Source organism: Apium graveolens, chromosome 8, assembly GCF_009905375.1.
Source record: "Apium graveolens cultivar Ventura chromosome 8, ASM990537v1, whole genome shotgun sequence".
NCBI classification, from domain to species: Eukaryota; Viridiplantae; Streptophyta; class Magnoliopsida; order Apiales; family Apiaceae; genus Apium; species Apium graveolens.
In genome coordinates this window covers 154,748,590-154,820,678 of record NC_133654.1, presented here as the reverse complement: position 1 = coordinate 154,820,678, position 72,089 = coordinate 154,748,590, and the positions used below count along the sequence as shown (strand labels likewise).

At 37.7% G+C, this 72,089-nt stretch overlaps 2 protein-coding genes across 25 annotated transcripts; both read right to left on the bottom strand.

Annotated features, from left to right (window-relative positions):
• Nucleotides 1-45,076: 45,076 nt before the first annotated feature.
• Nucleotides 45,077-48,094, bottom strand: LOC141680081 (replication protein A 70 kDa DNA-binding subunit D-like). The gene is made up of 8 exons (XM_074486402.1): nucleotides 47,945-48,094; nucleotides 47,557-47,830; nucleotides 47,365-47,452; nucleotides 46,126-46,250; nucleotides 45,825-46,039; nucleotides 45,502-45,659; nucleotides 45,381-45,429; nucleotides 45,077-45,295 (listed from the first exon to the last, which is right to left on the bottom strand). The coding sequence occupies exons 1-8, from the start codon at nucleotides 48,092-48,094 to the stop codon at nucleotides 45,077-45,079; spliced, it is 1,278 nt and encodes a 425-aa protein (XP_074342503.1).
• On the bottom strand, nucleotides 46,126-64,988 carry LOC141677199 (uncharacterized). Of its 24 annotated transcripts, none has more exons than XM_074483001.1 (24): nucleotides 64,830-64,986; nucleotides 64,631-64,703; nucleotides 63,865-64,007; nucleotides 61,440-61,556; nucleotides 60,872-60,979; nucleotides 60,712-60,771; nucleotides 60,311-60,427; nucleotides 59,955-60,062; nucleotides 59,786-59,854; nucleotides 59,392-59,499; nucleotides 59,223-59,291; nucleotides 59,042-59,101; nucleotides 58,648-58,758; nucleotides 58,357-58,464; nucleotides 58,173-58,241; nucleotides 57,270-57,311; nucleotides 57,012-57,059; nucleotides 55,536-56,906; nucleotides 54,849-55,203; nucleotides 54,068-54,278; nucleotides 50,564-50,644; nucleotides 50,167-50,225; nucleotides 49,971-50,097; nucleotides 46,126-46,250 (listed from the first exon to the last, which is right to left on the bottom strand). In XM_074483001.1, the coding sequence occupies exons 3-23, from the start codon at nucleotides 63,893-63,895 to the stop codon at nucleotides 50,049-50,051; spliced, it is 3,351 nt and encodes a 1,116-aa protein (XP_074339102.1). In that variant the 5' UTR covers nucleotides 63,896-64,007; nucleotides 64,631-64,703; nucleotides 64,830-64,986; the 3' UTR covers nucleotides 46,126-46,250; nucleotides 49,971-50,048. The 24 variants fall into 24 exon arrangements, with proteins under 24 accessions (XP_074339102.1, XP_074339100.1, XP_074339108.1 ...); XM_074482999.1 differs by lacking the exon at nucleotides 46,126-46,250 and adding an exon at nucleotides 47,315-47,452; XM_074483000.1 differs by lacking the exon at nucleotides 46,126-46,250 and adding an exon at nucleotides 47,558-47,694.
• Between the last annotated feature and the right edge of the window lie 7,101 nt (nucleotides 64,989-72,089).

Sequence of the window (72,089 nt, the reverse complement as noted above, 5' to 3'; positions counted from 1 at the left end):
ACTCAAATACATATTTTAAATGATAAAATAAATTTATTTAATACTTAATCTAATAAAAGTGTAAATAAAATATAAATGTAATGAAAAATGTTGAATATAATTATAATTTAATAAATATTAAAACTCAAAATATATAACACGTTTAAATATGAAAAAATAATAATGAATAAAATCTATTATATATTATAAAATGTATAGTTCTATTATATTTTATCATATTGGATTTATTACTATTTTTATAAATATGCAATTGTATGTCAAAATAATTAATAAATTTGGTTAATAAGAAAATAATATTTTTATAATTAATATTATATAAGCTAAAAATATTAAATATAAAATAAGAATTTTTATTCATATATATTAAATGTAATATTAATATAAATATAAATATGTATGTATGTATAGTTATATATTTAAATATGTCAGAAAGCTGACGTGGATGTTATGTGAATATTTTAGCTAATGACTAAAGGATCAACAAATATAGAAGATGTGATAGATGATATCTATAATTATTACTAACAGGTCTCATGGTTGGAGTGATATTATTTTTACCTAATATGTATATTAGGATGACACCTAGACATTTTAGCTAGCAGGTGAACACGGTTGGAGTTGCTCTAACTAAATTAAATATGCATAAATTGCTATACTTCCGGATTATCATATATTTACTATTGTATGTAATCTACATTAGTACTCCCTCCGTCCCACTATGATGTTTACGTTACTTTTCGGCACGCTTTTCAATACTCGTTTAAAGTATAGTTTCATAATTTTTTAAAAAAAAATTTTTGAATAAAAGATTTATGTTTAAACTTTTATTCAAATTTGTTTTTGAAAAAATATTATGAAATTATACTTTATAGAAGTCTCAAAATGCGTGCCGAATAATAACGTTAACCTCACAGTGGGACGGAGGGAGTAGTAAATTTGTTAATATCTCACAAGTTGAATTGAATTATTTATCTACTAAATGTTAAATTGAATCAGGATGGCTATGTAAAATATGTATTGTTATGTTTTTCAAAATAAGTGTGTCAATTTTCTAAATTTCTTTAGTTAATGTAAACTGTTTCTTATATTATTTTTATGGACACACCTATACATGCAATTCATTTGAGAGATGTAGAATGTTCTTGGCTCGGTTCAATTCTTGACAATTGGACATTGATAACTCCCGGTGGCGGGGCGCTCCTTCGACATCGTGCCTGGATCCTTCGCCGCTGTGGGGGTGTAGCTGTGGTGGGGCTCCTACAAAATAACACCGGAAGGGGGGTTTGAGTCTCGCGGCACCTCCGGCGTGAGAGTAAGAACTCGCTTTTGGGAAAGATGAAGATAGATATGAATACAGGGTGGTTGTGTGTGTATATGAGTGTGAGGGAGTGATTAACCCTAAAATCTTACCTTCTTGGGCTATTTATAGCCCAAGGGTAGGGTTTAGGGGTTGGTACCTTTGAATCGTAGCCATCGGTTCTGAGAGCGGAGGACACCCGGTTGGAGCGGATGCTTTACACGTGTCAGCGCGAGACTGGACGAGGAATGTTCTGAGGATCCTCTGACACATGCCCTGATTATTCCCATGATTGATGGGTGATAGTTGTCCCTATCATGTGCTTGGACCAGTGTCTCACGTGCTGGGATTTCTCAAGGTTGTTCTTGCGGGACTGGGTCAGTTAGGACTGGCAGTGTTCGGGAGTGGACTGATTTAGGATACAGGACTAGTCCTTCCAAGAGCTGTATGGAGTTAGGAATCGAGGACTAGTCTTCCCAGGAGCTGCATGGAGTTAGGAGTCCAGGACTAGCCCTTACAGGAGCTGTATGGAGTTAGGAGTCTAAGACTAGTCCTTTCAGGAGCTATATGTACTACCATGTGCCCTTTCTCCCTTATGCAGATTTTCTGGACGGGGGAGTAAATTTTGGCTTGTTTGAAGAACGTGAGCTTTTGATTGTTGTCTTTTAGAAGAATTTGAGCATTTCTTTCCCCTCGGTCTGGATTGCATTGAGTTCAACCAATCCGGACTAAAGTTGGTTGTCTTTAGAAGAATTTGAGCTTTTCTTGCCCCACGGTCCGGATTGCGTTGAGTTCAGACAATCCGGACTAAAGTTGGTTGTCTTTAGAAGAATTTGAGCTTTTCTTGCCGCCCAGTCCGGATTACGTTGAGTTCAGCCAATTCGGACTAAAGTTGGTTGTCTTTTAGAAGAATTTGAGTTTTTCTTGCCCCCGGTTCGGATTGCGTTGAGTTCAACCAATCCGGACTAAAGTTGGTTGTCTTTAGAAGAATTTGAGTTTTTCTTGACCCCCGGTCCGGATTACGTTGAGTTCAGCCAATCCGGACTAAAGTTGGTTGTCTTTAGAAGAATTTGAGCTTTTCTAGCCCATAGTCCGGATTGCGTTGAGTTCAGCCAATCAGGACTAAAGTTGGTTGTCTTTAGAAGAATTTGAGCTTTTCTTTTCCCCCAGTCCGGATGGCGTTGAGTTCAGCCAATCCAGACTAAAATTGGTTGTCTTTAGAAGAATTTGAGCTTTTTTTATCCTCCAGTCCGGATTGCGTTGACTTCAGTTGTCCGGACCTGGAAGTTGAAACGGTTTTTGGGATCCCCCCACAATGATTTGAATTTTAACAGCTGTAAGAATTGTGGATAGACGTGCCTCATCATTATCTGTATTAATTACTTTTTTGATGGACGATCTAGATTTTGCCACGTAGCGTGGGTTGTTGGGATTAACCGTGCCTATAAAAGGCACTCCCCCCCTTCTCTTTCTTTTTTACCTTCTCTTCTTTCTCTTCTGGCTTTTTTCTCCTTATTTCTCTGAAGCTTTTCTGGAGTTTGTCCACGGGAGAACTTGAAGGTTTCTGTCCGTTGCTCGGTCGTCCCGGAATTCTCCATATTCCTTGTCTTTGTAAGTTTCTATTTCTTTCTTTTAGTTTGCTGTCCAATTGGGTTTTGTTTTTTGCTATAGTGCTTGTGTGTTGTTGTATTTGGTTTATGGTTGAATGCTTGTGTATATATCTGGATGTCTATTTGTTTTTGTCATATTTTGGTGTTTGATTTTGGTTAATAGTATTTCTAGAATTAGGGTTTTTGTTTGGGTCCGGACCTAGTTGCTTAGTCTGGACTGATATTTTTTTGTTATTCGGTTTTTCCTGTTTTTGTGTTAATTTGACCTTTGTGTTCGAAGTAATAGGCTAGTTCTAGGGGTTTGTAGTCCGGAGTGGTTACTTTGTTTTTGGTGTTTGTTTTGGATTTTGAGCTTCGGGTCTCCGGACTGTTTGCTTTTAACTTTAAATAAAATTGAAAATAGGATAGTCCGGACCATGTAGCTTTCAAGATAAATAAACTGTAGGGATTTAGACTAACCTTTATCACTTGTTTTAGGTTTATGGTCCGGACTAAAGCTCGCGCAAAGGCCTACATTACTTGTTATCCGGGGCCGTCTAGTTCGGATTTAGAGTCTTCTAGTGATTCTGAGCGGATTGAGATGGGGAAGAAAGCGTCGACCTCTGACTCTGAAGCGATAACTAAGCTGTGTGTGGCTAGGATTTCATCTAGAAAGGTGCCTTGCACTCCGGAGGGCTTATGGGTGGATACACCCAGTAATTTCGTCACCAAGAGTGATGAGATAGAGAATAGTTTTTATTATAGAAGTATTAGGTCCGGGTATGCGAGGTAGCCTCATGCGGGTCCGGGACCTTACAATAAGGAAGAACTCGACAGAAAGTTTGCGGATAGTATAGTGGCCAAGAAACATTATGAGCTGAAGGATGAGTATGCTGTTTTAGATCATGCGGCGTATGACTCGTCAGTCCGGGATGCTTTTCAGTTGGACCGCCGGATTGAGTGGAGGTGGCCGGAGCCCGATGAGCGGATTTATCACAGACCGGACAATGGATTCGTTCCTGTATGGTTGGAGCATCTTCGCTCCGTATGGAATCCATATTGGCATCTCTTTTTGAAGTATCTCTGCAAGTATGAATACAAGTTATCTCCCATGCAGATAACTCTGAATGGGATAAAGTGGATGACCTGGTTTATTACTTCCTGCAACCAGTTCAAAGTGCAGCCCACCTTTAAGTTATGGCATCATATCTTCCACCTGGTCCGGTCCAGCTAGATGCCTCTGTATGAGATTCGGTTCCGGGCTCCGGAGTGTGGTTATGGTGGATCTTATAGGCCCGTGATTTAACAGTCCTCTTTAAAGCACTAGAATGGGGAGTTGATTATGCTGAGGGGTTTAGATTTGCATTACCTTCCCTACATTGCTGCTGAGGGAGTCCGGAGTCGGTCCCGTAAGGATGTTCTCCGGGGAGATGCTATTTGGATGATTTTTGCTTTTTGTGAATGTTTGGGTTTCCAGATGACCCGCGACACTTTCATGATTCACAGGACTATGCATAGGCTAGGCTGTAAGCTATTTGGTTTTGTGTCCGGACTACTCATATGTTTTGTGTCCGGACTGCTTATGTGCTTTCTTTTGTTGTGGTTCTTTGTAGTTTTTTTACTTGTGTTTTTTGCTTGTTTTCTGGCAGGCTTACCACATTATAATCCGGATATGTCTTCTTCCGAATACAGTGAATCACTTAAGGGTTTGGGAAAAGCTTTCAAGCTGCCGAAGAAAGCTGCTGTTGGTGGGTCTGGATCTAATGCTTCTGTGGAGGAGGGGTCCCAGAGCAATGTTGTGTCAAGGCCGGAGGCTGATGTGACTGAGAAGGCTCCGTAGCAGGTTGTTGAGCCAGAAGTTGGTGATGAATTCGAGAATCTCAAGGAACTGGAGCCTCTTGAAGAGGTTCCGGATGTTAAGTCCGGACGGAAAAAGAAGAGGTTCCGGACTCTTGGGACGAAACCTCCCTGGAGTCAGAATTTTGATGATGGTGGCGGGTCTGGGGTGGACATAGGAAAGGGATTGGGATCTGAGAGTCCGAAGGCTCGGAGTCCGGAGCTTGAAGTTAAGATTACCCGTTTCATGGTCGCGATTCCTTCGGAGGCTGATTGGAAGAAAATAAATTTGGCCGGATTCGACGCAACTATGAAGGAATGCTCCCGGCTTTGGGGTCAGGTATATTGTTTTTATGCTCTTATTCTTCTTCCATTCCTTTGCCTTAGAATAATTTTCTAAGTACTTATTTTTCTGCAGCTTGGTGGTTATATGGTCGGATCTGCTTCTCTGGCTTATAATGAGCTTAAAGATGCTCGGACTGCTATTACTGATAAGGATTCCGAGATCAGTGATTTGAGGGATCAAGTTATTTTCAAAGATACTTCCTTGTCCGGACTGAATAAGCATTTTACTGATGTCACGACCCGGGCTGAGAATGCTGAGAAGGAAGTTTCCGATCTGAAATCTGAATTAGCTGAGCTCCGGAGGCAGCTTTCCTTTGTGAGGCCGGAGTCTGAAGTCATTGAAAAGTTTAAGAGGTCCGAGGACTATGATAAGGCCATTGCCAATGTTGGTGCTCCAGAGATTGGTCGATGTTGGGTTATTGCTGAAAGGCATATCAAGACTGATCCGGAGGTGAATTGGGACAGTTTTGTTGAAGAATTCATTAAGGCCGAGCAAAACATTGAGGCTTGACTCGGTGATCCGGAGCCCTTCGATGGTCCTTGCCCTAGCTTCTTTCCTCCCAATGCTCCGGAGTCTTGATTTCTTCTGAATTCTAATTTGATGTTGCTATAATACTTTTGACCATTTGCTGTTGTAATTCTCGTACTTTGCACCGGGCTGACTTTTAGTTTGGTTATGTGTTTAATGTTTGCCTTTATTGCTGTTATTCTGCTTTGTTATTGTAGTTTTTTTTTGCCTTTATTATTGTTTGCTCTAGTCCTGACTCATAGTTGGTCCGGACTAGTGGTTGCTTTTCTTGGGAAATAATTATAAGTAAAAATGGTTGCACTAGTACTGACTAATTGCTTGTCCGGACTAGTGGTTAGCTTTTTTAGTTAGAAAATCAATTCTAAGTAAAAATGGTTGCACTAGTCCTGACTATATGCTTGTCCGGACTAGTGGTTAGCTTCTTTAGTTAGAAAATCAATTCCAAGTAAAAATGGTTGCACTAGTCCTGACTAATTGCTTGTTCGGACTAGTGGTAAGCTTTTTTAGTTAGAAAATCAATTCTAAGTAAAAATGGTTGCACTATTCATGATTAATTGCTTGTTAGCTTTGATAAATGTAAAGAGGAAATGTTTTTTCATTAATCATTCATACAAAATATAAGGAGAAATAAATTGGTTGCTTGCCATATTGGCTACAAGATTTTAGTTGCTTTGTTTATTCTCCTACCGGTAGAATTTTCTTAGCCTTAGTCCAAGCCAAGTATTTGGGACTTCTGAGCATCCATGTTCAGGAGTTTGTAGGTTCCTGGCCTCAGGACTTCTTTGACCTTCAATGGTCCTTCCCATTTGGGCATTAGCTTTCCGGTGTTTGTGGGATCTGATGCTTCTGTGTCTCGAAGGACTAAGTCTCCAACTTGGAAGTTTTTTACTCTGGACTTCTTACTGAAGTGCTCTCTTATTTTTTCCTTGTATTTTTTCATCCTTTCTACAGCTTGGTCCCGGACCTCATAAATTAGCTCCATGTTTGTTCTGAGTCCTTTTCATTTGCTTCTTCTTCAAAATTTATTGCTTTGTGAGAAGAAGATCCCACTTCAATAGGAAGCATTGCTTCTGTGCCATAAGCTAATTTGAATTGAGTTTCTCCGGTGCTTGTCCTGGGGCTTGTCCTGTAGGATCATAGTACGCTTGGTAGTTCTTCTGACCATCTGCTTTTGCTCTCTTTAAGTCTCTTTTCAATGCCCGGGAGCAGGATTCTGTTAGTAAATTCTACTTGGTTGTTTCCTTGGGGATATGCTACTGATGACTTTTTGTGCTTGATCCCGCGCTCCTGAAGGTAGGACTCGAATTCTGATTCGATGAACTGGGGTCCATTGTCTGATACTAGGACTCGTGGTATCCCGAACCTCATCAAGATGTTGTCCATAAACTTTATGCAGTCTTGCTGGTTGATTGTTCTCATTGCTTTCGCTTCGAACCATTTGGTCATGTAATCAATTGAGACTAACAAGTACCTGAGATCTCCTTTGGCCCGGAGAAAGGGTCTCATGATATCAATACCCCAGACAGCAAAGGGGATAGGTGACAGGACTGAGGAGGGTAGGACTGGGCTAATCCAGGACACATTGTTGAAGAGTTGGCATTCCTTGCATTTTTTCACGAACTCTATTGCATCTTGATGAATAGTTGGCCAGTAGTAGCCTTGTCTTATGATCTTATGAGCTAGGGCCTTTGCGGACATGTGATCTCCGTATATCCCTTCATGCACTTCCGCCAAACAGTACTTTTCTTCTTCTGGGCCGACACATTTCAGGATAGGGGATGAGAAAGTCCTGCGGTAGAGTAGTCCTTCTTCGAAGAAGAACTTGGCTGCTTTTGCTTTTAACCTTTGAGCTTTTCCTTTGTCTTCAGGGAGCTGTCCTTTCTTCAAGTAATTAATGAAGGGAGTCATCCAGTTCTGGTTGCTTTCGATCTTTAAGACCTCTCATGATTCAATAGATGGTTTATGGAGTTCTTCAAAGTAAACTGAGCAGTCCAGATCTGAAGAGTTCCGGACTAATTTGGATAGAATATCAGCTTCTTCATTTTCTTCTCGACATATCTGAAGGACTTGATGTGTTGGGATTGAGGCTAAGTAACTTTGAACCAGTGCTTGGTACTTCGCTAGAATAGGGTCTTTTGCTATGTATTCTCTATTTGTTTGCTTGACCACTATCTAGGAGTCGCTGTAGATTTTTAAGTCCTGGACTCTCAGAGTTCTGGAGAGTTTTAGTCCTGCAATCAATGCCTCATATTCCGCTTGATTGTTTGTTGCCGGGAATCCGAAGGATATAGCTGTTTGAATAATGAATCCCTCCGAACTTTTTAGTATGAGTCCGGCTCCCGACCTCTTGCTTATTGAAGATCCATCTACTTTTAAGGTCCAGGCTCCCGGACTTACATCTTTTTTTGTCTCTGGATCCATGTTCATTGGTTCTGGCTCTTCTTCTGGGAAGTTGCATTCGATTATGAAATCTGCAAGTGCTTAAGCTTTAATGGCGGTCCTGGGAATGAAGCTTAAATTGAACTGGCTCAACTCCACAGCCTAATTGACAAGTCTTCCCGAGACATCTGGCTTGTGAATTATCTTCCTTAGGGATGATTTATGACCACTCTGATTTCTCTTTCCTGGAAGTAGTGCCTGAGCTTTCTTGAAGTTGTGACTAAGGCAAAGGCAAACTTCTCCAGTCTGGAGTATCTTGTTTCCGCGTCTTTAAGAACTTGGCTTACGTAGTAGACTGGTTGCTGCCTTCCATTCTCTTTCCTGATTAGGGCATCTCCAACAGCTTGTGGTCCTACTAACAGGTATAAGTAGAGAGGCTCTCCTGGTTGGGATTTAGTTAGGACTGGTGGCTGAGAGAGGTATGACTTGATTTCCTCAAATGCCTTTTGGCACTCCGGACTCCATTTTACCTCTTTCTTATTGGTTGCTCCGTTGAGTAAATCAAAGAATGGTAAGCACCTCTCTGCTAGCTTTGAAACAAACCTCCTGGGGGCTGCTAAGGATCCTGCTAGCTTTTGTACATCTTTTTGGGTCCTGGGTGTAACACCCCCAAATCCGGGATCGGGGATTCGGGTTGTCACGAGTTCCATTTCCCTTAATAACACCCAATCTTAATAAACAATCAACTACTCTGTACTGTGACCCCACAATAAATACACACACCGCAAGTTATAGTCTCAGAGATGAATATCCAAAAATAACATGAGTCATTTTATTCCAAAATTATATGCCATTAAACCTTAAAAGGGTTTCTGAATAAATTTACATTTCTTTGCCAATATTACAATTGATAAAGATACATAAGTCTGGTACATCAAAAGTTGAAAGCCTAGCCTATTGGTAGTTCCTACCTCAGCTACAGCGACATCAACGCCAATAGAAAACTGGAGAACGTTTCCTATTCACTCGCGAATTGGGAGCTTGGTCCTGTTCATCTTCTCTATCTGATGTTGTGTGATGAAAGAAGAAAGCAAGGGTGAGCAACAAGCCCACCGAAATAATATGTATAATAATTAACAATATATGAGCATTCTCATAGTACTCATGAGAGTCTTGGTCAAAAGAAATGAACCAAGCTGATATCATAACGCGACCAAGTCATAAAATATTCAGTATATATGTATATATATACATATATATATATATATATATATATATATATATATACTTTTCACAATCTTTGAAATCCTCTGACATGTATAATATACACAGAGTTCCAGTTTATAATTGTATAAAAAAATATCGTTGCAAGGTGATCTCATATATCTAACCTTGTCTCAATGTTTTTCTGAAAATCTTTGACATGCACAAGATAATCATTTAATAGATATAAGTTTAAAAGATGAAGTTACAACATACTTCAATATACTTATATCTTTTCCGAATACTACTTGAACTACCACCGTTCAATGTATAAATAGTTCATCCCATAGATTAAGCTTCAAGACAAAACTTGTATAGAATCAATCTTTAAAATATCATGAAAATAAAATGAAGTTACGAGATACTTCATTTGATGCAAACATCATTTTGAAAACTGTTCCCTGCCAACACTCAACAATCGCCCAACCGTAGCCTTCCTATCGAAGTGCTTTGGGTAGTGTTGCAAAAATATCCAATTGGATGATGAACTCATTACGGGAGTTTTTTCGCGCCAGGAAGACCACTTACGATGATCAGTCGTAGTAGTACAACCCCACCATTTTCTACATGTAGAGGAGAACCTGTCGGATTTACTTGTCAACCGAACACTGGACTCCTAAGGAATGTACCGTCTTGCGGAACTTCCAGGCCATTTGGGCCAATATAATAAGGCTGGGCCGGCGCCACTCGACCACTTACGCCACTCCTAGTTTAGATGAAATCCATGACTCTGAAACGTAAAGCTCGTCCCCCCTTTCCCCAAGTACAAACTTGTTGATACGGCTCCACCAAGAAGTCATATCTAGTTGGAAAGGAAAATTCACCGATATTTCCCAGGCGATGCCTGTTAATGGATTAACTTGTTCCAAGAATTCTACTTCCCGAGTATTGGGTAAGTAATCAAAACTCTTTTATCAAAATAGCAACCTTGTTGCGAATATAAAACATACCACAGAGTCGGATCCCTCAGGTTTTGAGCGAATATTTAAATCCCCTTTGAAAGGAAGATCTTAAATATAAAAATGAGTTTTGGGATCCGCTCTAACTTTTAAAATCATTTTGAAGACTCGCAAAACATTTTTAAGAATGTTTGGAGTGATGTTGATTTAATAAGATAAAGCAGTCCCAATATATTAGAAAATATCTGAATATTATTATTTAAATAATATTCCCATAAAGAATAATCTTTATAAAAATAATTGAAGTAGAAGTTGTAAAACTTATACTTGCAATGATTATTAAATAACCAAAGATATACTCATACGAAAGTACTATCTTTATTTGAATAATCAAAAGTAAGTTTGATTATCGACACATTATTCTTTAATAAAATTAAGAATAATAATTAGTAAATAATCGGAGTCATAAGTCCTCGAATGAATATTCAAATAATAATATTCATTAATAAAATAAACGGAGTCATAAGCTCTCGAATGAATATTCAAGATAATATTCATTAATAAAATAAAGTTATCGAATAAACCTTATTCGATTCATAGTTTTGAAAACTATTCATATATATATATGTATATATATTATACTCGGGAGCCTCGACTCTCGGTTTTAGAAAAAGTTCACCTTTGGGTCCCCTATACTAAGGGTATATGCAAATTACCGCTTATCTCTAGCATAGGTATTATCAACTGAATCAACAGATATATGTGTCAAGAATACGAAACAGGCATGCATATATACCATATCACATGCTACAATATATCACAAGAATTTGCTAAATAACCATTATGCATCTATCACAAGATAATGCATGTACAAATGTATACATCACAACAACAGTATAACGGATAGAAAACTTGCCTGAGTGCTCCCGGATAGACTTAAGCTTAGAGTGGGTCTGATAACCAATGAACAACAACATAAGTTGGAATTAGACCCCAGTCGCTTAAGAAACTAGACTTTAACCAATTGAACCCTAACGTTTGCTTATGGTCACTCCTACGCTTAACGAATCACCTAAGTCGTTCGAGTACCCTCGGCTCCACCATTTTTAATAAATTAACCATTAAGAGTTTTAAGGCGATTCTTTCACGAGTACCTTACCAACTTCCTAATCCACTTAACATAATTGTTTCATACCCCAGTTAGTCATTTAAAGTCCTTAACCAAGGTTTCAAAGTAAGGCGAGGGGTAATGGTTCGGTCGCGAAACGTCGTTACTTAAAACGGTCGTTTCTCCTAAACCGTACATCGGAATCAAACAAACTACATATCAAAACGAAGATCGTAACATGAACTATCTAATCATGGCAATGGTAAAAACCTAAGAGTGAGATGAAGGGGTCTGATGTTAAGAACAAAAACAGTCTATGATAAATCGGGCATTACGACGGCTATGTTTACGCGATTTCCCAAAATTTTACCAAACCAATTCAACACCAAACCATCACCAATCAATCCCAATACAACCATATGAAAATATCACTCATCAACCACTTTAAACCATTTAAACCAAGCCCAAATCATACCATGAATCATCAAGAACAACTAGTGCTACTCTTAACTTCCAAAATCAACAAAAACACTTAACAACTAAGATCTCAACATGACAAAGCAACTACTACACTTAATCTATCATTCCATCATCATAATCATTTATACCAAACAACTTAATGCTAAGATAATTTAGAGTTATACCTTCCTTGAAGCTTTTAATCAATGAAAGATCCTTGGAATGCCCATGGAAGCCTTGATCAATGCTTAAGCTACCTTGAACTTTCATAAAAATCAAGAAAACCAAAATTATTTCTTGAAGGTTACTATTCACCATCTTCTTCCTTGATTTAATGGAAGAGATTGTGAAGGAATTAGAAGCTTAAACTCATGGGATAGCTATATCTATGTATAAGGAAACTTAGATAATTACCTCATGATTCAACAAAGCTTGGATCTTGGTTTTGGATTTTTCTTTCCTTTGAAAATAAAAAACGCCGAGAGCTTGATGAAGAAATGAGATAGCTTTTTGTTTTTAGTGAAAATGAAATGTTTTGGCTTGGTTGTTTGTTTTTTGATTTGTTTTGTTTTGTTTTCTTACCTTTTACCATGGTAACTTTTGTGTGGTTCTAAATCAACCAACAACACACTAGCTTTGGTCATGCTTATGTCACCATGTGATGTCACCCTCCCACCTTTGTCCTCTTCTCATTGGTTTGATGACATCATCCTCACTAATCTCTTTGATTAGCTTCTAATTACTTGGCTAATGACCGTTGATCTGTTATACGGTTCGCTTAACTTTCGTTTTCGTTTATCGTTTGAGGGATCATACCCGGGATCTTATTACTTGGGTTCCCTTAAACTTTCTCAATACATTATATTCCTTTTATGATCCTCTCTTACAATCCTTGAATTTAAATCCTTTTTATCCTGTTACCTTATACTCAATTCTTTCGATATCTGGTGGATTTTCGGGAAAAATCAAAGTGTTCGAATTTGGATTCTGACGATCTTTACATACACTTATATCCCATATAAAGTACTAATAAGATCTCAGAATAACAATAGAAGAACCCCTACATAGTGTGGCATGAGAAGTTTTCTTATTCAGCAAAATCACTATTCATAAGGGTTTCAAAAATTCCAAAATTTGGGGTTATTACAGTCTCCCCTCCTTAAAAGGATTCCGTCCCGGAATCAGATAGAAAATGAATAGGGATACTCTCTTAACATTGCACTTTCTAACTCTCGAGTAAATTTTTCCACATTGTGGTTCTTCCATCAAACTCTGAATAGTTTGATAACCCTTCTCCTAAGCACTTGTTCCTTTTTCAATCTATAACCCTTCCTGGTTGCTCCATATAGGTTACGTCTGGTTTCATGTCTATACGCTCATATGCCCCTATTTATCTGGCATCCGAATTACTCTTCCTTAACATTGATACGTGGAACACATTATGACTTGCGACATGTTCGGGGGTAGGCCTAGCTCATATGCTTACTTCCCAATACGTCTTAATATATCCAAGGGTCCAACAATTTGTGGACTTAGCTTTCCTTTCTTTCCGAACCTCATCAATCCTTTCCAAGGGATACCTATAACATTACTAGGTCCCCTATTTCATACTCTTTGTCCTTTCGAGTCAAATCAACATACCTCTTATGTCCATCTTGGGTTACTACCAGCCGTCCTCTGATTAGATCTATTATATCCCTGGTCCTTTGGACTACTGCGGGTCCGAGCATCTTGCGCTCTACAACTTCATCCTAACATAAGGGAGATCGACATTGTCTTCCCTCAAGGATCTCATAAGGCGATATCTCAATACTGACATATGATCTATTTTCGTAAGAAAACTCAATCCGTGTTAAGTGATCATTCCAAATTCTTTCAAGTCTATTGCACAGACTCTCATTATAGCTTTTAGCATTAGAGCTTTTGCTTCTTAATACCCATTCTTTTCCAGTTCGTAATCGCTACTACCTTCCGTTCCTAATATTATACTGGTTATACTTTTGCTTGTTAGCGTTCTATAACCTTTTAATAACCACGTCAACCTTAGTATCATGAATGTGTTTCCATTCTGAATACCACCATAACTTTACTACTCCTTTTTCAGCTGTTTCCATTTTCCAAAATTTGATCAATCATATAGAAGTAAAGGAATTTGTTGAGAGATCACTATGATCATGAACACTTGTTACATTGCATAGTTAGTACAGAAGGTGGCCAGCCTCTAGTACTTGACAAGCAATTAAACAACATGTGGTATCCTACTAAGCTTCTATCACACAGATAGATAGTCATTCGGCAATACCTCCCCTTCTGGAAGGGTTGTTCTTCTCAACTTATACAAAATGAAAAGGAGAGAAAAGAATGAATTGAAGAGATTTGTATATATATAAATTATGCTGCCATAAAATATCTGGCTTGGAATTTACCTCTGAACTATAGAGGTTTGTCATAGGAGAACAAAATATATGTGTATATATATCAAGTATTATCGCATCGCATTTTACATGCTTAAATATTTTTGCTATTCCGTCCATCATTCTATGGACCCATGCTCTTCCTCGAGCTTATACTCAATCACCTTTGAAACTCCCTCGACATCGAAAATCGAATCTGGAATCTCATTTTATACATCATCGTTACTAGAATTCTATGCTTGCACCGCAACCTTCCTCGTATAGTAATACGACTCTCTATTGATAAGAAGGAATAAGTATTCAATAGGTAGATAATCTACTTAATTAGTCTATCAATTGATAACTTATACGTCAACACGACACGATTAGTGGTACTCAATCTCAATATCCATTTCAATACAACTCTCACGGTTGTAATCAGCTCATTACTCGCAGAATCATTGCCGCATTACTATGGTCCACCACTGACCTACTGCCGTCATTCACTTTCCATGAAATCTTAATATCTAACCATATGGAGTCCATACATGTAGTATAGAATTCTTCTAAGGAGTTAACATAATCACCATTCGTAATTCATGAAGAACACTCCTGATCCTGACACACATTCATGACATGAAGCATATAAAATTGCAGAAGAGTTTCAATCAAAGCACCGATAGCAGGTTAATACCATTCTTAATCATATACCTTCAATAGATGACTTAACTCGGAGGTTCGTTTAGTCCTTTTTGAAACATGGTCCTGGATTATTCTCAGGATAGTTCCTTCTAAGATAGATAGCCCGCTCATGACGATTTTTACGAATTAAACCTTTACCAAACTACTATTACGGTTGGGTATTGCACAGTCATCAGAAGGAATGTCAATCTTCCAAACCATAATACAACCTTCACAGCTTTTACCATCATCACTGTATTCCTTTGGCACAAGCGCCTATAATTATCCTCTTACCTTTAAAGTGTCGGCCACCTCTTTGGCCTTTTCTGATAGTAAAATTTTCTTACAATCAATGTCATCTTAACCACTTTCACTAAATTTTCTACCTCATTTCCCATCACTGCTTGTGTGAAGATGTTTTCCTTAAAATCTGATGAGTAAAAAAATATCACCATTTTTCCATAAGTTATTGCCTCAGTTTTTAGAGGTTAATCATTATCACGACTGACTCTCGATCATACTTAGGACGTCTCTTATCTTGGGTCCTTGTTTTCACCATTCTTGACCTTCGTTGGGTTCAATCTATACTTTCTCGTGGTTTAACACGTGCCCCACTTGGCATCATTATAATTACGTCATATTTCCTTTATCAACATTTCTATTCTTGAGAATATAGAATATTACCTTTCTCCTTGTAAAACCTCTAAGGTTATCTTTAAATCGTTCCTCATGTATCCCCTAGATACAGGGCATATCAAAATACCATTTACTAATACTAGAACCATTGTCTATGTACTTCTGAAAAAATTTCTTTACTGATCTTTAAAGGTTGTTGTTACCTTGATCCTTTCCAATTCATACTTGTCAAAACTCATGCTGTCCCTATTAAGGGTGGATGCCAACCTTTATGCATTCCCCTAGGATTCATCTCAAGTTATCGAAGTTATAACCTTAATTCCACCTTTAAAAAAAATATTTGCATCCTTTCATGGATAAATCAAGTCATATATCTTTGATAGATTATCTTATTCATCATTCTCACCTCGATAGTCTATACCTAATTTCACAATAACATCTGTATTCAAAATGAGGTCAATCAATATGGCCTCCAAAAGATAATAACGGTTATCCACTTTTCTTGCCTAATTTGGTAACGATAACAAGGATGTCCTTGAAGATATTGGTCGTGTTCAACGTGAACTTCTTCTTAATAATTCCGTATTTACTTTTGTTGTTTATTTCAACATTCATCTCAATGTTGGGATATCTTTCATACCTGGCGTCTCCCTTTCTGGGTATCAAGCCACCGGTCTTACACTTCACATTCTTGAAGGTCACTTCCTTCATCCAATTTTCCTAATTTCTTACTTTCTTGTCTCCTTAGTCTATCCGCATTTTATTATTCATCCTTCGAACTATCTCAAGGTTTCCTCGGATCCTCCCAACTTACCGGGAATAAAATATATGTATCTCTTATGCCTTCAACCATCAATTTTTAACTCATGGTGAATCACCCTCATCCTGACGATTACATACTTTTCTATTTCTATTGTTACGAATCTTTAGGGTTTCCTCATACCCAACTCCCTTATCATTCCTCAAACTCTATTGCCTTTATATTCCTTTCCACTTCAATTCCTTTTTATTTTCCTTTCTCTTATCATTATTTCATGAACCAACACAACATAAGCATTGATTTCAAACATCCCGTCATTCTGGATTCGTGTCCTCAGAACGAACCTTGACAACTTTTACAACTTAGGTTCATAATTCGTCATACTCGTCCGCTTTTGTTCTGGCTCTAAAGCTTTTACACTACCTCCATAACCTTGGGAAGTACTTTCCTGAAAACAATTGTCTGAACTTTAATCAATTTATTATGACCTCTAGCTCCGTGCCTTTCTTGGTCTTTCACCAGTGGGTGGTCTCTCTCTTTGGAGGGTAAGTGACAAAAACAGTCTTTGTGATTCGTCAATCATTTAGAATCTCAAATGATTCCTGTATTTCCTTTAGCCAGGCTCTTGCCTCGACTGGGTCAACCTGTTCCTTGGAACTCTGAGAGCTTAGCGACTTAAAGGTCATGAAAGAATTTCCTACCGCATTGTTTCCTCAAGGTGGTGGTTGGGGATAATAGTCTAAGTTCTTTTTAGACAGGTCCATGAATTGCCGTATAGGAGTACCGTCTCGGGTCTCCTTTCCTTACTCGACTTTCTGTTTCCTTAGTATGAAATGTTTAATCCTTCTCCCATACTTGGGGTTATCTTATACGTTAAAATCCTCATTTTCCACTCCATTATGTTATGGGTTCCTTCTATCTTGATGGCGACCTCCCTGACTATCACGTTCAGGGTTTGCTCTAAATCTTATTTCTCAAACTAGCTTTCATCTAAGATTTCATCTTTAAGCTCTTGAACATTTGGAACCCAAATTCTGTAGGAATACCTCATTATTCCCTTATCATCTTTCTCGGTATTAATCTTTTATCTAATTGTTGGCTCTCTGCCTTCATTCATCACTTTTTTTGGCACAATATGTTCTTTTCCGATAATTCGGACTGTATTGCAATCTCAAACATCTTTTCGGTACCGGCTCCGGTTACCTTCACTTCTATTTCCATTTTCTCAAAATCTCTCATAAACTCTCCCAAAGACATTATCATCTTGAGTTTCTCCTTTTTACTAAGGGCATCAGCCACCACATTGGCTTTCCCCGAATGATAAAGAATCTCCCAATCAATATTCTTGATTAGCTCTAACCGCCTCCTCTGGCATATGTTGAGCTCTTTCTACGTGAAAATGCACTAGAGCACTTATGGCTTAGGTAAATCTCGCACTTCTCTCCATACAAGTAGTGCCTCCAATCTTTAGGTCAAAACTATTGCCACGAGCCCAAGCTCATGGGTGAGGATATCAAATTTTTATATTCCCTTAATTGTCTTGACGCGTACGCGATTACCTTGTTGTGTTGTATAAGAAGCACCCTAATTCCTTATGCGAAGCGTTACTACATATTACAAAATCTCCTTTTCTATCCGGCAATGACATCATAGGGGCCGCCACCAATCTTTGCTTCAGTTCTTAAAAGTTGTTCTCGCATTTTTCTGTCCATTAGAACTTCTCAGTCTTACGAGTAAGCCGCGTTAAAGGGGGTACTATCTTTACAAACTTGAACGAACCTCTGGTAGTGACCGGCCAATCCTACCTCTGGTAGTTGCCCTAACCATGGTCATCAATTCCTCAGTGGTCCTTTATTCATTCTTATGAGGATCCTTCACAGGATCCTCCTCAGCGATAATCCCTTCTAGGACAACATCCTCAACCGCTATATCCTCAATTTGAACATCATCCGGTCCCGTGTTAGGACGCTCTATCGGATCCACAATCTGATCTCCAATAACTAATAAAACATCATCGCGTTGTTGCTCCTCAACCTCAGGGTTCGGAGTCCCGCTACCATATACGATAACGAACTATACTTCTATCACGATATTTATAAGGGTTCCCATAAGGGTTTTAACTGTTAGTACTACGTTAGGTAGTCCGACTATGAACTTGGCAAGAGTTCTTATTATCTTAGTGAACTTATTATCTTAACGTCACATCATCTCTGAGGTATATAACGCTTGGCTCTGATACCATTTCTGTAACACCCCCAAATCCGGGGTCGGGGATTCGGGTTGTCACGAGTTCCATTTCCCTTAATAACACCCAATATTAATAAATAATCAACTACTCTGTACTGTGACCCCATAATAAACACACACACCGCAAGTTATAGTCTCAGAGATGAATATCCAAAAATAACACGAGTCATTTTATTCCAAAATTATATGCCATTACACCTTAAAAGGGTTTCTGAATAAATTTACATTTATTTGCCAATATTACAATTGATAAAGATACATAAGTCTGGTACATCAAAAGTTGAAAGCCTAACTTATTGGTAGTTCCTACCTCAGCTACAGCGACATCAACGCCTATAGGAAACTGCGGAACGTTTCCTATCCACTCGCGAATTGGGAGCTTGGTCCTGTTCATCTTGTCTATCTTATATTGTGTGATGAAAGAAGAAAGCAAGGGTGAGCAACAAGCCCACCGAAAAAATATGTATAATAATTAACAATATATGAGCATTCTCATAGTACTCATGAGAGTCTTGGTCAAAAGAATTGAACTAAGCTGATATCTTCACGCGACCAAGTCGCAAAATATTCAATATATATACATATATATATATATATATATATACTTTTCACAATCTTTGAAATCCTCTGACATGTATAATATACACAGAGTTCCAGTTTATAACTGTATAAAAAAATATCGTTGCAAGGTGATCTCATATATCTAACCTTGTTTCAACATTTTTCTGAAAATCTTTGACATGCACAAGATAATCATTTACTAGTATAAGTTTAAAAGATGAAGTTACAAGATACTTCAATATACTTATATCTTTTCTGAATACTACTTGAACTACCACCGTTCAATGTATAAATAGTTCATCCCATAGATTAAGCTACAAGACAAAACTTGTATAGAATCAATCTTTAAAATATCATCAAAATAAAATAAAGTTACGAGATACTTCATTTGATGCAAACATCATTTTGAAAACTGTTCCCTGCCAACACTCAACAATCACCCAACCGTAGCCTTCCTATCGAAGTGCTCTGGGTAGTGTTGCAGAAATATCCAATTGGATGATGAACTCATTACGGGAGTTTTGTCACGCCAGGAAGACCACTTACGATGATCAGTCGTAGTAGTATAACCCCACCATTTTCTACATGTAGAGGAGAACCTGTCAGATTTACTTGTCAACCGAACACTAGACTCCTAAAGAATGTACCGTCTTGCGGAACTTATAGGCCATTTGGGCCAATATAATAAGGCTGGGCCGGCGCCACTCGACCACTTACGCCACTCCTAGTTCAGATGAAATCCATGACTCTGAAACGTAAAGCTCGTCCCCCCTTTCCCCAAGTAGAAACTTGTTGATACGGCTCCACCAAGAAGTTGTATCTAGTTAGAAAGGAAAACTCACCGATATTTCCCAGGCGATGCCTGTTAATGGATTAACTTGTTCCAAGAATTCTACTTTCCGAGTATTGGGTAAGTAATCAAAACTCTTTTATCAAAATAGCAACCTTGTTGCGAATATAAAACATACCACAGAGCCGGATCCCTCAGGTTTTGAGCGAATATTTAAATCCCCTTTGAAAGGAAGATCTTAAATATAAAAATGAGTTTTGGGATCCGCTCTAACTTTTAAAATCATTTTGAAGACTCGCAAAACATTTTTAAGAATGTTTGGAGTGATGCTGATTTAATAAGATAAATCAGTCCCAATATATTAGAAAATATCTGAATATTATTATTTAAATAATATTTCCATAAAGAATAATCTTTATAAAAATAATTGAAGTAGAAGTTGTAAAACTTATACTTGCAATGATTATTAAATAACCAAAGATATACTTATACGAAAGTACTATCTTTATTTGAATAATCAAAAGTAAGTTTGATTATCGACACATTATTGTTTAATAAAATTAAGAATAATAATTAGTAAATAATCGGAGTCATAAGTCCTCGAATGAATATTCAAATAATAATATTCATTAATAAAATAAACAGAGTCATAAGCCCTCGAATGAATATTCAAGATAATATTCATAAACCTTATTCGATTCATAGTTTTGAAAACTATTCATATATATATATATATATATGTATATATATTATACTCGGGAGCCCCGACTCCCGGTTTTAGAAAAAGTTCACCTTTGGGTCCCCTATACTAAGGGTATATGCAAATTACCGCTTATCTCTAGCATAGGTATTATCAACTGAAACAACAGATATATGTGTCAAGAATACAAAACAGGCATGCATATATACCATATCACATGCTACAATATATCGCAAGAATTTGCTAAATAATCATTATGCATCTATCACAAGATAATGCATGTACAAATGTATACATCACAACAACAGTATAATGGATAGAAAACTTGCATGAGTGCTCCCGGATAGACTTAAGCTTAGAGTAGGTCCGATAACCTATGAACAACAACATAAGTTGGAATTAGACCCCAGTCGCTTAAGAAACTAGACTTTAACCAATTGAACCCTAACGTTTGCTTATGGTCACTCCTACGCTTAACGAATCACCTAAGTCGTTCGAGTACCCTCGGCTCCACCATTTTTAATAAATTAACCATTAAGAGTTTTAAGGCGATCTTTCGTGAGTACCTTACCAACTTCCTAATACACTTAACATAATTGTTTCATACCCCAATTAGTCATTTAAAGTCCTTAACCAAGGTTTCAAAGTAAATGCGAGGGGTAATGGTTCGGTCGCGAAACGTCGTTACTTAAAACGGTCGTTTCTCCTAAACCGTACATCGGAATCAAACGAACTACATATCAAAACGAAGCTCGTAACATGAACTATCTAATCATGGCAATGGTAAAAACCTAACAGTGAGTTCAAGGGGTCTGATGTTAAGAACAAAAATAGTCTACGGTAAATCGGGCATTACAACGGCTATGTTTACGCGATTTCCCAAAATTTTACCAAACCAATTCAACACCAAACCATCACCAATCAATCCCAATACAACCATATGACAATATCACTCATCAACCACTTTAAACCATTTAAACCAAGCCCAAATCATACCATGAATCATCAAGAACAACTAGTGCTACTCTTAACTTCCAAAATCAACAAAAACACTTAACAACTAAGATCTCAACATGACAAAGCAACTACTACACTTAATCTATCATTCCATCATCATAATCATTTATACCAAACAACTTAATGCTAAGATAATTTAGAGTTATACCTTCCTTGAAGCTTTTAATCAATGAAAGATCCTTGGAATGCGCATGGAAGCCTTGATCAATGCTTAAGCTACCTTGAACTTTCATAAAAATCAAGAAAACCAATGTTATTTCTTGAAGGTTACTATTCACCATCTTCTTCCTTGATTTAATGGAAGAGATTGTGAAGGAATTAGAAGCTTAAACTCATGGGATAGCTATATCTATGTATAAGGAACCTTAGATAATTACCTCATGATTTAACAAAGCTTGGATCTTGGTTTTGGATTTTTCTTTCCTTTGAAAATGAAAAAAGCCGAGAGCTTGATGAAGAAATGAGATAGCTTTTTGTTTTTGGTGAAAATGAAATGTTTTGGCTTGGTTGGTTGTTTTTTGATTTGTTTTGTTTTGTTTTCTTACCTTTTACCATGGTAACTTTTGTGTGGTTCTAAATCAACCAACAACACACTAGCTTTGGTCATGCTTATGTCACCATGTGATGTCACCCTCCCACCTTTGTCCTCTTCTCATTGGTTTGATGACATCATCCCCACTAATCTCTTTGATTAGCTTCTAATTACTTGGCTAATGACCGTTGATCTGTTATACGGTTCGCTTAACTTTCGTTTTCATTTATCGTTTGAGGGATCATACCCGGGATCTTATTACTTGGGTTCCCTTAACCTTTCTCAATACATTATATTCCTTTTATGATCCTCTCTTACAATCCTTGAATTTAAATCCTTTTTATCCTATTACCTTATACTCAATTCTTTCGATATCTGGTGGATTTTCGGGAAAAATCAAAGTGTTCGAATTTGGATTCTGACGATCTTTACATACACTTATATCCCATATAAAGTACTAATAAGATCTCAGAATAACAATAGAAGAACCCCTACATAGTGTGGCATGAGAAGTTTTCTTATTCAGCAAAATCACTATTCATAAGGGTTTCAAAAATTCCAAAATTTGGGGTTATTACACTGGGAGCCCTCATCTCCTGGATAGATTTTATTTTCTACGGATTGGCTTCTATGCCCCTATTGCTGATCATGAATCCTAGGAACTTTCCTGCTCCTACTCCAAAGGTACATTTCTCCGGGTTCAGTTTGAGTTGGTTCTTCCTTAGGTTGTCAAAGCACGCCTTCAGATCTTCTACATGTCCTGGTATAGTTGTTGACTTGGAAATCATATCATCGACATAGCACTCCAAGTTCCTCCCAATATGGGACTTGAATATTTTGTCCATGGCTCTTTGTTAAGTTGATCTTGCGCTTGTAAGTCTGAAGGGCAGCATCACATAGGCATAGACTACTTTGTGAGTTATGAATGTTGTTTTAGGTATGTCCTTCGGGTTCATCTTGATCTGGTTGTATCCGAAGAAGGCATCCATGAAACTTAGCATGATGTGTCCGGAGGTGGAATCTATCAACTGATCAATATTTGGGAGAGGGTATGGGTCCTTCGGGCATGCATCATTCAGATCAATGTAGTCCACACACATTCTCCATTTTCCGTTGGACTTCTTCACCATAACAACATTAGCTAGCCACTCCGGATATTTGATTTCTTTGATGATTCCTGCTTTGAGTCGCTTCTCCACTTCTTCGTCTATGGCCTTTTTCCTCGGCGGGGCAAAAATCCTTCTTTTCTGTTTGACTGGTTTCCTATTGGGGTTGACCTCTAAGCTGTGCATTGCTATGGACTCATATAGTCCGGGCATGTCTCTTAGGTTCCAGCCAAAACATCTTTGTACTCCCGGAGCAAGGACACTAATCTTTCCTTGAAGGACTCCTCGAGTCCTGACCCAATTTTTACCTTTTTGCTAGGACTGCTTTCATCAACCTGGACTTCTTCCGTTTCGACTGCAGCTTCGATTTTTGCTTGTTCTTTGTTTAAAACCATTTGATGAATTCGGGCTTCAGAGTTCTTCTTCAAATAGGAGTTTACTTGTTCAGATTCTTTGGTTTCTTGCATGGTAGGCCTAGCTTTGTCTAGGACCTGATTTGCTTTGTCGACTACCATGACTTGGTTGCTTATCAGTCCTTCCGGATTTGTTATATTTGCTTCTTGTTCTGGACTTGACTCAATGAGTTATACTTCTTTTGTTACTTCTTCCTTTGTTCGGGGTATGTGCTTCTTCATGGTTTATTTCTTGCGAAGGACTGTTGCCTTCCTTTTATTGTCCTGGTGGTTTTCTACCATGACTAACCCCTGGGTGTAGCATGTTTCAGCAACTCCATAATCTCCTTTTATTTCCGCGACTCCTGTCGGAGTTAGGAACTTGATTTTGAGATGAGAGATTAAAGTTATCGCTTGCATCATGGTTAGGGCTGACCTGCCAATGATTCCGTTGTATGACGAAGGAGCATTGATCACATAAAACTTGATGACATGAGTCACTTGTTTAGGAGCAGTTCCAAAAATGACTGGCAGATATAAAGTTCCTTGAATCGGGACTAAGTTGTGGCCGAACCCATATAGTGGGTCATCCCGGCACTCGTTTGAGCGGACGCTCCCTAACTGCATTCGGTCCACTGTGTGCTTGAAGAGAATATTCACTGAGGAGCCATTGTCCATGAACATTCTTTTTACTTCATTATCAAAGATGTCCAAAGTGATAACCAAAGCTGCATTTTGATGAGGGTTGACTCCTTCATAGTCCTTACTGTTGAAGGATATCACCAGGTTTAAGAGTGATTGGATTGAGAGCACTTCTTCGCCGAAGTCCGGCTCCGAGGTGGGGAGTGGGAGCCTCCTAGGACTACATTGACTACATTTTTTCCTCTCTTCTGCGTTTCTCCTCTATTGTTGATGTCCCGGACTAAGTACTTGTTCATATTTCCTTTCTTCACCTGGTCTTCAATGAAATACTTGAGTGACAAGCAGTTCTCAGTCTTGTGGCCATGGGTCTCATGATTAGCGCACTGCCTATTGTAAGGCCTGCTCTCCGGAGGAGTTTGCATTGGCTTCGGAGGATAATAAAAAGGTTTGTCTTTTACCTCCTTCAAGATTTCCTCCCGGGTCATGTTGAGAGGAGTCCAGTTCGGCTCCTACTTCGGCTCCCGGGGTTGCTTCGCGGGTCCTGGATCGCTCTTTGACTCCTGCTTAGGACCAAGTCTCTGAAAAACCAGAGTGGTTTGTCTTTCTTGGCTTTGTTGGTTTTGCTTGAACTTCTTATCCTGATGGTAACCCCCTTTCGGTCGGTCATCAATGTTTTTGCTCCTGGTCCCCCTATTCCGGGTCATCCTCATTTCCTGGAGCACATCTGTTTTCTTTATGAACTTGGCAGCCATGGAGTAAGCTACTGCCAGACTTTGTGGCTCCTTATTGATCAGTTCTACGATATATCTCTCATTGTGCTCTGGGTCCAAGTTTCTCCTGAAAATGCTCAAAACTTCCCTCTCATCCAAGCTCGAGACTTTATTGATTGCTTCTTGGAACCGGCGCATGTACGCAGAGAGAGACTCATTATCATGCTGCCGTATTATCTCCAGGTGACACATGTGCATTTCGTGCATTTTGTTTGCCCGAAATCTTCGGAGGAAAGAAGCGCGAAACTCCTTCCAATTGTGGATGTTGCGGGAGGGGATCCTGCTGAACCATCTCTGGACCCCTCCCTTAAGAGTCGAAGCGAAGAACCTTGATTTCGTCAAGTCATTGTAATAATATATTTGCGCGATCTGCTCAAAGTAGTTCAAGTGCTCCTCCGGGTCTCCCAGGCCATCAAAGGAGTCAAAATTGTAGTGCTTCAAGTCCCGTTGTCGGGGAATAGCCTCCAAGGAGTGGCTGAAAGGAGTTAATATTTCTCTAATTTCTATCCTGGAGACTCTGTCCATCTTTCTTTGCAATTCATAAATCATATCTTTTAGGTCATTCTGCTTCTATTCTTCTTCATCATCAGAAATCAGCTCCAGAGTTGGGTCTCTCCGGGTTCTCTTGGTCCTAGACTTGGCCAGTAGCTTTTCTTCTTCTAACTGCATTCTTTTTTGGATCTTTAGCTCAAGCTTTGCTTCTTCCTCCTTCCTGATTTGCTCCCGCATCTCTTCCAACTTTCTCTGTTTAGCAGCTTCTGCTTCTTTCTTATTACCTTGATCCTTTTTGCTTTTCTTCCCCTTAGTTCCAATTCGGTCAAAGACAGATTTCTTAGATTGCTGGGAGTCCCCGGACTCATCCGGTTCCTCCTCAAGTTCGGCTTCTTCCTGGATCCGGGTTTGCTCCTGCTTGTAGAGCCTGATTGCTTCTGCCAGTTCATCACTTGTAAGGTTAGCCATGTGCTCTTCAGCCACCGGGACATTGGTGTATTTGTATTGGTTTAGCTCAATAAGGCTTCTAGCGTCCCTCGTGTTTACGATTCTCTCCACGACGGGAGTGTGTTACAATGGTTGCTCCTGGAACGCTTCGGCTCCTGGATCTAGGGCCTGGGAGTGGTCCGGCTCCTGGACCTGAGTGCTAGCAGATGGTCTCCCAGAAGTATGCTTTCTTGGTCTTGCCATTTCTCAATAATACCAACAACAACTAACAACAATACGCTACAGAAAATACCAATCTAAGGTTGTTTTTCGAAAATTACAAAAACTACCCAGAACAATAACAAACACTAACAAATGGCTTCCTGGGACTAGTTTAAACAATCTTCTGGGACTACTCAACAATATGGTAGAACAAGTATGGCAGGGTTATATAACACAAAGCAATATTCAAACTAGAGCAAAATTGGGGTTCTAAAACGATCAAAACAAACAATAGCACACACAAACATGGCTTAAATCAATAAAATGGGGCTCACACAAATGTGGCCTAAAATAACGAGCACACACAAACGTGGCTTAAATAAACAACATTCATGTTTATGAGAGAGTTTGGTTGTTTGGGTTCTTACAAGTTAAATAAACGGACTCTTTTAAGAGCTTGTTGATGAAGGTGAATCCAGGGGCACCGAGACCCAAGGATGGAGAGCCCCTCCTTCTAGCGCCAAATGATAACTCCTGGTGGCGGGGCCGCTCCTTCGATGCCGTGCCTGGATCCTTCTCGGCTGTGGGGGTGTAGCTGTGGTGGGGCTCCTACAAAACAACACCGAAGGGGGGTTTGAGTCTTGCGGCGCCTCCGGCGTGAGAGTAAGAACTCGCTTTTGGGGAAGATGAAGATAGATATGAATGCAGGGTGGCTGTGTGTGTATATGAGTGTGAGAGAGTGATTAACCCCAAAACCTTACCTTCTTGGGCTATTTATAGCCCAAGGGTAGGGTTTAGGGGTTGGTACCTTTAAATCGTAGCCATCGGTTCTGGGAGCGGAGGACACCTGGTTGGAGCGGATGCTTTACATGTGTCAGCGCAAGACTGGACGGGGAATGTTCTGAGGATCCTCTGACATGTGCCCTGATTATTCCCATGATTTATGGGTGACAGTTGTCCCTATCATGTGCTTGGGCCAGTGTCCCACGTATTGGGATTTCTCAAGGTTGTTCTTACGGGACTAGGTCAGTCAGGACTGGCAGTGTTCGGGAGTGGACTGATTTAGGATGCAGGACTAGTCCTTCCAGGAGCTGTATAGAGTTGGGAGTCGATGACTAGTCTTCCCAGGAGCTGCATGGACTTAGGAGTCCAGGGCTAGCCCTTCTAGGAGCTGTATGGAGTTAGGAGTCTAAGATTAGTCCTTCCGGGAATTATATGTACTATCAGACATGTTATAGTAATTAAAAATTATGTTATAGTTTATTAAAGAATAAACTCACACTCTTTTTTGAAATATTATTTTTGTTCATAGGGCCATGATATTCTCTTGACTACAATATTTAATCGTGCAACAATTATGGATGATGTGTGTTTCTTCTTACGAGAGTGCCCGTGAAAGTTGATCACAACCTCTTATAATGATATGCCTTGTTTCTTATAGCGGTCAAATAAAGTCATTCTCTGTCTCAAGTTTCTGAGCATTTGGATGCTATCGAAATTATGCACATCTTTACAATATTTCAAAATAAGGTTGATTTGATCCAGAAGAATGTTGCCCTTATGCATGATGTCATTCATTCTTTAGGCTAATTCTGTTAAATCTTTAGATATAGATTGTCCCTTCAGTTCGATAAACTAACCTCCAATTTATAAGATTGTCCCTTCAGTTCGATAAACTAACCTCCAATTTATAATTACATGCAAGAAACCTGTTGCAAAGGTAGAGTCAATTTTTTTTATCGTAGATAACCCGCAGCCGCTACCCTTTGGGTGCGCACTGGGTAAACCCTACGGGTTCACGTAATAGCCTGCAAACCACGTAAAGTCAAAATTTGATACTTGCGATCAGGGAACCTAATTATAATATATATATATATATATATACACACACATATATTATAATTTATTTTTTTATACTATCTATATTATGCTATTATTTCGTTTGATCGGTTAGTTAACATCTTCCTAAAAAATATGATAACATCTTTCAAAATAAAGTTTAAATAAATATAAGTTTAATAAAATAAATAAATGAAGTATCTAATATAATTACAAACTCTATGAATTCTTATCTAACATAATATCTAATTGCACTCAACTTTTTTCTTACCTCTTTTGTAGAAAATCAAACACTTTCAAAATTAATTTTAGTAATTCAAATTATAAATAACAGTAATATAATTAATAAATCAAGAAAAAATATTTTAGAAAAAAATAATATCAACATATCTATATATATTATAATATTATAAGCAAAACATGATTTTGTTTGGTTGATTGATTAACACTTTCCAAAAAAATACCCTAACACTTATCATTTTTCATTAAAAAATAAAAATAAAATTCTACGCTACAGAGTACCCTGGCGAAAATACTTTTTGTTCATCCTGCAGATAAAAATATATATATATATAATTAATTTTAAAAATGCCATATAGACAAGCTATACATCCATTAGTCCCACCAAATTTCCCACACTAAGCACACTTGCACGTCGTTGTCACGGGACTCGCTACTAAAAACCTACTCAATTGGTCATTTATATCAAAAATATATTTGGATTGCAAAATTAATAAATAAATTTGAAAAATAAGATCATATAATTTATATTAAAATTAATATCATAAATTTCAAAAGCTTATATATTTTATTTCATAATTTACCTTTTTTTAATAAAAAGTAAATATAATAATAATATGATAATAAATATTCAAATTAAACAATGAATCACGCATGTTATATGCTATTTTAAGCGTAATAGGTTATGATTGGTTGTTTGTTAAGAATAGTTAACACGACTTTAGAAAACATTATTAATATTAAAAATAAGAAAGCACATGTATCTTTGACTCTTTTAAAATTAATTCAATTATAATTCTCTCCGAGTCGAAGACCAAATAATCCCATAATAAATTAATTTTTAATAGTTAATACACATCACATGAACACAAATCTATACTATATTATAATAGACGAAATATTAAAAGTTTGGTAGTCGGTTCGGTCGGTATTTGTTCAAATTACTTAATTACCCTTACTTAATTATTCTAATTCTAATTATTGGGTCGATCAATTTTAATTCTAATTGATATTGAAGTCAACTTCCTCTATTACTTTACCAATTTCAATTCTATTTTATATTGAACTCTATATCACTATAATTTATATTAAATTCAACTTCTTCTACCAATCTATATTTTAATTCATATCGAGTTCTATATCATTCTAATTTGTTACTTTGGACTAAATTAAATTTAAACAAACTAAATATAATTCTTAAGATTTAGTTGATATATAATGTGAATCGGGTTAAGATAAAATAATAATACTGTCAATCCTCATAAAAAATCAATATATCAATATATATATAATTCCTGAAGTAACCCACCCCTCCAAATTACCAACCATAACCTTAGTTTAGCCTTACCATGGTTAATTTTTATTATGGTAAAGGTCGTTAATGTCATTTCCACATTTATTTTTCCTCTTCATCCCTCCACTTATTCTCTCTCTTCTCCAATTATTATATTACCCTCCACCTATTCTCTCTCTTCTTCATTTTTAATTATCCTCCACTTATTCTCTCTCTTCTTCATCTTTCATTATCCTCCACTTATTCTCTTTCTTCTTCATTTCCTATATCCACTTTATCACTTGTTAATTATTTACATCCATTTATTCTCTCTATCATTCATTTCTTATTTATCCATATACTTACCATTAATGGTATTTTTTAAATCATTTTTCAGTAAATTTTAATTTTCACATTTTTTGAAGTTATAAATTAATATCGGTCTACATTTCTTAATAAACAACTACATACTTTAGTTAAACCTAACTTAAATTAATTACAGTAAAACCTCTTAACATTATAATCATTTGAATGGGAAAAAATTATCATTATGAGTTAATTTTTTAGTAAAGATTAACATATAAATTTATATTTTTAAAATTTAATTAAATCCATATCTAAATCCATATCCAAAAAACCAGGTTTTGTAAATTCAAAATTTTGGGTTTCAAATCGGGTATCTGTCGGGTTAGATTGTGTTGCCATCTTTATCCAACACAATGTTATTCAAAATACCCTTATTTGGTACTATCAAATTTATAATATCCTGTAAATGAATTTATCTCTTACTCAACGGATCAAAGACACGTCGGGACGCCGGGTATAACATGATGATGACTTCCAAAATTTTGGGAGGGCGTCCGTCGGGTTTGATTATTTTGTCATCTTTATCCAACGTACCGTTATTCAACACACTTTTATTTGATACCATAACTTTCTATTATCCTTTAAATTAATTTAACTCTTGCTTAATGGTTTTTCGGGACGCCCGGTATACCATGCTGATTAATTCCAAGAGCTCTTATCAACGGATATAACCGTTAAAAATTTCTCTTAAATAAATATTTTTATTTAATTATTCGAGACTAACATTCTTATTGAAAATTCTAAAATAAAAATATCCTAAACATGTATATATACAAAAATAAGATATGTGTGTGCATGTATTGCATGATTACTTGAATTTTATTCAAATATGATATGTATAAGTATATAATATTAAAATATAAATATTTATTTAAAATTTAAAATTGGTTATATTGTAAAAATCAATCATTAAATAATAATTTTAATAGATATAATTATAGAGTATGTTTAATACGGGCATAATGCTTGTTATACTAATGAACTTAGATAAATAAAATAATATATTTTATTTATGCAGGATAAAAAAATACATTATACAATTGATTCAGACTAACACAAAACTAAAATAAAAATAAAATTCGACCAAAAAAAACATGTATACTAATTATTCAGTCTAAAATAAAATTATCTTATTGATCCGGATTTAAAAAAATTAAAATTAAACTAAAAATAACTAGTTTGATTTGGTCGGTGTATTGGGCATCCGGCTAAAATAAAATAATGTAAATCACTGTCCGAGATAAATCAAATTAATACTTAGACTAAGTATAATTCATATTCTATTCATGTGAAATAAAAAATAAAATTCTATTTATAACATAAATATATTTTTTAAATACACGTAGAATTATAAATAAAACTATATCGTTTAATCAGTAATATTGTCTTTTTCAAATATCTTTTATAGAGTTATAGTTAATCGATTAAGTAATCATCATGCTAAAATAACTATTTTTTTAAGGTCCCAACATAATGCAGACATTATATTTTTACCCTCAATAAAATAATAATTTCATTATAATAATATTTCCCCCTTACCAATGTTATCACTTTAAATAAGTTTAAATGTTCTAAAAAGTTATGAACATATATATTTACTTATATAATTATCATGAAGTCATATCATTTAAAATTTTAAAAGAACAAAATTAAGAATTAAATTCAATTATTTTTTAAAAATTTATGTATTATTAAAAAAGATCTGTGTAGTCCGTGCATCGCACGGATTTTAAGTTAGTACTATATTTAAATATTAAATTGTAAATACATGAAATTGAAACAAAACAAAACTTGTGTTCTCTTACGATCTTACATAGGCCGTAAGAAGAAACACTGATAACTAAACAATGGATATTTTTTAAGTAAAAAGAAAATTTGAATTTAGGGTTTGTACACTAAAATTTTAGTTATAAAATAAAGAATTTATGATGTAAATATTAAAATATGAATAACTATATTAAAATTTTAATATCTTTTTATTTTAATAATATGGTATTGATACGTGATGGTATTATTAAATTTTAAAATATATATGTGAATCGTTATATTAAATATGAACAATATTCAAAATCCGAATTGTTTAAATATCCAAATTTGAATCTGTCAAAAGTATAATATAATAATATATGTATTATTAATTTCAATAATACATAACTATTATATTATATTTAAATATATCTTATAATTATTTTATTCTTACAAAAATTATTATATAAATAAAAATATTATGTTATAATCAGCTAGTGCATCGCACGGGTTATAGGCTAGTTATATTAAAAACGGAACAATGAAAGTTTGGTTGATAGTCGGTCTGGTCACCATAATTTATACTATTTGTATATTATAATAACTGGAATGTGGTATAATTTGTTATATTTTTTTTGTTGTTTTTTTTCATTTAAGACCGTCGGATCTTTTTAATCAAGTGATCTAGACCGTTAGATCCAAATACTAAAAAGATATATACTGCACAAGTTTTTGAGTTCGAATCTCAGCAAGGACAAATATTAATATTATAATTTTACACTACTCAAACTCTCCCCGGTTCGAACTCCGCCAACAAAAAATTATTTACTAAAATAATATACATCACTCAAAGTTTTTAGGTTCGAATTCCGCCAACAACAAATATTTATATTATTATTTATATTATTCAAACTCCCAGATTCGAACCCCCCAACATCAAATATTTAAATTATTATTTAAACATTATCCAAGTTTCAGGTTTGTTATGGATAAAAAACTAAGGTTATTATTTGTTGTATTTATTACTAAGATTCGGGAGCTCAAGGCCTTTAATGGCTGCTCTCGTATTTCGTGGCTCGATCTGCCTTTACGAGATGCCTACGTATCTCTGTGAATTAGAGAATCAAGCCAAAAAATGTAGTTCTGATTTGTGGGGTGAGGCCCCTTATATAGATGTTGGGATTCCTTGAATTGGACTTGGTATAGGAGACCTGGTGGGCAAGTCTCATAATTAGAATAGACTTAGGAGTCCTAGGAAGTAGGAAGCTGATTCCTTATCCTTTTAGGTCCCCTTGAGGCTAATCTATAAGGATTTATATCCTTATCGGGACTCTTCTCAATAGCTGATTTTTCCCTTATTAATTAATTATGAAATTAATTAATAATCAGGGCTTTTGGGCCTTTTTTATTCCACCAGGCCTGATCTGGTCCGTTAGGCTTAACCTTTCTGGTCTGAATATCATACATCTTCTTATTGGGCCTAGCAGCCCATTAATTATAAAATCGGGACTTATTTATCCCTATCATTTGCCCCCCAACTTTTGGGAAACATTGATTAGGTTTCGCAGAAGTTAAATCTATTCGTTCCCTTATAGGGTTTCATTTTTGCATAAAGTGTGGAGCGATCTATACATTTATAATGAATCTTCCTTTTATTCAAGAATCATCTTAATTTCCAGGAATTTTTCCCTAATTTCTGGAATTTTCCTTAATTTTCTGGATTTTTCCCTAATTTACTGGGATTTATCCTTAATTTTCTGGATTTATTCCTTATTTCTGAAAATATTAACATTTTTCAGAGAATATTTAAGGAATTTCCTTATTTTTCTGGATTTTTTCCCTAATTTCTGGGATTTATCCTTTAATTTTCTGGATTTATTCCTTATTTCTGAAAATATTAACATTTTTCAGAAAATATTTAAGGAATTTCCTTATTTTTCTAGATTTTTTCCCTAATTTCTGGGATTTAACCTTTAATTTTATGGATTTATTCCTTATTTCTGAAAATATTAACATTTTTCAGAAAATATTTAAGGAATTTCCTTATTTTCTAATTAAATGATCAGAAAAATAGAACTTTTGCTGCTCAATACATCCTAGGCATTGTTGATCCACGCCTAGGAGACAGTTTCCTAACAACATCTAGGAAACTTGCGTCTTGGGCGTTGTTGGAGGCTGATGCTTCCTGGGCGTTGTTGATCCACGCCTAGGAGACGGTTTCCTAACAACGTCTAGGAAACTTGCGTCATGGGCGTTGTTGGAGGCTGATGCTTCCTGGGCGTTGTTGATCCACGCTTAGGAGACGGTTTCCTAACAACGTCTAGGAAACTTGCGTCCTGGGCGTTGTTGGAGGCTGATGCATTCATAGATCCTAGACGTCATGCACCCACACCTAGGAGACAGTTTTCTAACAACGTCTAGGAAACTTGCGTCCTGGGCGTTGTTGGAGACAGATGCTTCCTGGGCGTTGTTGATCCACGCCTAGGAGCCACACTCCTCACAACGGCTAGGGACAATGCATCCTGGGCGTTGTTGTACCACGCCTAGGAGCCACACTTCTAACAACGGCTAGGGATGATGCATCCTGGGCGTTGTTGAGGACAGATTGCTTCCTGGGCGTTGTTGTACCACGCCTAGGAGCCACACTTCTAACAACGGCTAGGGATGATGCATCCTGGGCGTTGTTGAGGCTGTTCGAGCCTTGATTCATTCAATGAACTTTGATTTTAAATCTTTTCAAAATTCAAATCTTATGGGCTTCCCACCTTTTTCTTAGGCCCAGGCCCGTTTGTGCATCTTTGAGCTCCTCTATATAAGAGGTGGAGTGTGAGTTCATTTCTCACACTTCACTTTCACAAAAATTTCTAAACTTCAACTCTGCAATTAGTCTCTCAAGAATCGCCACCTCCAAGCGATTTCCGGCTTTCTACTCCGCCGCTTTCTGGGCTTATTTTGAAGATTCCGTTTGAATCTTCATCTTCTTTACTTACTTTCAAGAGCTTCCTGAGTTTTTGTCTTCATCCATGGCGGATTCTGATTCATCTCACTCCCATGTCCCCCAAGCTGTTGCCCGTCCCTCTAGGGCCAGCCGAGGTAAAAAATCTCTTGTACATTCCTCAGTTATTTCTCTTAGGGATCTTTTAACCGAATTTGGGCAAGCCTTTCCTAATATGTTACACTTAGATGCATATAATTATCCTTCTAGATTTGGTCCAGATCAAGTAGGTACCATAGCCCGCCTTTTTGGCATTTCTCACCCTTATAGGGCCGAGGCTCCAGGCCCAAATGATAGGGCCTGCTACCCAAAACCTGGGGCCATTCGGGTCTATAAGGAAACCTTCTATGCTGGTTTTCGCCTACCTCCTCATCCTTTTGTTTTTCGCCTTTTGGCTGAGGCCCGAGTCTGTCCGACCCAACTCACACCCAACTCTTGGCGTTTTATTCACTGTTATATGGCCCAATCTCGTAAACACGGTTTTGAGCCAAATGTTTATGTCTTTCGTTATTTATTTAAATTTGTAAATGCTTCTGAGGACCAAGGATGGGTCAAAATAGTTCATAGATCCTTGGCTCGTTCCTGCTTTATTTCTGGCACCAATCCCGACTCGTATCCAACATGGAAGAGTGAGTGGTTTTATGTATTTCTGGATTCCGAGGAGGGTTGGGACCATTTTTTCAGGCCCAACTTCTCAAAAAGTATAGACGGGTCTTTAAGAGACCTAAAATTGGGGATAGATGAGGATGCGGCCATCAAGGCCATTACTGCCGATAACTTGCACCATTGCGCTCTCATCCTTTCAGAGGGTAATTTGCAAGGTTTAGGTCTAAGTGACCTTGGTCCCGAGGGTATTTCTTTCCCCTTTTTGTTCCATTTTCTCCATTCTCTATTTGTCCTTTTTCTTACGTGCTCGTATTTTCCTGCAGCTAGGGCCGCTTTGGACACGATCTTCAAGAAGCGGGAGGCCCGTGCCGCCAAGGGCTCTGCTGTTGAGACCCACCGCGACAAGCGGGTTAGGATTGGTGACGGCCCTTCAGTCACAGTTCAGGAGGCCGTTCCTACCTTTTTATCCCAGAGGCCTCCTAGCCTTGATGAAGATACCTCTCCCTTCACCGTCACTTGGGGCCTTCAGAGGAGGGACACGGTGGTAGGGAGTTCTGAGGCTGCCGCCGTTTGGTCTCAGAGTGTGATCACGCCTCGTGACAGGGCTGAGATCGTAGAGTCTTCTGATGACTTACAGATTGAGCGTCTGGGTGCTCAGGCCGTGGCTTCTGTAAGCCTCTTCCTTTTCTAACTTTTTTTTTTAATTACTTACTGTACTTTGATATGTTCGTGCAAATGAATACCTATCTCCAGGCTGCCCTTCACAATTTGAAGGATGTGAGGACCAGCCTAACTATTGCTGAGAGGGACAAGGATAGGTACCTCAAGGCTTCCGAGGCCAACTTCACTCATTTTCGTGAGGTAGAGAAGGAGCTGGCGGATGAGAAGGAGAAAGTTCGTAAGCTGGAGCTGGATGCTCAAAGGGCCCGAGCTGAGGTGATAGCTGAGTATAAGGCATCTCAGGACTTTCAGGATGTCCTAAATGCTGAGTACGATGCTAACTTCCCGGAGACCTTTTCTAGCTGTTGGGAGCAGATAGTAGAGGAGATTGGGAAGAAGATTCTGGAGGTGACTCTTACTGCCTATCCAGTCCCTGATATTCCTGGGAAAGAGCCTCTTCTTGATGATATCCCTCTTTCTCCTATTCTTGCTTCTTCTCCTGAGGCCGCAGCTGTTTCTCCTCGAGGTGCTGATCCTGTTCCAGTTCCTTCTTCTGCTGCCGATGAAGGAAACATCGATGATGACTTCTTCAAGGATCTTTGAGTATTTTGTTTTTCTTGTTTGGCCCATTGCGGCTTTCTATGTATTGACTTAATCGTATTCAGAGCTTATTACCCTTCGGGGCTTATATTTTATATGTTGCTTTTCTTGCCTCTTTATGTTTTGACTTTACAATCTTAATATGCATTTGAATCTTAAACATCCTTGGATTTCAAACTCTTTAATATGAAGTCTGGTTTTTCAAAACCTTACATAGCATGGGTTCGACCCTAATCAATAATAACTAGACAATGTAAATTCTACTGGAATATAAAATCCTACGCAAGCAAAGCTTCCAGGTGCTTTTAAACCTACTTGTCACAATGACAAGTGAGAATCGTACTTCGCCTATCTTACACGTAGTAAACCTTCAGGTTTTGTGCGTGCCAGGTCCTCGGGACTTCAAAACCATCCATAGTTTCCAGCTTGTAGGTTCCTCTACCCTGTCTTGACTCTGTACGGCCCTTCCCAATTTGGAGCTAGCTTTCCTTTCTGTCCGACACCAGAAGCCTCTATTTTTCTCAAGACTAGATCACCTTGTTTGAAAAACCTCTCTTTAACCCTTAGGTTGTAGTAGAACGAAGCCTTTTTCTGATACTCTACTATCTTTGCATGTGCCTTATCTCACACTTCATCAATTAAGTCCAGCGCCAACCTTTGCCCTTCCTCATTTTCCCCAGCATTGAAAGCTTGAATTCTTGGAGAAGAATGTGATATCTCCACGGGAACCACTGCTTCTGCCCCATATGCCAACATGAAGGGAGTTGCTCCAGTCGTGACTCTACAGGTAGTCCTATAGGCCCATAGTATTGGAAGTATCTCATCCACCCAATTATTTCTTGACTTCTCGATCCTCTTCCGTAGTCCATCCAGGATTATCCGATTTGATACCTCCGATTGCCCATTGGCTTGCGGGTGAGCCACAGAGGTGAACCGTAACTCAATTTCATTTTCTTCACAATACTTCTTGAATTCCTCATTGTTGAATTGTGTTCCATTGTCAGTGACGAGGATACGGGGAATCCCATATCGGCACATAATGTTTTCCCACAGGAATTGTGCAACCTGCTTAGTTGTGATTTTGGCCAAGGGCTTGGCTTCAATCCACTTAGTGAAATAATCAATGACTACAATCAGAAACTTCCTTTGTGATGTGGCCATAGGGAAAGGCCCTAGAATATCCATCCCCCACATAGCAAAGGGGATTGGGGAGTTGATAGAGGTCAGCATCTCGGGGGGTTGTCTAACAACTGGTGCATGCTTCTGACAGTGATCACACTTCTTCACATATTCTTTGGCATCAGCCATCATTTCTGGCCAATAGAAGCCTAAACGGGTTATCTTATGAGCCAAGGCCCTGCCCCCCAGGTGTTGCCCACAAATACCTTCATGTACTTCCTCAAGAGCCAAGCGTGCCTCATCGGACCTGAGACACCTTAAGTAAGGAACCACGAAAGATCTTTTATACAGAATCCCATCTATCAAAGAGTACCTTAGTGCTCGAATAGTTAACTTCCGTGCTTCAGTTGCATCACTTGGCAACCAATCGGTCTGAATGTGAGCCTTGATGGGATCAATCCATGACGTCCCCAGGCCTATGGGAGCCACAAGCTTAACATCTATGCTTCGTGTCTTTAATATACGGAAGTATACACTTCCTGAACTTTCTTCTATCTCAGATGAAGCAAACTTTGATAGTGCATCTGCCTTAGCATTTTCTTCCCTTGGAATGTGTTCAACATGGCATTCATTAAATTGAGTCATCACAGCCCTTACTAGGCGTACATACTTAGCCATCGTATCATCCCTTGCCTCAAATTCTCCCTTTACCTGGGATATGATAAGCTTTGAGTCTCCGCGGACCTTTAAGTTTTTGACTCTAAGTGTCCCAGCTAGACCAAGGCCAGCTATCAGGGCTTCATATTCTGCCTCATTATTTGTGGTTGGGAAGTCTAGCTTCATGGCATACTCAATTAAGAACCCATCAGGGCTTTGCAAAACCAACCCTGCTCCACTGGAGTTTGTTTTTGATGCTCCATCAAAATAGAGAACCCAATACTCTTTATCATCCTTCTCTTTGCTTTCATTATCGACTCCCTTGTCTTGAGGTATGGCATCTTCCTGCCCCCCGACTTCTTGGTTGGGTATGGTACATTCCACCACGAAGTCAGCTAGTACCTGGGCTTTTATGGCCGTACGTGGCTTATACTTGAGATCGAACTCTCCCAACTCTATTGCCCACTTAATCAATCTCCCACTTGCCTTGGGACTGTGAATGATATTTCTCAGTGGCTGATTCGTTAGCACCTCAATCCGATGAGCCTGAAAGTAAGGACGCAGTTTTCTTGAAGCCATTACCAAGGCTAGAGCGAATTTCTCAATAGTTGAATAATTCAACTCAGTGCCATGCAAAATTTTGCTGACATAGTATACGGGTTTCTGGACCTTCAGTTCCTCCTTAACCAACACCGCGCTCAAGGCGCTATCTGAAACAGCCAAGTACAAGAATAAAACTTCATTCAGAACTGGCTTGGCCAACAACAGGGCCTGGCCCATATACTTCTTTAACTCTTCAAATGCCTTCTGATTTTCCTCACTCCATACAAAGCCTTTGATGCTCTTTAGTGACTTGAAAAATGACAAGCACTTATCTCCTGACTTGGAGATGAATCGTCCTAGCGCAGCAACCCTTCTTGTGAGCTTCTGAACATCCTTGATGGTTTTTGGTGGTTCCATGTCCAGGATCACCTTTATTTTATCGGGGTTAGCCTCAATTCCTCTTTTTGAGACCATCAATCCCAAGAATTTTCCAGATCCTACTCCGAAAGCACACTTCGTAGGATTCAACATCATCTTGTGGTACCTCAGGACCTCAAAAGCTTCCCTTAAATGGGCTATATGATCAGTCTTTACTAGACTCTTGACTAACATGTCATCAACATAAACTTCCATAGTCTTACCAATAAGATCCTTAAAAATTTTATTCACCAACCTTTGATAGGTGGCTCCTGCATTCTTGAGACCAAACGACATAACAAGATAACAATAAACACCAAAGTCAGTGATAAATGATACCTTTGGAATGTCATCCTTATGCATTTTGATCTGGTTGTATCCGCTAAATCCATCCATGAAACTCAGCATCTCATGTCCAGCAGTGGCATCAATCAAAGTATCAATTCTAGGCAGCGGAAAACAGTCTTTGGGGCATGCATCATTCAGATCAGTGAAGTCTATACACATCCTCCACTTTCCATTAGCCTTCTTCACCATTACAGGGTTTGCTAACCACTCTGGAAATTGAATCTCCTCAATGAAACCAGCCTCTAAGAGCTTTTCTACTTCCTGTTTTATAGCCTCTTGTCTTTCCGGGGCAAAATTTCTTTTCTTTTGTTTCACTGTCTTCCGGCTTTAATCCACGTTTAGCTTGTGAGTAATTAACTCCGGGTCTATGCCTGGCATATCAGCTGCTGACCATGCAAAGACATCACTATTTTCTTGCAAAAATTCCACCAACTTCCCTCTAAGGGGCTCTTTTAATGTGGCTCCAATGAAAGTCATTCTTTCAGACTTCTCGGGGTCTAAAGGAATAGAAACCAAGTCTTCTGCAAGCTTTCCTCTCTTCTCATCATTTTCTCGTACATCCATATCTTCAATAGGAAGAACCTGCCCCCCGGCTCCATCTGCCCTCAAAAAGGCCACATAACAACTTCTAGCCATTTTTTGATCTCCTTTCTCTTCTCTAATCCCATTTCGGGTGGGAAACTTCATGACTGAATGGTAGGAAGAGGGGACTGCCTTGAAGGCATGTATCCATGTTCTCCTCATGATAGCATTATAAGTTGAACTAGCCTTTACCACCACGAAATCCAGCATCTGCGTTGCTTGCCTTGGTTCCGTACCTATGGTGGTCGGTAATTTGATTATCCCTTCCACAGGACATTCTACTCCAGCAAATCCATATATCGGCATGTCGGTTGGTGTTAACTGGGAGTCGTTATACCCCATCCTTAGAAAGGTGTCGTGGAGCAAGATATCCACAGAAGCACCATTATCCACAAGGACCCTCTTAACCGGGCTATTTCCTATTATTGGTGTTATGACCAGCGGGTCGTCATGGGGAAACTTCACACCCTCTAGGTCGGAATCATCAAAAACCAATGTTACTTCTGTCCTGGCCCTCTTCGGGGCTTCTCCAACAATATGCATAACCTCTCTAGTATATGCCTTTCTGGAATTTTTGGACAATCCAGCAGCAGTTGGACCTCCACAGATCGTGTTTATCACAGGCCCTCGAGGTCTCGGCCCTCCATAAATGGTGTTTATAACTGGTCCTCTAGGCTGGGGGTTTCGCCCCTGATCGTCTTGGTCCCTCCTATGATCCTCAAAGTCCTTCCTTCCATTATTATTCCTATCCCCTCCTTCTCCAGTGTATTTGTTCAATCTTCCTTTTCGAATGAGGAACTCAATTTCATCTTTCAATTGCCTACACTCATCGGTGTCATGGCCAACATCTTTGTGAAACCTGCAATACTTGCTCTTATCTAGCTTGGCGGGATCAGCCTTCAAGGGCTTAGGCCAGCGAACATCTCTATCTTTCTCAATCTCCATCAAAATCTAACTTCTAGGAGCATTCAGCTTAGCGTATTCAGTGAACTTTTGCCCAGGTCCTCCCTTCTTGGGGGTTGAATCAGGGTTTTGTTCGGTTCTAGGATATTTGTCCTTTGCAATATATTCTAAATCAGTTTTCCGCTTCTTGCCTCCAGTGGGCTCATTACTTACTACGGTCTTCCTCATGCTTTCTTCAACTTTGATATACTTCCCTGCCCTCTCCTGGAGCTGCAACATGCTCTCAGGGGGGCGTTTGGCCAAGGACATCTTAAAAAACTCATCCCTAGTGTCTTGTTGCAGTGCTATCATGGCTACCTTATCATCAAGGTCCGGGACTTTTAAAGCCTCCTTTGTGAAACGATTCAGGTAATCTCTCAAGGATTCCTTAGCTCCCTGCACAAGACTCATAAGAGATGCTAAACTTTTTTCATGGACTCTTCCACTGATGAATTGCTTAATAAAAGCCTGACTTAATTCTCTGAACGATCCAATAGAATTTGGGGGCAGACGACTGTACCATCTTTGAGCCATACCCGACAGGGTTTGAGGGAAAGCCCGACACTTTATAGCATCATTCACGGGTTGCAGCAGCAGTGCATTAGAGAATGTCCTAACATGATTAGCGGGGTCTCCCATGCCATCATAGGCTTTGATAGTGGGCATCTTGAATTTCCTTGAGATATGGGCATTCATTATCTCCTCTGTGAAGGGTGGAGTTGGATCATCAGGATCTCCAAGGGGAAGGAGATTGCTTGGATCAGTTCTTGGGACAGCAGCCCTTCTTCGTACCGGACCATCCAGGTCTATGACAGGAGGAGGATTTCTCCCCCTAGGAGGTATCTAGGGTCTGGTGGCCTGGTGAGCCTCCAAATCACGCCTCAGCCTTTGGATTTCAGCCTCATGAGCCCTGATCCTTTCTTGCACTTCTTGGGGATTCGCCCCTGGGGTGCTTTGGGGGCGTTACCTTCCATCGGCCATTGGCTCTTTTCCAGGATGCCTCCTTCTCGGGGCCACTTCATCATCCAAAGATTCGGAGTCTCTCTCAGTGTAAGGACCAGAAAATTCCCGATCCTCAGGGATAGGACCCAAACCTCGTATATAGGGGGCGACTGCCCTCGTGCTTCGCTTCACCCAGCATATCCGCTTCCTCCAACCTCAGGGTGAAGGGGCATCCCATAAGGGGGGTTAGTAGTAACAATAGTTGAATATTCATACCCGACGGGTCGAGAATTCACAGGTATATGTACTTGTTGAACTTGAGGATTCGTACCTTGAATAGTCGGGGGAGTTGTCCCTTGTGGCTGAGGTTGAGTTGCCCCTGTCTGGGCTTCCCCTTGAGCAGATGCATAAGTTGAGTGGGGAGGAATCTTCACGGTTGACGAAATCACCTGAGTTGTCCCTGATGGTGTTCCTTCCTCCAGAGCTCTAATTGTTCTCCGTGTTCTCGCCATGGTTGTTGTTGGCCGTTCCCACAGACGGCGCCAAATGTTATGGATAAAAAACTAAGGTTATTATTTGCTGTATTTATTACTAAGATTCGGGAGCTCAAGGCCTTTAATGGCTGCTCTCGTATTTCGTGGCTCGATCTGCCTTTACGAGATGCCTACGTATCTCTGTGAATTAGAGAATCAAGCCAAAAAACGTAGTTCTGATTTGTGGGGTGAGGCCCCTTATATAGATGTTGGGAGTCCTTGAATTGGACTTGGTATAGGAGACCTGGTGGGCAAGTCTCATAATTAGAATAGACTTAGGAGTCCTAGGAAGTAGGAAGCTGATTCCTTATCCTTTTAGGTCCCCTTGAGGCTAATCTAAAAGGATTTATATCCTTATCGGGACTCTTCTCAATAGCTGATTTTTCCCTTATTAATTAATTACGAAATTAATTAATAATCAGGGCTTTTGGGCCTTTTTTATTCCACCAGGCCTGATCTGGTCCGTCAGGCTTAACCTTTCTGGTCTGAATATCATACATCTTCTTATTGGGCCTAGCAGCCCATTAATTATAAAATCAGGACTTATTTATCCCTATCAAGGTTGGACTCCCGCCAACAACAAATATTATTTATAAACTTACTAATAAGGTTAATATTCAAATCTCATCAATTATATACCATTTAATATTAACAAAAAGAATTTTATTATAATTTTAAATAATATAAAAATATTAGTGAAGACCCGTGCATCGCACGGGGTGTAACGCTAGTTATAGTAATATTTGAAATAAAATACTCTCATAAATAGATTACTATTTCACAATATAATTATATAAATATAAATATAATTGTAATATGTGTAATGGTTTTAATTTAAACTAGCATGAAAACCCGTGCAAGGCACGGGTCATGCTCTAGTATATATATTAAAGTTTCTTGTCAAGCGTGGCTCTGAATTGTATAGTTTTTTTGCATTTTTCTAAATTTGTCAGCCGAAATATGGCCTGTGTTAGGCGGTAGTGGCAGAGTGAAATGACAGAGAGTTAGATGAATTAGTTGATTTATAGCAAGGTGAGTTTTTATTTGATAGCGGTAATCGGTATTTGATTCCTGTACATTGGTCTGTGGGAATGGCCACGTTGTAGCTTTGAACCATGTATGAGTATCTTCCGTCCGAACCAGGTAACAGATAAGCACACGCTCAAGCCCAATGACGAGTAGACACCCAAGCTCAATGACGATACGGGGTTAGTGTACTGTTTCTTCTGCACCACAAACCTTATGTTGGTGGCGTTTGAAGGGGGCGCCTCCAATATGAGGTCATGTGGGGCTCGATTGGTGGGGAAGGCACCAGGGTTGTATGTTGTTAGCTCTGTAGATGGTAGTAGCCAAACTATAGCATTTACAGCTATGTTTGAGGAGGGAGTTTAAGCGGATTGCCTTAGCTTTTTCGGGGTTCATCGGACTGTAGTCTCTGAGTCTCAGCCAGTAATTATGGGATGAACCGGAAAGTATGTTAATGTTAAAGGATTAGCAGTTATTAAGACTCTTCCTATAGTTAATCATCAAACAACTGATGGACTCGAGACATTGGTGGAATTTACTGTCCATAGTTCTTACTGAAACTTTGTTTTTTTCCATTTTATCTGTGCCCTAATTCCTTTAGTATGTTAAGGTATTGATTTGTACAAAACTCTGCATAGTTTATGTCAGGGTACAACTATGGTTTTATTGTAATTCTTATGTCCCTTTTACAGGAAAAGAGTGATTTAAGTTTGGTTGGGAAAAATTTGTTGGAAATTTTGGGCAATTTTGTTACAACATTTTGGTGTTCCGCGGCAAAATTATGAACCTAGTTATTACAGTCGCTTGATTGTATATTGTTGGTGGCGTTTTGGGCCAAAAAATTGAACCGAGTTATTGCAGTCGTTGGATGGTATATAGTTGGTGCCAGTTTCCAAGTAGTGCAACATTTCTTTTAAGTTTTTTGGGTAAAATGACAGGAAGAAATTGCGGCTACCAGGTAATTCCATGCAGATAAGTTGTGTATAGGTAATGCGGAAGCTGATGCTTAGTATTTTGAAGGAATAAACGTGTTATGAAGATAAAATTATCTAAGAAATTGAAGAAGACCAATATTTGAACCGGTATATATGTTTTTAAAGTTTTAGGAGATTCTTACATATTTTTCTTGATAAAGTGTCATTCATTATTTGTATGTTTGTGAAATTTTAGTAGTGTATCTTAATTTTATTTTATGTAGTCTAATAATTAGCCTTAGTTTAGGAGGGTTCGAAAAATATTTTTGGTTTCCTACGGTATATTGATGTAGTAGTTTTGGTTTTATAGAGTTGTAGTATAGTTAGTACATGAAATTTATTTACGTTGAAAACAATTGTATAATACAAAAGGTAATTAACCCACGTTGCCAATAGCGTTGTAAATATATAAAATAATAACAGAAAATGTAAATTTATGGAGCTATTAAAGTTTAATATTTCATAAGTTTGGCATTGCATCAGATAAGGAAACACATTTTAATTAGTTAAGCCGGGCTAAATATCAAAGGTTATTGTGCAGGCTGTTTGGAGATATGAATTAATAATAGTTTTTTCAAATGAAAGTGCGGGCGCCATCTACGCCACATTTTGCTTCTTGGCAGACCTGGTCGATGGGGAAGTTGCAGTGCTCCCTGATGCAGGTGCCATAGATGCTTGAATAATTTCAGATACGCGGGTCACAGTATACTCCTCGCATCCTTGTATTATGTTGTAGGGAGTGATTTTGAGTTGGAATGCACAGTACTTTCCAATGATATTATTAACCACGGGTGGGATAGTTGCCGTGTCCACCGCCTATAGAAAACATCAATATTGTTCATCATATGTGTTATTCACCAAGTGTTGGGTTTTTTTATTGTTTGGAGACCAAAAAATATACCTCTTCAGCTAATATTTTTTGCAGAGGGACACCAGCCACCACCCTAAACCTGAGTTGTAGGAATAATATTTTGTTAGATTGGATAGGTGTGTCATGAAGTTTATTGTAGGGGTAATCTTACCGCTGAGCCAATTGTTCCAGGTCTTCCTCGCAAGTGAGACATACAAATTTTCCATCCAAAGGCTTGATGGCGTGAGCACAAGTTGGGCAACAGTTGTAAAACCAGCTATTTCCATTGAGGATTGCAACTATTTTGGCCCGACAAATACAGCGCACAGCCTGTAGCCAATAGAAGTAAGAGTTAAATAGGGTCAACAACTTATTGTAACATGAATAGATCATGTAATTACGTTGAGACAATTTATTTACCGTCATGCATGAGTATGCATTAGCAAATGGTGGGTACACATGTGTTTATTGAATTAGTGTATGGAACTGAACTACCTGGGTTTCTGGAGGAATCGTTGTGCTGAGGATGGAGCTTATTAATAACTCTGACATGGCCTCTCCAGTTGAGGCAACAAAATCCGCTTTTTTTGGCGGATGTAAAGCTGCATTCTTGCCAGATGCATACAATGCCTTCTTTAGGGAAGACAATGGTTCATAGTCAATATTGACAAAGCAGCGGGTGGCATCTGTGCTCGAGAGGGAAGCCATAGCTGCAGGTTATTTTGGGGTTTAGCAATTTTGGCTAAGTTTTTATAGTTAGGACACATATGACAGGGACGACAGGGCACGTAGTTACCTGAGAATTTTTTTGCTAGCAAGCCAGTGATTACCAAAAACACAGGTTCCTCAACCGTTGCAGGAAGTATGTCTAGGAATTGGCGCGCCTTTTCCTCCCATAGAGTGACCAGCATATATTCTTGCCTGCAGAAACAGTTTTTAAATGTTTTGGGTGTGGGTTTGTATCAGTTAAAAAAATACACACAAGATAGATGAAACAGACAAGATAGCTGAACAATATAGACTGGGCTTTAGCCTTTATATATGCATTAAGAGGTTTAGGGCAATTGTAGGAGGTGCCACATAAATCAAAATAATTATAAAGCAAATTATGTATTATTGGTTGTTAGGAAGGCTTTAAATGTTTAAAAAACAATAATTTAGTCAACAAACAATGCATCAAACTAAATTACTTATAGTTGTACAGGGTTTAAAAATTTATTTTTTTGAAATTTTTTATTTTTTTTTTTTAAAATTGAACATATTAAGTCCATAGGGTTTTTTTTAATTTCCTAATTACAGTCGGCGATTTGTTTTTGCTAATAATCTGTCACTTATTTGTTTGGGTACGAAAATGAATTGCTGATGTGAAAGTAGTATATATTTGAATTTATATATGTTAAAAAAACATCTGGTAATATTTTTAAACAGTTTTGACTAATTAATGTATGGTTATTTGAATAAGAAACGTGAATGTAAAAATCTATTAAAAATGCTGTCATGATTTTTGGACTTAGATCAATATTATTATCAAATGAAGCAGTTTTTATTTCCATTTAAAAGAATCGAGGTGACGCAAGTCGTGGAACAGAATTAAATATAATATTAAACACATGTTCCCTATCTATGTACCCGACACATCTCTTCCACTTATTTACTTGGATCAGACATAAATTTCTATTTACTTATAACATGTAGACCCTTTTTTATTTCAATTCAATCTTAACCGTGCAAGTATGAGAAAGGGAATGTGCAGTGAGAAGTTGCTAAAAACTGAGCATCATGGTACTAAAATCTCAATGCCGTGGTGCTAGAAATAGGATGTAGCCAAACAATTACCTTGCATGCTTAGTATTGTATATAAGGACGCTGAAATATCCTTTTTAAGTTCTCATGAATTATCACAGAATGTTAAGCCAACTTTACTCAATATAGGGGCAGCCTATGTCAGAATCTTAACAGCAAGACGGAAATAGATCCATTGAAGTGAATAAAATAAAGAAGTTTTAAATACCACCATGTTGGTAACGCAATACACCTGTGATCAGTGAGCACCAAGTCAATCTTCTCAGCCCCGTTGTTTCTCTTCTCCATTCTACCGTAGCTCTTGACCAAGCCAATCACATCTACACGTTGGTTTTAAAAATAATAAAAAAGTGTGAGTACGAGATTTCGTAATACTGTTGGTATGATATTTTGTAATATTGTTGAAGTTAAGGGTTGGATATACCTATCAGCATAGTAACATTTCCCACCAAGTTCTCCATATCAGGAAAAGACCTTAGTTCAAATTTGTATTGAGGAATACTGATTGCGGGCTCAACAGTTTTTTCAATTTTAGTCTTGTAGTAAAAGCTGATTGTATAAGCTGCATCCACAGTTTTGTAATTTTTAGGTCCAGGCACCACCTTAAAATCCGAGATGGTGTAAACTTCATTTTCCTTGAGTAATGGTAAGTAGATTTGTTTTTGGTTGTTCCGAACAATTGCCATCATATGGTTACCCTACAAAGCTGAGAGAGTCAGCGAAGATTTTTTTTAATGTGATTGATATTCTTATGTGAGGCACATATGATAGTACAACCGTGAACTCATATTTTTGTTGATGGTCAAACTAACCTGTTGATCAAGCAGGATAATATTCGTATGCAGCAGCGTTCCATTACGCTTGTTAATAGCTTCCCAGATTCTTGTTACTCTAATCAGGACTTTCTCCTTCTCAGAGTTTGGTGTCAAAGAAGCCAAGGTGATAATGTCTGAGGAAGTCATTCTGAGTTTGTCAATTTTTTGTAAAGGGATATGTAAAGAGATGGATGGGTGGGATCGTGGGTTTATGAGTTATTTATATAGTTGTCTATATGCTTCAAGTAGGTGTCTGTTTGTTTATCCTACCTGAACTTGTTTGCTTATCTTACCTGACCTATCGGCTCCAGTAACCTATGTCCAATTTAAGGTAGTATTTATTGCCCTTATTATGAGCATCCAGCACCGGTTTGTGTTTCATATATGTAGAATGAGATGATATGTATAGCAGGGTGATATTTTAATTAATTTTATGGATGTACCGTGAGCTTGATTTCTATAATTTTTTGTTAAGTTTAATTGTGTATTTATATATAGTTCAAACTTTGGAATTTATCGAGAAATACTTAACTCACGTATAGGGAAATAATGAAGACACAACAGGTAAATATTGTTATTCCGATGCTTCCATTTCCCTGGAGACCACGTAGAATTAATTTTGCCCATAAATTAAGTTAAAAAATAAGTACTTGGATATACGGCTGGATGATTTAGTGTTATTATTATTATTATTATTATTATTAATATTATTAATATTATATTAAATAAATTTATTGCATTGGTTATTTTGTTTTAGAATGTGTAAAAATTATGAAAATGAACAAGTTTTTGCGAGGACAGGGTTATTTTGGCTGGTCTTAGAGGAAAATGTGATAATGTAATATAGGTAAGAAATATTTAAAAGTGTTGTAAATGAATGAGACACGAAAAGGCTTAACCTAAGAAATGTATAGGCAAAGGGTCGTATATGTTTTGTATGTGAAATGTCACTATCAGAAAGTGTCAGTTATATAAAGGGGTGCCTCGGGCTTTTGCTGGTTTGTGCAGCCAACAATTTGTAGTGACGAAATTAAGGCACCCGCTGTGCACCCAAAATGAGTAATGTTAGCTTGAATTTCGAAACTCTCCCCATTGATGTCATTGCTCTGCTGATGTATTGTCTTGCGGATGATGGTTTTGAAAGCTGTTTCAATTTGTTTCTAGCTTGGGCAAGGTCGCAGCGACCCTCCATGATACCAATACTCCTGAAAAATCTCCCTGTTCGTTCCATGTACAAGTATTGTGACAAAGGAAGCGATGCAGACAAGGCCTGTTTTGATAGGTTCATGAGTATTGGTGATAGTTTAGGGGTTGCTGATGCTGTTCTGTATCAAAGTTGTCGCGGAATATTATGTGCTGGGGGGAATATTCAGGGCCACCTTGCAGCAATACAAGCACTTGCATCTGGGGGTCATTATGCTTCCATGATTGCTAATTTTATTGTGCGTAGCTTGTACAAGCGTGAGTCAAGCAACAATACAGTGCAAGCTTTAGTTGGGATTTTCAGCCACCCGGAGTATAAGTATGGGATTGGCCCTTTCCTTACAGATCTGAATAGCATCTATGTATCATCTGGTTGTCCACGTTCTAGTTCTGTACCTTATTTGAGTGTCGTCTGTCCTAACCACCTAACAGATCAGCAGACGCCCACATTCAATGATCATACGGGGTCAGTGGACTGTTTCTTCTGCACCACGAACCTCATGTTGAAGGCGTTTGCTGGGGGCGCCTCCATTATGTGACCATGTGGGAGGTGGTTTAGTTGACGGGGTTCTCTAAATAGGTGTTCAAGCAGTGCAGCCAGTCAGACAAATCTATGTCATTTACTAAACATGGAATATGTGTCTATGAATCTTCTCTTACGTAATGTTTAATTTTAAGATTTAGCCACCCTTTGTGAAAGTGTTTGATTTTGAACTCGAAATCTGAATATAAGTGGTGATTCAGTATTGATATCTAAATAATATGTTAGCTGGATATATGTATTCTGAAATAACAAAATTTTGCTTGTGCTAGTCCTCACCTGATCTGAGGAAATGGTGAAGCATTTCCATTGTAAGCAATAGGGAAGTCTCATATTGCCGAGTGCAATCCATCACAGTCACATCATAGCCTGCCAGTATGTTATCAAGGTGGGTTTGCCTACTTCCCTGTCAAAAATTGAACGCCATGAAGGAACCATCAGTGTAGTATTCATGAATGTGAGCTACTATGCTTACCAAGTAATTTTTGTATTCATCAGCATCCATAATATCAGCAGAAATGCAGCAAGAGAAGGCTGCATAGGAAACAGCAGAAATTATAGAAACTCTGTGGTAAACAACCTTTTAGGCATAGTTAATAGACATGCACTGCAAAATGTATTTCTGCATTCCATTTTTTATGCATATTTATAAGTAATCTTTGTTGATGTTTGTCAATAAGATTAGTGACCATTAAGTTTCCCGGACTGTAATGTAAGTGCAAGGAGACTTGCGGACAGGGCAAGCAAAAAAAATACAAACTCCTCCTTGTTATCTCCAAGCTTGCCAATATATCGAGGAGGACCTCAATACAAACTCCCACAAAAATTTAAATAAAAGCACATTCCCAATATTCAAAATGAGGAAAACCTACCTTTTGCCCACACGTTTGATCCTGAACTGCTTGGTACTGGCGTTTACATACAAATGTTATGTTTACCAGTGGTTGTAGGTCCTGCCTGAGGAAAATATTTATCAAACAATCCGCGATCAGGTCATCCATGTATCAATAATAATATGTTTTATCAGCCGCTCAGAACTGCTCCATGTTCTCCGATCATGAATATTAATATAGAGTCATGTACTTAAATCCTTTCTTTAGTTTGTAAATGACAAGTTTTAATTACAAAGCTAATTGATCAAAAAATTGATAACATGCCAAAATAACTAAAAGGAATGAAGTCTACAAAGTGTCATGACCTTTTTTGACTTGTAATACAATTAGAAATCTTATTCATACTTGGATTATAAGCTCAATATCGAGGTAAAATTGAACTTCTTTTAACGCCATGCCTATATATGTATCTAAATTCACACAATACCCACTTGATTCCATTGAAGCATCATTCTTAAGATAAGCTTCACCCAAGCTGTGAAGGTATGCGCAACTGTCTGAAGTTAATTCCTCACTTTAATAGTAGTGGAGGTAAAAAAAACAAAAATGAGGCGCAAGATGGAATACTTCACAACAATCTAAAACACACCGAAGAAAACACCAGGAATCCTCCAAGTTAAGCCCATAAAATGAGGTGCAAAATGTTGTTTAAACCGTGTGCAATTATACAATCCCGGAAAATGCTATAGTATTTCACTAATGTTCATTTTCGTTCAATTGTGTTAGATCAGAAAATGCATACTAATAATAATAAAATTAAGGTTGTAGCTTCCATTTATACCTTTGAGGCTGGTTTTGGCTGTCAACCTACACCAGGTTATCAAATATTTCTCGGTATACAATATTCTTGGTGTAGCCGTTGTGAGTCGAATCATTGTCAACTGTGACTATTTTCAAACCAGCTGGCGAAGTTACTCTTGAGACTGCGACATACATTTGACCATGACCAAATACTGGGTTAGGCAAGTACAAGCCCACATTGTGTACCGTTTGCCCCTGGCTTTTATTCACAGTCATTGCATAGCAAACTGAAATTGGGAATTGCTTCCTTTTTAGCATAAAAGGCAAAGTCTTATCTGGAGGGCACATAGTTATCCTTGGAATGTAAGTGGTTTCACCAATTCTTTTGCCTGTTATAATCACCGCTTCAATAAGAAATGGGTAACACCGAGTGATTATGAGGCGAGTTCCATTGCATAACCCTTTTTTGGCATTTAGGTTACGCAACAACATGATTGGGGCACCGATTTTGACTTTAATTTCATGGTTTGGCATGCCACTAAATTTGAGGGAGTTTAGGTATTCTGGAGGGTACAGCACTTCGTCTACCTCGGAATTGGACGAACCCTTACAGATAGTATCACAGCTTTTGTATTCTTTAAATTCTCCTGGTAGTCTTTGTAAAACTGTCATATTGACATTTTCAACGCTTTCATTAAGTGGTGTCAGTATTGCCCTACTGCGTAGATACTCTAGGTCTCCATGCATGTGATGTAAGTCTTTGTAAATGTCATTGACTATTGTTTCAATGGGATCACCTGTGTACGCAAGGGAAAGCTGCAAAAAATTAAGATCCTGTTAGTTCCCTGAACCAACTTAAAATATATATGTACGTGAAGGTATGGTAGCTTATTTTGGCAGGTGTGAAAACTTGAGTTACGCGTTTTAGTCGAATGAACACACGTTCAAATGGGTGTAAAGTAAAACCTGACAGAAGAATTGGATGTGAGAGAGGTTTTTGGAAGGTGATTGAAGTGTGGGCATAATCATTTTAATTTTCAAAGCAGAATTATATAGTATGTAACTGAATGAGGGTGAATTGTGAAGTTGTAAGGTAGTTGCACTCATATGCGTTAATCTTGGGGAGCATACCTCCTCTGGTAATCTTACCCAAGAAGGGTCCAGGTCATCACCAAGTGCAATGGTTTCTTGCAATCCATCCCCCAGAGCTAAAACCCAGTCTCTAAAATGTAATTTCTTGCCCTGGATTGTAATAGGGGGAACATCTCGCTCAATCCGCATATTCTCATGTAGTTTAAAAATCTTACAGAATTGCCATAGTGGTGATTTGCTAATTGTTGCTGCAACAATCTCCTCACGTCCTTTCTTTGGAATGACTGGTAAAATCTGCCGGAAATCTCCCCCCAAAAGCATGGTAAGGCCGCCAAATGGTCGGATCTGAGCATCTACATGGACTTTAGCGCGTATATCACGGAAAGTGCGGTCGACAGCCTCAAAAACGTACCGGTGGGTCATTGGAGCCTCATCCCAAATGACTAAGCTTGTGTTGTTTATCAGCTCAGCGAGATAGGTGTTTTGTTTGATTTCACAACAGGTAAATTCATTAGGATCGATTGGTATTTTGAAGCGTGAGTGAGCTGTTCGTCCTCCTTCAATTAGAAGTGAAGCTATACCTGATGAGGCTACAGCTAGCACAATTTTTCCCTCGCTCCTGAGTCTTGCTAGAATTGTTGACCATAAAAATGTCTTCCCTGTGCCTCCAGGGCCATACACGAAGTAGAAGCCTCCTGCATTTGTATGCACGGACTCCAGAATTTCATCAAAGATGAGGCGTTGCTTCGAGTTGAAGCAATCAACCCCTTCACTTGCCTTTGATCTAAGCTTTTCGCGGTCATACATCATCTCTTCCAATAATAAATCATTTTTATACCTAGTGGTGGAGACAATATTAAGTTCTGGCAGGCCAGGAAAATCCTCAAGTTTCTTCCCATACTGCTTTAATAAATGAGACATTGCTTCGAGGGCCAACATCTGCTTGTCAGCATCACTGATTTTAAGATTCGGGAATTGGGTCATTTTCCTTTTCGTATACTGAATGTCATCCGCTAAGTTGGCCCAGTGTTTGTCCCAGAGTTCCGATGGGTTGCTTATTTCGCAGAAGACTAACAAAGTGACAAACAGATCACGTAATTGAGGGGAAGTTGCACAAAGTGCTGCATCGTCTAGTGCAAGATGCCATTCCTTGTCAGAGTCCAACAATCCTCTCCGGAAGCATGCCTCTTTATGGGTAGGGTAAACAATGCCTCCCACAGTTCTGATCTCCTCAAATGTTTTAGCGCCTACAACAATATTTAACAATAAACGCATGTAGAATCGTTCACCTGAAGCCGGGTGTGCATAGACCATGCGGCCAACAACGTTGACATTTTGTTTTCGGCGAAACCATCGCTTGGCGGATGAATCCCAACGAAACTTTGTAGGGTATTTTGTGAAGGTTAAATTATGCCCAAGGTTGTCAAAACGATTGTTAAGCATCCACTGAATGAACATTGTGCCATCAGGATCAACCCTACGAACAACCTCAGGCAAGGTCTCGTTGTCACGAAATCTAACCTCCTGCTCATTTTCCAAATGAAAGTATAAACGCTGAACAAATGGCTCCCTATAATGTATGGTAAACTCAAACAGGCGCCAACTGGCCTCAGCCGCTGATACATATCGATATGAGAGATAGTTGCTGACCTCATCACAATTGTTTCTCCTGACCGAAGAGGATGCATCTTCACTTCCATGCTGGTGCTGCCTACCCTGTTCCAATCGAATTATTGCCGTATCCGGCCCCTTGCCGATATATTTAAATAAATATTTAATTGAGAGAGACCGATTGCAGTACTCAACATTTATATGCCCCTGGTATTTGACAAGCAACCCACGGTGGTAGGGTACAACATGCCTAAAAAAAGAAGCAATAATAAAGATGTAAGCTCGTATGCAGTTGCACATGACTGAGAAAGATATGGAAACAGATTTTTAATAACCACCATTACACAGAAATGTAATTCATATTATTGCTGACACTATGCTAGGTTTACAGTAATAATGTAAATGCATATAAACATAGTTGTACACGATCGAGGATTGTTTGTACGGCCTTCCTACTGAATTTGGTTGGACTTTAAATTCCCACTATTCGGCACAAATTGCTAAATAATCACGTAATTGAACACTATGTAATAAGGCGGGTAAGTCATACACAGTTCAATTAAGGTATGTATGGAAGAGTTAAATACTGCCATGTTTATTTTTAACTAACACCACAATAGTGTACCAATAGTTGGACTGAATAATCCATGTCATTAATTTAATGTGACATTTGTTCCAGCTAATATGAGTTAACATAATGTTTAATTTAAGGTTCCAATTAACCAAGGGACCAGTTCACGAAACTTTACATATACTTTTTATGATAGGAATAAGATGATTATAGCTAGACCCTATTAAGATTAATAAACAGGCAACCAACCTGTTATCTAGATGTATTCCATTACACTCCACCGTAATTTTCAGATCCCTCCTTCTATAAACAGCGTAGCCGTCATCATCCAAAGTTGTGGCATCCCTGAAGGTTTTTGGATAATGTTTTGTGCACTGGCCATTGGACATGCATGGACATTTAGGGTTCGCTGCGCCGCATGGCCCATGCATCATAAACTGAGAGACAGCTTGGTAACCTACTGGATCGGCATCTTTATCTGGAATCTCTGCACTTATTACACTATCAATATCATCCATAGTGACTAACTTGTCAGCAGTTGCCAACCAGATTACAATATGAGCGTGGGGTAAACCACGTTTTTGAAACTCGACTGTGTATACCACTACAATCAAACACATAATTGAGTGTAAGTGGAAACCAAAAATATTTGTTGATAATGATGGTGTACATCGAACACCAAGTTCAAAATGTGGTTAGGTGCATAAATAGTAGAATTTACTTGCACAGATTCAAAGTGTTTTGTGAACAATTTTCCTACCCTAAGCAACGATATAAATACATAAATTGCTCCTTTTTAAACTAAATAAAATACTGTGTAGAGGGATGTGGTGCTTGTGATTGAATTGGCGCTCTTGGAGTAACAAAATCAGTGATAATTTGCAGAATTATTTAAAAGGTGCTAAGGGTACATTGTTAAGCGAGGACAAGGATTACCTCCAATGAGACGACCTAGAACATGTTTTTTGGTGAGGTCATTTATCATGGTGTCTAGTTTCATCTTAAAAACGCGTGCCACGATATCTGGATGCACAGAAGCATCATGTGAGCCTGATGCATGAACTGCATGCTGGATTTCAGCCCATTTTGGATTACAGGTAAAAGTGATGAACAAATCTGGGTGGCCAAATTCCTTGCATAGAGCCAAAGAATCTTGAAAATTCTGCTGCATATATCTATACCCACCAGTGAAACTTGATGGCAGGACCACTCGTTTTCCCACATCTGTGGCATCTACATCACCCCGTCTCATACTGTCTACAATGTTATTGTAAAGTTCCGATCTTATTAGAGATTGGTGTCTTCGTACCCACATTAAGCGACCGTGTTCCACCGAGCACCAGGCGTCAACTATGAATTGCAAGAATAGGCGGCCTCCGAGAATTATTGTATGTCCTTCACCTCTGCGATATTGTGCCCGAAACACATAATATTCTCGCATGCTGACCTTGTTATTTTTTTTACACTCAGAATTGTCAGCATTACGGTGCTTAATATTGGTTCGGTAGCCGTCCTCCCCATATGGGAACAGTAGAGGGTATTGTAATGACATGTAAGAAGGATGGAGGTCACTGATATGTTGCAGGCCCATTTTTTTATGCTCAGCCACAACATCACGGCGATTTGCAAAGTCATTATCCACCACAAGGCCAGCAAATTCGTAATCATTTTCAGTTGGGATGTTTTCAAGACGGCCATCAGATGTTCTTCTTGCCAACAACCTCAAGGTAACTGTTTCAGCTTGAGAACCCGTGATGCGGTCCCGCAATTGCTTAAACATACCCACCAATACATTTTCACGTTCCAACATTCCCTGTAACATGGTCACAATCGCTGGATCCACTTCCCCCATCCTGCTCGAGAAATCCATTCGGTGGGCGACAGCTTCTTGACCATCATACATGTATAATTGGGCAAACTTAGGAGTCAGGCCATCAGGGGGTACCAAAGAACCAAGACTATGGTATGTAAGGCCACTTATGCGAAAAACGAATGGTCCTTTTCCTTTATTTACTGAATGGTCAACATTACCCCCAAAGGAGCAGAAAGCAAAAATGTTGTTGTAAACTCTGCTCTTACTGAAATACTTATTTGATGTCAACCCATCTGGAGTTATCAATCCCTTCAACTCTGGAGGCGGTTCGCGTAGCAGAGGAAGCTGAACCTTTCCCTTGCCACAACAAATGGAATACCCTTTTGCCCCGGAACCCACATGCCTCCCTGTATACTCCGCACTCCATACCATTGCAGTGCAGTATCCGCAAGTCTCCTCTTGCCTTCCAAGGTTAAGGATCATATTACTTTCCACTATGTCAGTAAAGCAACATTTAGAGGTGGATTAAGGTGCATTAGCTTAAATAGAACGAAGTAAGCTTTTATTAATTTCACTTGGGGACTAAAAAAATGCCTTACTGAATTCCTTTTTCTTCCGATCTATGGATTTGCGTATTTGCGGTGTTTCTGCAAATGACAGGGACCGGCAGTGTTAGTATGCATTGGCCGTTATAAATGTAAAACTACTGCATGAAGGCACAGTGTGGTAGGAGTGGCAATTTGTGCAGGCATTTTGCCTCCGGGGATCTTGAGGAATGGTATATGTTGCATCATGATGAATGGCCTTATAAAGAACAGATGGAGGAAAGTTTTCTTGACAAAGTAAAGAGAAAGTACCTAAACGTTCTGCCAAGGGTAGATTGCTGCCTATCGCCGCACCTGTTTGTAAGATCAGAAAGATGCATGCCAAAAAATATTTTAACAAAATGAAAAAATCAAATCAAATATAGGATAATTGTTCTTGGCACATAATTTATAATATTTTAATGCCATAATTCTGAATCTTAATGCAGGTCCGATAATATATCATACTATATAATTTTCCTGTATGATTATTGCATGAGATTAAAAAAAATATGCATTCTAAAGGATTATGCTCCAAACATCCAGCTCAGCTTTATGCCCCAAAGATAAAAAATTAAATAAAAATAATTCAAGATATGATACAAATGCTACAACTCGTCTTGAGATAAAGCATAGATATTAGTGATATACACCGCAATGTATCAAGTAGTTACCAATTTATGCGGAACCTCGGCCCAGGTGCAAAGACATCACCATGCTCATTAACCAAACAGTTAATTTGATGCTGAAACACCCCAGTATTTTAAAAAACATGAAAGCCATTTTCTTATATTTTTAGAAAGAACCCGTGTTAAAACATGAAATTAAGCTTTGATAATTTTCAAAGCATTAACTTAACTAACAATGGACATAGATATAGTTGCCTCCAATAACATTTTTGTCAGAGGTGACATACATTTTAATTTTAAATTGGTTATTATAATTTGGCAGCCTACGCGGGATCAACATGCACCTATCTTTCCTTTTATATTGAGATTGATTGGGAAATTTTAAAATAAAATTTTCTACCAATTTTCTCCAATAATGTAAGCACATGTCCTACATATATATTGGATGTAAAGCCACATAATTCGAGTAGTGTAACCACTAGTTGGCCCTATACACAGCAAAACCTACTAATTTTTAGGTTGTTCAAAATACGGGAACGGGAGTTACCTTCTCGCAATTCTACAGCCGAACTCCAGTCACTTGGGGCAGCTGCGGAGGAGCCTGATGCTTCACCTGCTGAAAAATTTGAAGATGTTGATAAGAATGATATTTAGATGATAATATTATATGACTTCTTGGGAAATTTAGAGCTCTGTGACATTTTGATAAACACTTTTTTGGTTGTTCTTACCATTGTTATCTTGGTGATGAATCATGGGGCCTGATAAAGTACAACAGAGCCGAGTGTTATCCGATATGATAGGTCTAGGGCTTCCTCTCTTCCTTAAAGGGTCCCCTCCTATTTTAAAAGAAAAGCACATTAAAACACGGTATGTGGAAGAGGTTCATAGTGGGCGGTGGGAGATAATAACTGCAAATAACTTTCGCGGGATGGGATTCATGTGCCTCTCATACTGAGGAACATGTAACTAAGAGAAGGTTTTCAGAGGCCAATAGGTTGTCAAACACATGCTTAGCTTACCTTTTGGTCGGGAGAAAGTGATCCTCTTTCTTGATAATCTTCGTCTTTCCAACACCTCTGGAGTGACAAGATTCGGAGGACGTCCTCTACGTTTTGGTTGTTTATTACTATCTATCAAATTAAGTAATGAAGCATTTATAAGGGCCCGTGTATTTAAAAATGTAAAATGCAAATGTTTTGCAAGATTATCGCCGCTGGGAAATAAGGAATATTGCCAAACAAAGAAACATGTGCGACTATGCATGATAGTGTCTTTTTTAAATATAAAGCCCAAGATTCTAGTGCAAGCACAACATATGGGTTCCCTATGTCCCTAAATGTGTATAAAAGTACTGCATTTATTGCGCGCCACAAACAAAGAGATGGCAAACTGTCTTTGAGCAACAAACTCTACCTATTGGAGACTCTGTTGATGGCGCATGGAATGACGCAGAAATAGATGTGGGAGACAGACCTGCGTGGCGAGAAAATTTTAATGGCAACCCAAATAGTGTTGTGAGTCGGGGATAAAGCAGTTTACTATTACGCAGAATTACTATGCACAAACTATTTTAAAATGGAGCAACAAAGATCACCTTGGGATGGGGATATAACTGAATTGAGCCGACATTCATGAGGCGCCTGACAGGCTGGGGCATCATCACCTGATCAAACAAACATCAACGATAAGGCGCATAAGATACTGGTAATAATAATTTGCACAGAGAGGGCTAATATGATTAAATATGCTTAAGGGTGGGTCACGTTGATCACACGATCGTTGAATTTCACAGGTTCCTAAGCCGTGGGTATGTGCAATAAGCTCTGTCACACCACGCCTAGGCCTACCCCTCCTCCTTAAAGGACCTTCCCCTGCTTTATGGACGTAACCATTTATTAGGGGAAACACATAACCACTATGAGATTTAAAGAACTAATTCAAATGTAAGCAACGCAAGCATGCCCGAACCACCACCAGGCAGGATGATTCGGCCACCACCCCCGCAAAGCAACCTTTAGAGGTAAGAATTTATTCCATACAAAATAGACGGTTAAGCATGAAAAGTATATAATTTATGATCAAACGCGAATTAAGGCGTTTGGCAATATGTGGCATCACTATGCACAAACATTTTTAAAATGGAGCAAAAAAGATTACCTTGGGCTAAGGTTATAACTGAGCTGAACCGACACTCATGATCTGCATCACAGGATGGTGCAGCATGACCTGATCCAGAAAACAACAACGATCAGGCGGATAAGATATTAGGAATAAACAGTTACCCGGAGAGGGCTAATATGATTAAGTATGGAGAAGCGTGGCTCACATCGTTGATACGATCCTTCAATTTCAGAGCTTTCTAAACCATGGGTGTGTTCAATAGGCCCTGTCACATCACGCCTAGGCCTCCCCCTCTTCCTTGCAGGTCCTTCCTCTAGTTCGAAACATAGAAATAACCATTTGATTAACAGCAACAGATAACCAACATGAAAGGAGAAACATTAATTTAAATGCATGTCAAACTGGCACGTCAGCACCCTCACGAGACAGCATAATGTGCTCCACCTCCATAAAAAAATATGGGTAAGCATGAGAAATGTATAAGTAATGACCAAATGTGAGGTCGGAGGGCATTATTGCATGACAGTGTCAATACACATGAACATTAGGATCACAACTCACTCTTTGCCCGAGCAGCATTTACTCTCTGTTTTGATAATCTCCTGCGCTCTAACACTTCCTCAGTCACAACTATTGGAGGCCGGCCCCGCTTCCGTGAAGCCACAGACCCAATATTGGCTGCCACGAGTTGAATTAACAATCATAAATAATTTGCACACCTAGTGACCAACCGTAAATATTACAGCAGTGTTAGAACATGTCATGCAAAATATAGTCATGGAGCAGTTGTGGTTATTGTGCATGGTACATTTACAATATTAAGTTTGAAAACCACAACACTTCATTTGTTCTGGTCTACATGTACATGTAATGGCAAAGTTATTTTAAACAGCTACAGACATGGTAATCATTTATCAAGCAACATAGAGTAATTTCTTCAACAATGTCGCAGTAAAGATCACCTTTTGCTGATGACGCATCCGAATTAAGGGGAGATGTTTGAGTTGATGTTGCAGCACCATCTAGATAAATGATTGATTAGAGAAAAGTGCACGCTAAATCGTAGGGAACAATTCAACTTTATAAGTATATCAGAATGGGTAAGTTTCCTGCAGGACTCACATTGGTGGCCTGCAGTATTAATCCGCGTACTTGGTAAATCCTCCTCGCCTTGGACGGTTCCTGCCACGCCATGCTTCGGCCGCCCTCTTTTCCTGGAAGGCCCTTCCCCTGATTTAAAATGACGGCATTACTGAATGTTAATTAAAGGGAAATAACACAAGAGACAGCCAGCAAAAGCATACTAAATAGACTAAATATACATGAGTATACTGATACTGGATATCACGATTCTCTTTTTGGTTTCAACTATCACCTCTATATTTGTATTTTGTCCAACATTTTTTTAACGTTCAATGTAACAGCTTAATCACTTAATCACTGGAATTGCATATATCAGGAAGGTTTTGGGCTTCCAAACATAGACTCTGTTTGGCTGTGTAGTAGTGAAGCGGCTATTTCATGTATAATAGTATAATACCATATCACCCTTCAATGTAATAACAAAAGAGTCGGATCACAAAACATTGTAATTCCATTATTATAATCACATAGTCGCTTCTGGCCTTACACAAACAAATCATAATAAGTGGAATTAAGTTGTTGGGATTGTATTACAATTTGAACTTACGTTTCGGGCGGGCAGCATTAGCCTGCTGTTTTGAGAGCCTTCTGCGTTCTAGCACCTCTTCGGTCACGGGTATTGGAGGACGGCCCCTGCCCCGTGGGGGCACATCACCTTCATTGACTGTCATGCATAGATTTGGTTATGAGTACATTTTAAAGTTGTATCCTCTAATTGCGTAATGAACAGAAAAGTACCCTTTTACACTCAAGTACTATGCATTTGAAGGCAACAATCTTTCAAACCTCCCCCACCTAGGTTTTGGAGCAATCAAGACTATCGAGGAAGAGCCTCCCCGTAAAAAGTGAGTTATCACAAAAAAGTTGTGTTGTATATTATCATTGACCATACCCAGTTTTCAGGTTACTGGTATTGACCCCTTTAATCCTCATATTTAATATGCATGTGTGCATTTCTCATGCTTAATATTTTATTTAAAAAGGGAGGCCACTAATCCCTCATAACCTTATGAGTTTAATTTAAAATTATATAAAATTTAATATGGGTAGTTATACACATGTTTTTGTGTTCAGGGCAGGTGGTTTTACCACAAATTTGAGATGGAATGAGCACCTTTTTTAGTCTTGAATGTTATAATTATTATAGCTCCTATTACATTTATATAAACATGCGGAAAATTAAAATATCTTAATAAGGATATAAGTTGATATACGATTTTAGTTATAATGATCACTAAACCCTTTAATCCTCATATTTAATATGCATGTGCGCATTTCTCATGCTTAATATTTTATTTAAAAAGGGAGGCCACTAATCCCTCATAACCTTATGAGTTTAATTTAAATTTATATAATATTTAATATGGGTAGTTCTACACATGTTTTTGTGTTCAGGGGAAGGAGACTTCAAGAAAGAAGGGTAAACCCAGGAAGTTCATCAATCAGGGCAGGTGGTTTTACCACAAATTTGAGATGGAATGAGCACCCTTTTTAGTCTTGAACGTTATAATTATTATAGCTCCTATTACATTTATATAAACATGCGGAAAATTAAAATATCTTAATAAGGATATAAGTTGATATAAGATTTTAGTTATAATAATCACTAAAACTATAGACATATATACATTTCATAATTTTAGTGTTTATGTAATTGTTACTTCCATTACGTAATTTAGCCAAAGAAAATTTTATTAGGATCACAGTTTTGAATTTCAAAATATATAAATTAAAAAATAAATAAAAATAGGCAACATATAACACAATCAAATTTCTAAATCATTAGCTTGAGTTTTTTGTTATACAAAATAGTAAGTACATTGATATTTTATTAGTCTAACAATTATTTCTAAACATCATAATTGTACAACCATAAAATTCAAATGTATGACAATTAAACTAACAACGCCTTAAATCATGTCTACACAAAATTAATGATTGTTAGAAATATAATTTTACAAAATGTTAATTATTTAGATTAATATCTCTTTGTAAAGAACAATTATTTTTGCTTGAGATTTTCATAATTTCCATATGACCTATACATTAAAAATTTAATTAATTAATAATTATTGAATCTTGATATTTTAGTATTTTAATTTTTGATTTCTTTATGTATGAGTAATGAAGTTCTTGTCCATAATTTCCAAACTATGTTTTTTATACACATCACTCATATTCCATAATGTGTCATCAATCTAGTTGCAAGCTCAATGTAGTCTCCAATTCTCTAAGATGTGGAATTTAACTGGCTATTGTAAATCAAATGAGATAGCAGGAGGCTCAGATGTATTTTCTGCACCAGATTGCTATCCACTACTATCCAACGGCCACAACTCTGGGCAAGGCACCAACTGCTTGTCTACTTTTCTAGACACTCTATTTAGCATACTAAGCATAACTTCTGTGTATATCTGTGTCGGTCAGCTGGCTGAATCCCTAGAATCAAAGATTGGCAAAGTTCAAAATGATAACCAGCCACACAAGGTGTCAAGGATAACAAAGCTTTTCCTACTATTTGTGCAGGTGGGGAGGAACAAATGGAGGTTTTCTTGTATGTGCACCCTTTTGATCTAATTTAATGAACATTTTTCTGGCCAATATTATTACTTACATTTAGATACGTGGATTGTTGATATGCAGGCAACTCTACATTAGTATTGTTACTTCTGATTATTACTTGAAATGATTTTTAGACAGTTATTCCATCACAAACTTCTTCTCTAAGGTTTTTTTACTTATTACCTATATATATTAAGTTATTATATGTATATTGGGGGTTTTAAATTCTCTAAAATTGTATAAACAAAAGCTATGTTTTGAGTATTAAAAAAATTGTTGCAACTTCATACAACACAACAGAACGACATGAACAATTACAATGAATTGTTTTGTACCAGAACACAATTGCATACACACGCAAACCCAAACACATACTAACGATCGACAAATAATTTTGGTTCTATTCTTACCGATTGTCTCGCCTCCAATATGGTCATCCATCAACGCCCCTAGATTATCCGGCCACACTCCAATCTCCAGAGCAAAACTGTTTAATTATCTAACTCCAGACTACAATTGTCGGTACCTCACAAGGTACCCCAAATGGACGTATCTGCAAAAGAGCCAAGATTCATTGCAAGTAGATAAAAAGCTAGTTTATGGAGTTATGATGTGCAATGATGGAGGTTTGAGGAAACAGAGCTACTGGAACTGCCAGGCAAATGATCACTGAATTTGTTTTCAGCCTTTTTTGCAGCGCCTGAAAATTTTTCCCACTGCCAAGTACTATGCGTAAACGTTTTATGGAACCCAAGAAATTATATTGAATAAATTCCGGGAAAAATTTTATGCAGGAACCCCTCTCAAAAGCATGGAGTGATATATGGATTATGTACCCAAATTTAGTTTTTGATGATGAATTTTTCTCCCGACTTGTTTCAAAAAAGTTTCCTACGGAAGATAAACAAGTTCAACTATCTGAAGTTTCAAAAACCATAAGTAATATATTTTTACTTCACAGCGGCCCCATTTTGACATTTATTCTTAATGTTCCTCTGCATCTGCCTCTTCACCAAAGTATGAATGTTTGGATCAAATAGATACCAAATAATGGTGGTTGACTACAAAATGCCCTCATCTTTCTTTTCAATTGGATAGAATTCTACCCTTAAAATTGTGCCTAAAAGTGAAGCTGGGTATATTAGCAGAAGGAGAAAACTAAGGCAAAAAGCAAACCTTGAGGATTAAGCGGATGGTTTTTTCTTCAAATCCAAAGAACTGGGAGACGTTCCGACATCAGCAGAAAAACCTTGGAAAGCAAATGTTAATGAAAGTGTTAGGAGAGTTCACACAATTGGATATAATTCTACCCTTAAAACACAAAGGCTCAAATTAAACAATCAAAATTGATGGAATCTCATGACTGAGGTCACACCGACAGCACAGCCCCAGAACCGACCCTCCAAATTAAGGGAAAAACCCCACCGACGGCCTGGCTGGCACAACAGCAAAGAGGGAGAATACAGATGCCTCAGGGTCCGGACAAGGGAATGTAAAAGATAACGGGCTCCGCCGGTGCGCCAATTTTGCTTATAATGGCTCAAGACTTTTAAGACTATAGATTGCCCCTTGTTGGGCTATTAATTTAATAATTTAATAATAATTAATAATTTAATAATAAAATTACTCACCATTTTTGAAGACATTAAAATGGCTCAAGACTTTTAAGACTATAGATTGCCCCTTGTTGGGCTATTAATAATAAGATAGATAAAATAGTATATAATATTAAATCAAATTATACTATCGATCCAATTCTAAATAAAAAATAAATTACATAAAATTAGTTGGATTTGTAATCTCGGATTAAAATAAAATAACAAAGACTGATAAAAATTTGAAAGCAAATTCGTTTGGTCGATATAATGTCATCGGGCTAAAACAAAAAATAAACGAGTTAAAATAAAATAAATTGAAAGCAAATTTGTTTGGCAAATATAATGTCATATTAGAAAAAAAAATTATACAAATTATCAACTCGGTCTAAAACATAATAATATTCATTCCAAGCTAAAATGAAATTAAACAAAAAAATAAATATATATAGTCGGATTTGGTTGAGATAACGGGTCTGAGATTAAAACCAAGATTTGCTGGCTCAGGATAAAACAATATAACAAATACTACCGATCTAACTAAAAAATGTTTTATCAGACCGGGATACAACATAATGCGTTGGTCGATATAATGTCATCAGAATAAAATAAAAGATGTTATTTATTCGGCTTAAAATAAAATAATATGTAACCAGAGCTAAAATATAATTAAAAATAAACTAAATGTAATTAGATGATTGATATAACGAGCCTAAGTCTAAAACAAAATAATGTATATTATTGATCTACGCTAAAACTAAAATTAAATTCAAACTAAAGGTAATTCTTACAGTACTGATCCGTGTTAAAATAAAATTAAAGTCTACCTAATTCGTTACTAGGTATAATTTAGGCTTAAGATTGTGGGATAACCGGTCTCCGGCCCTAATAGCCGAAATATTATAAGTTTGATTGCAGATCTGTGTGTAAAATGTTTGGATTTATATAATTAAGGATTTTTTTCAATTTCTGTACTATCGAAAATTATTAATAAATAAAAATAGAGATGATTCCCTAGTCAGTATAATTGTGTCGGACTAAAATAAATCAATATATGTTATTCATCCGGGCTAAAAAAATTATAAAATTGATTCATGATAAATTAAAATTAAAATAAAAAAATAACTATGTTATATATTGTTAGATATATTTGATAATGTCATGTCTAATATGATTCATGTTTAGTTTTCAGATCTTACTTAAACTGGACAAATCAGTACTTAACTGAAATCAGCACTTATACTGAAGTCATAACTTAAGTGATCAGTACTTAAGGTTCAGGAGATATTTATCAGGAGATAATATCAGGACTTAAAGAAAACTTTCAGATAAGGAAGGCGGCTGATTGAAAGGAAAGAAGATCAAGACAAACGTAAGAAGAGATATGCATGAAGAAGGAATTCTGTGAAGAATGGAATACTTGGAAGAAAGGATAACTGATTGATATATTTTAGGAAGCAGAATTATATTCCATATCAATTAGCGATTATCTTGTAACTGTGTGATATATAAACACAGACATAGGGTTTACACTATAAGTGTTATCATTATTGAGAATATTATTCATTGTAACCCTAGCAGCTCTCGTGATATTTGTTCATCACTGAGAGAGGACAGTTCCATATTGTAACAGAGTTTATTGCATTGAATAAAGTCTATTTTCTGTTACTTGTGTTATTTGAATTCGATTTGATTATGTTATACACTGTATTCAACCCCCTTCTACAGTATGTGTGACCTAACAAGTGGTATCAGAGCCTATCTGTTAACACATAAACAATTTAAGATCCAAAAACAATCATGTCTGAAGCAGAAACTCCAACCAAGCCCACCAAAACTAAAGAACCACCAAAGACTCAAATCCATAGTCGATATGAGGCTATTAGAGTTCCCATACTGAAGCCATCTGAATATCCTATATGGAAGGTGAGGATGACTATGTTTCTGGAAGCTACTGATCCAGAATATCTTGAAAGAATCCATGAAGGGCCTCACAAGCCAACAAAACTCGGCGTTGTAGTTGCAGGTGAAGCAGCAAAGTCTGTACCAAAGGAGAAGAATGATTACACTGCTGAAGATATCGCATCAATTGCTAAGGATGCTAAGGTACGACACTTGCTGCATAGTGCCATTGATAATGTAATATCAAACAGGGTAATTAACTGCAAGACTGTAAAGGAGATATGGGATGCCTTGGAGACAAGGTGGCAGGGAACTGATTCGATTAAGAAGAACAGGAAGACAATACTCACTCAAGAGTATGAACACTTTGACTCAAAGCCTAATGAGTCATTGACTGATTTATATGACAGATTTGTCAAACTCTTGAATGATTTGTCACTAATTGATAAGGAGTATGATCTTGAAGATTCAAATCTTAAATTCCTGTTAGCTCTTCCTGAAGGTTGGGATTTGAAGGCTACAATTATAAGAGACAACTATAATCTTGAAGAAACAACTCTTGATGAAATTTATGGGATGCTCAAGACTCATGAACTTGAGATGGAACAAAGAAGCAAGAGGAAAGGAGGAAAGTCAAGGACAGTTGCTCTTAAGGCTGAAGAAGAATCCCCCAAAGCAGCTACCTCAAGGAAAGGCAAAGGAAAAACGTTCTTCACAAAGTCTGATACTGAGTCATCAAGTTCTAATAGTGATGATGATTCAGAAACTGAAAGCTTACCTGAGATAGATGCTGATGAAGAGATGATGAAGCTGTGTGCTCTTATGGAGAAAGGAATCACAAGGATTGCATACAGAAAGTTCAGGAAGGGAAAGAGGTTTTCCAGGAAAGGTGCAAGTTCTGATAAAAAGAATTTCAGAAAATATGAAGGCAAAGGAGGGAAGTCTGACAGAGGAGATTACACAAATGTCAAATGCTACAGCTGTGGTGAGAAATGCCACATATCTCCTGATTGCAAGAAAGTGAAGAGTGATAAAGGCAAGGCTCTTGTCACAAAGAAGAAAAGCTGGACAGACACTTCAGATTCTGAAAGTGAGGAGAACTATGCGTTGGTGGCAAATGCTGATATGGCAAATGCTGATAGCAGTCCTGAAGCTGCTGAGTTAAAGGTACCTCAAACTACTTATGCCTTTCATACTGATGATATTAATGAGTTGAGAAGATATTTTAAAACCATGTTCATTAGTTATAGAGATCAAACTTTAACATGTGAAAGATTAACTTATGAAAATCTTGCTTGTAAAAAGAGGAATGATTATTTAGAAAAAGAGTTAGTCATGTTCCATCAAACTCAGAATGATAGAGATGATGCTTTCTATGTTAGAGATGAAGTACTTAAAATGAATGAATCTCTAAAAACTGAGCTAGAAAAGGAAAGAGAGATTATCAGGACTTGAACTAACTCTGGCAGAACAACTCAGAATTTGTTAAGTAGTGGAAACTGGAAAGAGGGCTTAGGTTATGGAGATGATAAGAATGATAAAGGAACTGTAGATATTAAGCCTATAGTTGTTAAACAAAAGCCAAAGTTAAAACCTGTTAAGTTTGTAGCTGTAAAGTCTGAAACTGAGAAATCAGAAGTTAAAGAGGAATTAACTTCTGATAAACTAAAACAGGAAAAGACAACTGAAGTAAACGTAGGATTAATGAAAAAGAAGTAGCTTAAGCATAAGCTGAAAGATGTAAAGAATATAAACAAGGTAAAGTCTCCTAGGAAAAATAGGAATGGAAAGGAAGGTATAAATAAAAGCAATGATTATAAGCCTGTTCCTAATGCTCCAAGAAAACATGTCATAACTGTGGAAGTTCTAACCATCTGGCTTCTTTTTGCAGGAAGAATAAGATTATAAACTCCTTACCTTCAAAGAAATGATTTAAGAGTTAGTCTGTTAGATATAGGCCACAAATTCCTTGTTTTCATTGCGGTAATTTATGGCATTCCATTTATACTTGTAAGGAATATCATAGTTTGTACTATGATTATTATCAAATAAAACCTTCTTTAAAGAAAGTTAGCATTGTTCTTTCTAGTGTAAGTTCTGATACAAAGTCTGATAGTATAAATGCTGATAAGAAAAATGTTAACATAAACTCTGATGCTAAATCCGCTGCACATGTTAACAAGCTTAATAAGGCCACAGGATCCAAGCAAGTATGGGTCCTTAAAACTAATCATTAGTGGTCTTTGTGATTGCAGGGCAACAGGAAAAATATCCTAGTTCTGGACAGTGGATGTTCAGGACATATGACTGGAAATAAAGCCCTGCTGCCAGACTTTGTGGAGAAGGTTGGCCCAAGTGTTTCTTATGGAGATGGCAACATTGGAAAAACATTGGGATATGGAAATATCAATCTTGGGAATGTCATCATTAAAGAAGTAGCTCTGGTCTCAGGACTTAAACACAATCTGCTGGGTATTAGTCAAATCTGCGACAGAGGTTATCATGTGGATTTCTTTGAAGAACACTGTGAAATTGTAAGAAAATCTACAGGCAAAGTTGTTCTGAAAGGATACAGGCATGGTAACATTTATGAAGCCAAGCTTTCAACAAGTACTGATGGTTCTGCAATCTGTCTGATGAGTAGAGCATCAATTGAAGAGAGTTGGAATTGGCACAAGAAACTCTCTCATTTAAATTTCAACAATATAAATGAATTGGTCAAGAAAGATCTTGTGAGAGGACTGCCAAAATCAGTATTTGCTCCTAATGGCCTTTGTGATTCATGTCAGAAGGCTAAACAAAGAAAATCTTCATTCAAGAGCAAGACTGAATCATCAATTTTTGAGCCTTATCACCTACTTCATGTAGATCTATTTGGTCCAGTGAATGTCATGTCTATTGCAAAGAAGAAATATGCTATGGTCATCGTGGATGAGTTCACCAGATACACACGGGTGTATTTCTTGCACACAAAAAGTGAAACTACATCTATCTTGATTAATCATGTCAAGCAACTGGATAAATTGGTCAAAGACTCTGTGAAGATCATAAGAAGTGATAATGGCACTAAGTTCAAGAATTTGACAATGGAAGAGTTCTGCAAAGACCATGGAATCAAGCAGGAATTCTCTGCTCCTGGAACTCCACAGCAAAATGGAGTTGTTGAAAGAAAGAATAGAACTCTTATTGAAGCTGCACGGACAATGCTTGATGAAGCAAAGCTACCAACCTATTTTTGGGCTGAAGCTGTGTAGACTGCTTATTTTACTCAGAATGCAACACTCATCAACAAGCAAGGAAAGACACCATATGAGATTGTGAAGAAAAAGAAGCCAAATTTGAAGTATTTTCATGTATTTGGATGCAAGTATTTTGTTCTTAAGACTCATCCTGAACAGCTATCCAAATTTGATTTAATAGCTGATGAAGAAATTTTTGTTGGATATCCACTTTCCACAAAAGCCTTCAGAGTCTACAATTTAAGAACAAGGGTTGTCATGGAATCTATCAATGTCTCCTTTGATGATAAGAAGATTACTGGACTTGAAGATTTCAATGATCATACTCTGTTAGTCCCTTAACAATATAGCAAGAATTACAGAAGGGGGGTTGAATGGAATTCTTGAACCTTTTTCTTAAAATAAAAATGTTCAAACTCGAATACAAATACAAGTGTTTTGATTAGCACAATGCGGAATAAAAATTTAAGTGAATCAAAACATAAGTAATTAAAAACAAGAGTCTTTAAAAACTTTCTGGTGGATTTAAACAATCCCACCAGAGATATATATTATATCGAGAGAACTCTGTGTGCAAGAATGTTCACAGCTGCTTACAAATTTGAACTACTGAGAATACAGAGAAATGCTAATGATTCTGCTTACAAATGTTTCTCACTTTTTGTATCTCAGATCTCTGTTTCTATTTGCTACTTTCTTGGTTTATATATTACCAAGATTACAAAGTCAAAAGATAGAATCATTATAAAAACTATCAGTTTTTATGCTTTGCTACTTTGTTCTCTATTACCCAGTTAATAGGGTTCCTCATTCCATTTGCATACATCCCGACGCATGTGACCAGTTTTGACTGTCAACTGATGTTTGAATTCTTTATCCGTTGGGTTCATGATCATCCGTCAGATTGTTGATTATCCGTCGGGTTGTTGATCATCCGTCCGGTGCTTTGTAGTTTATCCGTCGGGTAGCAATCAGGCACTTGACTTCATTTCACTTATGCAGAATTACAAGACATCATCTATGTACAATTAATCGACCTATTCTGTATATCTAGTTAAATTCCACATGACTTATATACTACTACAGACTCTATACAAAGGTGTATGCAGAAATGTGCTGCAGACTCATAATTACATAAGCTACTCATTCGATGAATAATAAGTCATCATCCGTCGGGACTATAATGAGTTATCCATCGGGACTATAATTCTTATCCGTTGATTGCTACATTATTTCACTAAGTAAAATATACTTAGGTGTTTTGTTTTTGCAAATGTTTCATCACAATCTATTCCTTCTTGCTGACAATAGCCCTTAGCAACCAATCTAGCTTTGTTCCTGACTACTATGCCATTTTCATCCATCTTATTTCTGAATACCCACTTGGTGTTTATTGGATTCTTTCCTTTAGGCTTGGGTACCAGCTTCCATACATTATTCCTTTCAAATTGGTTTAGCTCCTCCTGCATAGCTAAAATCCAATCAGGATCCAACAAAGCTTCTTCTACCTTCTTTGGTTCTTCCTTGGAAAGAAAGCTGTTGTATAGATATTCTTCCTGAGTTGCTCTTCTTGTTTGAACTCTAGAAGAAACATCACCAATGATAAGCTCAAAGGGGTGATCTTTTGTCCATTTCCTTTCTTGAGGTAGATTAGCTCTAGATGAAGAGACCTCATGGTTGTCTTGATGTGTGATTGAGTTTTTATTGCTAGAAACTCCCCCTGAGTTTGTGGATCTTTGATTTGAGAAAGGGAAACTTTCTATAGGTGATCTGTCTTGACTTCCTGCACCTTTTGATAACCCGACGGATGGTGAATTTTGAGTACTGACGGATGAAGCAGGTTGTCTCCCGACGAATAACGCAGATTGCCTTCCAACGGATGAAGCATTATGCAACTCA

What these genes read in the sequence shown, in the direction of transcription:
- LOC141680081 (XM_074486402.1), bottom strand. Translation starts at nt 48,094, where the DNA reads ATGACTTCCTCAGACATTATCACCTTGGCTTCTTTGACACCAAACTCT. An exon ending in CGATTCCTCCAGAAACCCAG is followed by an intron (nt 45,660 to 45,824) that starts GTAGTTCAGTTC and finishes TATTGGCTACAG; the next exon opens with GCTGTGCGCTGTATTTGTCG. An exon ending in CTGGAACAATTGGCTCAGCG is followed by an intron (nt 45,430 to 45,501) that starts GTAAGATTACCC and finishes CCTACAACTCAG; the next exon opens with GTTTAGGGTGGTGGCTGGTG.
- LOC141677199 (XM_074482983.1), bottom strand. Translation starts at nt 63,895, where the DNA reads ATGGATGACCATATTGGAGGCGAGACAATCG. An exon ending in CACTTTCTCCCGACCAAAAG is followed by an intron (nt 58,465 to 58,647) that starts GTAAGCTAAGCA and finishes CTTTTAAAATAG; the next exon opens with GAGGGGACCCTTTAAGGAAG. An exon ending in GGAATACATCTAGATAACAG is followed by an intron (nt 54,279 to 54,848) that starts GTTGGTTGCCTG and finishes TTCTTTTTTTAG; the next exon opens with GCATGTTGTACCCTACCACC.